Consider the following 72089-nt stretch of genomic DNA (forward strand, 5'->3'; position numbering starts at 1 on the left):
TTCCGCATCAGCGCCTATGCTGCTGCTTACTCTGCAATTCCAGGAGTTCTTTATTCGTCGTCATGCCCCCTTTTTCGCAACGTCATCGGAGTCCAGGCTCCGACTTGTCGGTTGCTTGCCACGACCTGTAGCCGACTGTCACACTGGTACATCCAATGCGACACCGTAGGCTCAGGGTCACCCATCTGCGAAATTCGGTGGATCATGTCAGCTGCTATTCTCGTTTCTGAACTACCTTATGTCCCAAACATTCGAAGAACGAAACCACTGACTCATGGTTACCTCAGGACTATGTGACCGCTTGATGTCGGTGGAACACCGTGAAACGACGAGGAAAATGCAACCCTAGTTAAGAATTGGGTTGCGTAAGCGTGTCCAAACAATATCTTTGAACGTAGGGATCATAACACAAGAAGCTGATTAAATGACGCCACTTCCACGCGTACCGACCATGGACGTTGTTCGCTGTTCTTCCATGGTAATGTGATTGCATGTTAACGCACGTTCCCCACCAATAATGACAAACTAAATAGGATATAGCGTCGTCTTATTCAAACAACAGGAAACCATACTTGACACAGTACCCTTCGTGTGAGCTGTTTTCTGCCAGTGAGACAGCGTATACCACTGACCCAAGTTGTGTTTGGTAGTCTCGGAATTTGCTTTGGGATTTGGCGTTCGGATTTAATGATCGGTAGTCTTACAGATAAACGATGGTTTGGATTTTTCCTTTTTGACGCGCGACGATTTTCCGAATGGTCAGATGTCGTCTATCCTTTGCCTGGCCAAAATGGCTCTCGTTATGATAATGCAGTGGTACTTTTGTTTCGGGTTTAAGGTCTCCGTAATATTTTTGTTCGTTCTGTGTCATTCACGTGTCTGTTTTTTTGTTTGCTTTTGCGGTCCTCTTGTTACAGGTAAATAACCATTATAAACTAGGGATGCAACTGGATTCATCTAGGCCTCACGTTCATATCTGGATTACGCGTAAACGAGGTAGCATTTTGAGAACACTGATCCGTGGTTCGCGGGTTTTCGAGAATGCAGTTCAGCGTTTCAATTGGATATTGTTATAGGCTTATGGTGGTTTTTCGTGGAGATTGGCCGAGATATGTTATCGGTGTTTCGTGGTCTTCTGAGAACAGGATGGTGAAGCCAATCAATTCACTTCAATTCAATTTATGTATCTTGCCCCAGTTACCTGGAAGATATTTCCAACAACTTAGTTGGTGCTGCTGGTATGACGCGTAAAATGGGGAAATTCAATTGGGGTGGCCTATTTGGTGAAATTTCTTACCCAACGACCCATTTCGAAAACTGGGTCGACTAGCTGGAAAGTGGCCTTCATGCAGCTGTTCCTTTCGGATTGGCTTGCTGATCTTGTGACTCCGCACTCTTTATTATATTCACTTTATACAAACTCCACCAGCCAACTGCGCACTGATGGTCTGACTTCTGTAGCACGAAAGATTTCCGCTACCTCGTTGGCCATTTCTCAACAAGATTTCACCATTGATCTAACTACAACGTAGAATTTTCGGAACACACTGAATTAACTAGTGAGCTAGTCTATCTGAAAACAGTAAAGACAAGGCTCTGACGAACAGATGTTTTCAAATTTACTTGGCTGCCACAGCTTGTGAGCGCTATATTTGTATACCATTCTGTTGCATAGTTGTGGTCATTGCGTTAACATAGGCCACTGCCCTGGAGATGACCAGGACGGATTGGGGCTACTGGTCTTGGTGGTAGGTTTTTCACTCAGGTAAAATGGAAAAACATTGTTGACAAGTAGTGGTGACGTCGGAAGGATACTGCTCGGAAACTGGCTGCCAACAGATATAGTGCATACAAATGACAATTTCTACATCCTAAACCCATTATCAGCAAAAATACACAGAAAAGATTTCGGGTTGAATTCTTTTAGATATGCGGATGCGGCTCCTAACCAGGGTCTAGATAAGCCCGTGACCGCGTGCAGTGTATTTGACTTTGAAATGTACCCAAACAGGAATGAGTGTATGAACCAATAATTGACATGCACAAGCGTTTCTCTTCTGCATGCTGTACCATTATCCTAATGATCCATTTTCCTATCAGCTAGCTTGCAGCAGACTAAGAAAAAGGCAGATGGGTTGGAAGTTTGCTTTCGTCAAGTGTATTATAACAGTTAAATTGCAATCATGCGGCCCGATAACGTTTTATGCTTGTGAGATTACGCTTACCAAACACTTGGACCTGGTTGCGTGAGGCAGCATTCCACTTCTGTGAATTGTTGGTTCTTAATTGTTTAGTTTACTGAAGTTTCCCCGCTACACGACCACAGACAAAGTTTCAAAGGATAAGCTGCGTGGTTGTGTAAACTACGTGAGGTAGGCTCACTTACGCAATTCGGTCAGCAGTACGTCTTTGCACGGTTTGTGCTGATTCTTGGAAACCCATGACGTGTTTAATGTTCTAGAGTAGAAGAATCTGCTTCAAACGATGAGGTTAGCTTTCCACTCAAATTAATATTTTTCCAGGATTAGAGTAGCTGGAGGTGAAGAGATTTTAAAGAAACGGGGAGGTGCTCATAGACGAGAGACTGGTGAGCAGTAACTTCGTCAGCTGTCGATTCCTGATCGACAGCTGTGTCCAGTATCCACAGATCTCTCTTCCTGGAGTTCTTGGAAAACCTGCTTGATCGGTTGGTGGCAATCGGTTTTGGAGTTGGTGTCCACATGAGGACGTCGTAAGCTGTCGTATTATCAACGTTGACACCCGTGAGTTTAGTTTATGTAACAAGACCTGGTCATGTGACTATGGTCCTGTTTGGCACTTAGAGTTGCGAAATTTGGTTTTCTATAACTTCTATGGTAGTTCTGATTTCATAGAGTAGTTTGTTTCAAATTCGTTTTTGACATTCATATAACTTGATATGCACGTACAGAACTTGACTTAACTTTGCAAGTATCCTCCTTTTGATGTCCCCGTTGAATTCCACGGTTCGGGGCTTTTAGTAAGTGTCGGCACCAACGGAACACTGCGAATTCTGTCCCGCTTTTCATAAACTTGGTGTTGTTGTCATATTTTCACGTGTTTTTATCTTGAAACATGGTTGGTATTATCGGGATTGCGCACTCGGTAAAGTGAACCGCCCGCATTTTCAAGGTCGGTAATCCAAGTAATCCAATATTGAGAGTGTACATCCCTTGTGGTTAGCATTCTTACGACGTCAAGTTCAGATATTAATTATGAAATAACTCCTTGCTAGCTGGCTACCCGACATACTGGCAAACAGCCACCGTAGAACTCAGAAAAAATTAACCATAACTTGCAGGACTGTAAGATCTTAATGAGTACACTGACTTTACATTGGATCAGACAAATTGAGGCAATATATATTCATTTATTTCTGTTTAAACTAGCGGCAGGCAACAAAACATGATTTCAGTGAAAAGCGGAGAGAATGTATTTTTGCTTTAAAAAGAGATTTTTTGATCTATTAGAGGCTAAGAATCGAAGCATTCATTAAGAAATTACAACTGTGTTCCATTTATGCCTTCGAATGCTGATCTTGTTATTGGATTTGGCCACTGAGCCATGTTCAGTAGCCGAGAGAGTTTTGACTCCTATAAGTGTAACCAACTATGTTGCTTTGTAAATACTTCCACTCAAAATCCTGTCATCAGTGCAATCACACCTTGAGCATACCGATTCCCCGTGCGAATAGTGGCGTCGTAAGACGAACTGCTATTTGTGTTGACTTTTATGTCCATTTGTGCTCCATTCGAGTCCTTTCAGTTGTCCTTTCAGTCTTTTCATATTCCTTTGACCTATGCAAGCGACGAGTGAGTCAGCAAGCATGACCCAGGTTAAAAACATACTGTCAACAAACAGGCGGACTCCCAGCAGACGCCCAAGTCCTGAACTGTTCGAAAAAAACATACTATCTATAGCTCCTTGGTTGTATTTTTGCCTTAATTCCCTACCTGATTCGTCGTATGTAAACGTGAGGCAGAGGAGCACAACAGCAATTGAAACTACCGGTCAAGGTGATTCCAAGAAAAAGGCGGTGGTCGCACAGCAAGAGCTTTGAAGCTATACGTTCCGTGTAATTTTGCGGGATCAATCTACCAAACTGGCGGATACTTCTAAAATGAGGGGACGGTAACTTGAGAACTAAAGACGGTTTTCGCTAAGGGCAAAGTGACACCTGATATTCAGATAGATGTCAATGCGTCCTTCACTGATGACGTGGTTGAAAGAAAACTGCTGACAGAGTAGGCAATGTGGGGAGAAAAGCTGTCAACCTACCGGGCGAAACCTCGTACACCGAAGGACTTACAAACAGGCAAATTTTATCATCAAGCTCTCGTAGCACCAGACTTAGCCGCAGATACGCAAGTACTTCTAAAGACTTCATTTTCGACCATCATTTAAGGTGTATAGAGCAAACGTTCAGTCTAACAAGTAAACAAATCAAACTGCAGGAAAGGTAGAAAAAACAAAAACATCCTCTTTATAAGATTAGTAAGTGTACGTTGGAGTACACTGCTTACGCAGACACTTGTAATGGGGGCCATGGTAGACAGACAAGCGTACACACTGAGTCCTTTTACTACAGAAATGGTGACTTTGAGTACTCCCTTCTCGATGGTACAACAGATGGCAACCATGACTGATCCGGTGGTCAGTACACTGTCAAAAGACTGTATACAACATGATGAACATGGAAGAGAATCGTGCAATCTACGCTCTTCCAAAAACATGTACAATGCGAAGGACCCAGATTGTTCACCGTTGCCCGAGGATCTTGCCTGCCATTGGCTGGCCGGTCATGTCAAGCAGCGTCTAACAGGATGGAATGAACAGCTATCTTTACTCAAAATGCTATCAAATTAGATAATACTGAGATGTACGGCACGATGCTATGTCCCTTCACCTTACTGGTGATACCAACACTGGAAGTGAGAGTTGTACCATGTCTGATCACAGGCTGACTATGTTTGGAACTACATATCCTTGATTCACAACTGGCCTACCAAAACTAGCGGAGCTAGTAATACCCAAGCCTCAGATTCAGCAGTCGGGAATTCCGTATGCCAGACCCTATGGCACAGAGTTAGATATTCACTGACAGCCTTGGTAACAAGAGACAGCTAACTAAATCACCGTAGAAGCACATGCTCTGGCGCACTGCGCACTTAGCTCAATCGATCAAAAGGCACAACTACCCGGGAGAAGCTTTCCGGCAAGCCTTGGTAACAAGAGGCAGCTAACTACATCACCGTAGAAGCACATGCTCTGACGCACTGCGCATTTAGCTCAATCGATCAAGGGGCACAACTACCCGGGAGAAGCTTTCCGGCGCAAAAGTCACGTGGATAGTAATACTGCAGTTCACACCGGTATGTTTAATGGCTACTCAGAACGATATTATCCGGGCAGAAGTAACCTGTCATGACAAAAGCACCAAGTAACCTGGAGGTATCTACAGTTGCATGGCTCCAGAATCGCACTTATAGAGCTCCACTGTGTATCTAGCAGTGGAGAGCAACACCGGATCAGCTGAGCTGGCCACACTCAAAGCTTGAACCACATTTCTTCTGGGAGCGAAATGCCGTTGTTTAGTGTACTCGGATTCTAGCTGATGCCGCCTTTGACTGTGATAACCCTATTTTTAGAATGCATAACAAAATTGACCGCTCGTTTATCGCCCCGACGTTTAGCGCTGAATACTGCATTTCCAACAAAGTTCTAAAGCTTTGTTTCTGAAAGATGGACACCGGTGGTTACTGAGGCCAATCGGTCTCACTCTAAAAAATGTTTGTTTGACCTAGGCACACAAGTTGTCTACAGTCGTCTTTACGACATCATAAGGCATGTTGGTCCACTTAACCTGTCCTTCATGTTAGTGCTTACAACATCTACGACGTCGGCCTCAACGGCCACGATTTTTGAATCCGCACGTATTCGCCTGTCTTATCGGACTGCACAGGTGAACCTCGTTTCATTGACGCTACGCAATTAGTATCTTCGACCGGTCAACCACTCGTCTTTTAAAGCTGGCACGGAGTTGTTAGTTGCAACTGCCTTAACTAAGTACCAACTCAAGCCTTATTTGCCTTGGATTATCCAATTTTCTTGAATTTTCATATTAATACGTCACTAGTCTCATTGCTTGGATTAGTGTTCTAACTGGGTTGAAATTCGAACGATCCAAGCTTTCCTTGCTGAAAGACCCGAGATTATGAGCGACGCAGATATGTTGAATCCCCAAATATCGGACAATGTTAACTAATAACCAGCAAAGCTTAGCCGAAGGGAGCTCATCTTGAATTCCTCAGCTAACATGCACCAACCTCGTATGCACTGGTTACAGACCAAAGAGCGTGAATTCCCAGGTATATGGAGGATGGACCATCGGTGAACGAAAATGGATATGTACGGTCAAATTTAACAAATAGAGTGGGTAGAACCCATACTTCCTGCTTGAGCAAGTAAAGCAAAATTTCGAAAAGATTAAGGAAGATTTCTTGATTTATACTAAAGCAAAGAAAAACAAGCCGTGTGAAAACCTTGTATTAAGGACTTCTAACATAGATGATCTAAGGGAGTTCCAAAGTCACGCATACTACTTTAGTGTTGAGGCAGTCTGATAAATAATTGCTGGTCATAGAGGTTTGTGAAATTGACGGGAAGATTCTGCAAATGTTGAGAATCCTCAATGTCCAGGAGAAAAATGCTCAGTGGTCACAGTAGACGCGTACAACTGTAGCCAGCATCCACATTGTTGTAAGAACAGACGTTGTGGCAGCGAGCGCTCCTGAAACAATAGTCATTCAATACTTGATAATCGAAGGATGAAAATCCACATGACCGATGCATATTACCACCTTGGCTAGAACATTAGCTACTGATATGATGATAGCAGTAAAGTAAAGGACGTGAAGATGATGGATACCGTTTAGTGGAAGATATTATTTAACGGCCTAAACGAAAGACAAAATATTGTTCGGCATTAACTTATTTTTGATGGGAATGAAGTCAGGAATAACGTGCGTTCACATGTTCCAGACATTTGGCTAATTCTAAAGCCAGACCTCGTAAACGAAATTAATACGGACCAGGCTTTTGGGAAAAAATCATCACCTGGAACTCTGGGATCACAGTTTTTGAAGAAGCGTCCAGACACTTCAATACCATGATCAACACGAAAAAGATTTGATGGAACTTTTTGAGACAGTCCAACTGGATTTCAACTGATTGACCTAACATTTATCAAGAAGTCGAAGCTATTCTAGACAAATATAATTGCTCTGTCGAGAGCTGCAGAAAAGTGTTATGTCTGATTCGATGTATCTGACATTGTACAAACCGAGCTACACCGTTACTCGCCCCGGGCGAAGTGATTTTGAACTTGCGACTTGAATTCTCATTACCCCAATAGCAGGTTGGTCAAATGCAACCGTGATTGGGACAGATCTGTATGTTATCAGTACTGAGTGTCACTCAAAATTCCACTAATGTTACCAGTTCGATTTTCGTGAAGCCCCCCATCGATTAGCTTGGCAGACCACAAGTTCGACCAGAAACAACGCTAGTAGCAAGTGACACCCAGAGTTGACAGACCGCTAAACAAATTCAGGATTTACAGTGTATAGGAGAGGCATGTTGAATCATGTGTTACAGGTACTCAAACCGCGACGCCTCACAAGAAGTTTAGGTTACCATTTTCGTCGGCACAAAATTCGCATCGTATTGGCTGATTTGAAATTCACGAAGGACGCATGAATATTGAGTACCGCTGATTCTAATACACTGTTTTTGATGTCATTCGGCCACTTCTGCATGTGTTTTCCAAATAGTCAAGTGATTTAGAAGTTGCATCCCAGCTAATGTGAATACCATGCGTTGAATCCAACACTAATCTGCGTACAGTTGATTGTCAGTGATAGAGACTTTGTTGAAATAAGTGGAAGTAGATTTGGAAATCTTTATGGAGATCCAGTTCTTCAAGGAAGCAAGTTTATGCTACACACTTTTTTTGTCCTTATTGGGGACTATCAGCATTGCACAATTCACAAGAATGCAGTAAGTCTCAAAACCATGACCTCTTGGGTTCCGGAATTCATCCCGTTTAAGTGCGAGTTACTCGCAAAGCCGATTAACAACATGTCATCGAACGTTTATTGATCAGACTTTTAGCCGGGAGATGGTGGGTTTGAGACAGCTGATGAATCCCAATAAGGACGGAACAGCTGCAAATCGCGTCTTGGCTTTTTGGCACGGATGAGTCTTATCTAGAGGAAGAGATGTCCATTGAGGGCTTGTGAATAATCGTCACTGCAGTAAATCTGTGACACCATGGTGTAGTTTCCTGGAACGTCCAACGTAGGCTGATTAGTTCAGAGAGGTTTGTTGAACAACCGGTGGATCTATTGCTTGGCAACGTTTGGCTCCGAGGGGCTACGTTAGGCTAAGTGGACAGTTTTTCAGGGCACCCCCATCTTATCCGGTGTAGCAAAACATCATGCAGCTGCAGCAACGCAATGCGCGGCTGACGTCATCTAAGGGCAGTTTATGGTAAAGTAAAGTAAAATATTCCTCTTCTCAATTAGGACGTAGCATCCTTGTTGCTTTATTAGTTAAAAGAGCAGGAATAAGTACAGGGAAGATGAGGCGAGATGTTCATCTGAGCAAAAAAAAGAACCAATCCCTAGATCAATTTTTAGGAAGTAGTCGAGGACCTCGGATTCATTTTCACTTGGATACTGATCAAGGTGGCTGATAAGAAATCGAGCGATTGCTCAGTTATGGTCCTTCTTGATGAACGAGAAAGTATGTTCAACGCCGAACTAACGACTGAACCATAGGCCGGCAAATCAACCGACGGTCATTTGCATGATAGCCACTTTCAGCAGACCAAGACTGTATGGAAGTCATCGATGATCTGAACGCAGGGACAAATGACCAAGTGTGTGTACGTGTGTGTGAAGTTACACAGGGCTCCCGATCACATTTGTATAACTGGAAATTCTGGGTCACAGCTCTCGAGTTAGGATATTTAACATTATGTTTCAACTTATCATTGAGATAACTATGTAACGGAAGAAACTCAGATGAAGGTAGAATAATTTACTCAGTATCCAAATTATTCATTTGTCAGGATCTACCGTAAATGTGCATAGGAAAGCTTGAGCTTCCTATGCCACTAAAATGTGTTCCATTTTGTTTTGGTATATATTATTTCGTAACACCATCTAAAGTGGGTTAAAAAGGGACCAGTTGCCGTTTCAGCCCAGAGCCTTTTAAGTGCAAGTGCATTTCATCCATATCGACGAATGATTTCCTTATACAGTACACTCCCATTCTTATATGTTCTGGAATTTGGCGGCAAATTATAAACCCATTCTTTGATACTTCAACTTTCTCGCTTTGAATGTGGAGCAAGTGAACGAAACGTGATTCTACATTTTTGGATAATTTCTCAAACTGGATTTTGGTTGTACTTTTAAATGTGCGTAAATTAGTGTACGACTCTCGTCACAGAACAATCGCCACTATCTTGAGAAGCCGTTTGAAGAAAATCAGACGTCCAAGTAATGTGATACTCATGCAAATAATCCTCTTTCAGAACGAGAGTTTTATGATTTTACGGTGTTAATGAACAGGTACGGTGCTCATATAAATTGTTTGTAGGTTAGGTACGACGTCAGAACAGAACAGAGGTAGCTGAACAGTTTTAGTGCAGACCACCTAAGAGTGAGTAGCCATATGTCAGTGGTACCTTCATGGAAACTATTTGTGTACTGGATATGATTTTGCTTTTGAGGCTTGTTTCAATGGACTACGGAAAGTACCTAAAAACTTCGTTGGAGAGATGTAATTGGTTCAGAAGAGCACTTCATTGTTTGGCTTTCCCACAGTGGTGATCGAGTCAGAATGCCTGAATATTTTTTAGTAAAGGTATATGAGTGTTATTGGTGCGTGAAGCATTGCGGCTGGTATCTAAGTGAGTTGAACAATTAAAATGATGCTATGGACTAAAAAACACCTTTACCATGCATGTAGTTCCAAGAAATCAAAGAAATACTTTGTGTTAAAATTCACCGTAAGAAATTTGCACTCCTGTTTAGACTTCCAACTTTTGTGACTACCAGCCCGAGTTTTTAAATCATCGTGTTCTGAGGTTATCTGCAGTTATCTGCAGAATGATTCTACCATCTGTGTGAGTTCGTGTTGGAAATCAGAAGTAGCACAGAAGTGCACGTAGCCTTATGGAATTAAACTCTGATCTATTGGTTTTCATCGTCTATGGTGCAGCAGCCCAGGAGCACGACAAATATAATGTGTGCACCGTATTACTACCAATGATTACATTGGTAAACCGCAAGTAAGCTTATGTTTTTTTATGGTATCACTGAAAATAGGATGGGCTCAGAAGACTTGTTTCATGATACTCAAAGTATATCCCGTTAGAATCAGTGACTTATATGAGAAAAATCGAAGACGGTAGATTTAGGTGCTACAATGCGACGGATTGATTGACTTATGTCCATAAAGAGTGTGCTTATTTTAGCCCCATGTGAATCAACTTATAAGTTTTAGAAATATTAGTTTAATCTCAGGTTAACTATAACATCTTACCATGACGGCTTAGTGTAAACCGGTATTGCACGCAACATGTACAGTTTTTTAAACCAATGCCGCAAAAATACCTGGAAGAAGCAGGATGAATCAATGAATTCCGTGGATTCCCGGGGGTCCGATGGAAAAGCTTGAAAACAGCTGTTACGCTGCATCAATGTTTGGTTCATTCTTTGTCAGACTGCATGAAACCCAATCGATAAACTGATGATAACGATAGTGTTAACTTTTAGGGTCATCTTATTTTTTATTCTAGCTCGGTCTTCATTTTCTCTTATCAGCTGAAGTGTAGTAAGTTGCTCTGGGTGTTTCATTTATCAGTTGAAGACTTATGACTTTCGACTAATGAATTAATAGTGTATGTATGGACATATAACCACTGGGAAGCGTAGTGTAACTAAATGAATAGGAAACTAATCAGGACCGTCTGTCGGATTCGAGTGACAGTGGCGGAAGGTGAAGGTAATATGTGTGTTAAGATACTGATTTAAATAAGGTAAATGTTCGTCTTGGAGCTCACTTACCTGCAGAACCGCGTCCATTTATCTCGCCCACTGTGTTCTCCACAATTACACGTATTGGTTGTTCAGCTGACCCATTGGTTGCCAGGTTAATTTCGGAAACGGATTTGTTCACGAACGCCTCGTCTGTGAATACGAAAAATGACACAACTGGTGAGCACTGTAATTACTTCGTTTTGTCGGCCGACCGTTTGGACAATAGCCCTCAAACAACATACTAACCAATTTTATGAACTTCTATCTTTTGGTGTTTCTTGACTGTACGGCATTTGTGTATCGTGAAGCCAGTGTGTTTTTTAGAGGAGAAGACGAATTACTTTGGGATGAGTATGATTGATGAATGAAAACCAAATGTCAAGTAAAGAGGGTAGTGAAGAGTGCTTTATGAAACGGATGTCTTTAATGGGAATATTGCTATAAACTTCATCAGATAGACCCGGATGTTCGAAATGTTAGGATCGCATCAAAAACCGAAGCCTTTTAGCTGATCGCTAATGGACATTTCTGGATCTCTCAGGTACAATTCTGTTATCAAATTCGGCTTGTCTTATATGATATGTGCAAAATGTGCTTAAATAGGACACAAAAACAGTTCGACCTATGAAGCGTTAAGTTGGCCTTATAGTTTGAAATAGGGGTTATAAACGAATGCTTTTCCTTATCGATGATTTTTTCACTGCAAAGTCCAAAGGTGTTGCAAATCGAAACAAATCCCAAGTAAATAGTCCGGAGATAAGTTAACAAGGATGATTACTTTAGGGACACACAAGTGGACCAACATCCTTCAGCTGTCACAGCATTCAAGAATGCCGCATAAGTAGAACAAAGATTCGGTATTCATTACTTAATTACTGAAAAGAATGTTTTAATTGGAAGGACATTAATTTATAGCTCTGATGCCTTTACTCGTCGCTGAACAGATGGCTACCGATGTTTTCGCCGACTTGAGCAATTAGCTTGCAAACATTTGGTCTCCAGTCGGGGCGACACGGTGAGCAGGCAGTTTGCTGAGCACTTCTGTCCTACTCATCCACATTTATATGATTTTAGAAGAGTATCTAATATCCTGTCAAGTGATTGGCTAAATAGGATGTAATTTTCTTGTAGTTGCATTGGTCCGTTCGCGATTTGTACTGCCACTTGTTCTACGCACCTCGTGTCCGCTGCTTTGTTGGATAGCTCCTTTGAGGTGTTTCAGATATGTTTTTGATTGGACCGTTTCCGTTTGTGTTGTTTTGTGTTTTTCTTTCATGAATTTTGCTGATCTTTGTGGCAATTTCTTTTTTTGGTAGTTTCTTTGGTTCAGTCTGGTTAGTGCTATCACAATCCTGAGTTCGATTGACACTCTGTGTATCACCGTATGATGTTTTTTTTCGGGGAGTTAAAACGGGCTACAATAAGGAGATGCTTCGGAGAGACCAACTAGCAATAAACAAAAGGACCAGACGGGCAAGGCAAAAGAACCCACTTAACTGTGAACCAAACGCTTTTACTGGGCTGGGGACGAAACGCTTGCATGCTAATTGCCGAGCACGGCGAACAAATCAACAGCCATCTGGTCAACCACCAGTAGACGTTTTTGGTGACAAATCTTCTTACACAAATGTTCCGGTTGATGAAGTGTTAGAAGTCAGTTTTTCTTATGCCACACAGGATGGTTCACACCCACAACTCTTAGCAAATGATTTATTCGTAGTGCAGTTTTTCTCAACGGTACCTAATCTAAACAAACGGATTGTGTTGCAGTGGGAAGCTCGTTAAAGCATTTGGCTGTAGGCATGTTTGTGTTACATTTAGAACATAAAAACTCCTAGTTTGTGAAATATTTTTCCATATTTAATAGAATTAGGAATTTTGTCAAACAGTACGGTTTTCCCCAAGGCCTTTTCTTCCCAGTAAGGTTCATCTGTCTTGCTAGCCAAATCCAACTCGATATATCAATATCGATATATCAAACTTCCTTGGTTCTGATGCAGGGAATATCCGACATAGAGAGGGTATTTGGGACGTGAGTACGGGAGCCTGCAAAAGGTGGTTTGTTAAACCGCGGTCATGTAATGTTTTTTCGGCGTTAGGCAGACTAAATCTGATCGTAATTTTCGCTCAAAAAATCCATTGTTTAGCCGACTTTGCATTGTTTTTTTAAACAACTCATTATTGCATCTTTACTTTCTTACATTCGTTTTGTTCTATACCATAAGTCGGTTAGGTGGATCTTCCCACTCGTTATAGTTTGCAACTCTTTCCATCGTTGAATCACGAGCGATGCGCTTTCTTTTAGTCTTTCCATGGCTAATCTGCGATATTCATGTGTGTCAACATGTGATCCGTTTCATGTACTCTGTCAAAGGGTCTTATGCAAGCCACCACGTTGGACAAGTTCTAATACAATCATGCAGCTTAGCACAGTGTCGTAAAAACTGTCCAGTGCCACTAGGACTTCTGTGCATTAGGCATTATGGACAGTTCGATATGGGGCCGATCTCGGAGTCTTATCATGCTCTTCTTCGGGTTCTTTGCATTTACGCAGCAGGGATAATAAAGGTGTTCCAACCAACGATGCTGGGTGGAAAATGCTCACTGTATTTTTAGTTCATCCTGATCAAGGGCAACTGAGAAGTGTTGATTTGGACGAAGGAAAGATATAGTAGCTCTGCTTATGATATAGGGGATGGAATGAGGTAGCCCATCAATAGATTTTGAGTAACTGTCACAGAATGGTTCCGTTGTGGTATATCCTTTTGAAGAGCGGACCCAGAAAATGTGTCCTTTTGGTTTTGCAGAGGGTGATGTCTAGTTATTGCGCGCTCATTTTACATGGCGACACTTCGTTTTCATTGAATTTGATGAGCTAGAACCACCTGTGTTTATCGTGGTACAAATCCATAACAACAGGGTGGGAGTGTTAGAATATATTCCGAAGGGAGTCTTCGGAAAGGCGACAGCCGTAGATCAGTCTTCCACAGAACCTGAATAGACAGGTTCGCAATTTTGAAATAAATTTGAATAAAAACACTCGAAGGTGGATTCTCTGGGCAGAAATTATTCGAAGCAAAATCTAGAGACTGAAAATCAAGTTAATTTGACTATTTATATTTCCGAACGTTTGAAGACTAGACTGAAGGCTCGTGATGTTTTTCTTCGCTGTCATACTGAACGGTAAATCAGACTTCATTTATGATAATATATTGACAGTCTGCAACCAGTTTGGATATATTCGTAACCAAACCCGTAATGACTGGAATCTTTCTTTGTTGGAAGCATCGGAATTTTGTTGAACGATCGCACGAAATTAGGATGTATGGAAAAAGGAAGACGATGGAAAGACGGGTGACTTCACTTTCGGAAAAATTGCAAAATGAAATTTTCGTTAGTCTACAACAGTATGAGCACTTAAGATTTCCGTGCGATGTCTCCTTTGTTTGCAAAAACGGAGTATACCTTCATCAGTATATGTACTCGACATGTGCGATTCGTACCAGAGTTTGCTCTATTTGCCAACTGTGCTACGCTTTGAAAGTTATCCCTTATCTACAGTTTAATCGCAGATAGGTTAAAAGGGTCAGTTTTACGTTGTAGGCTGATTATAGGTTTCTTGTTCAATGGCACATTATGCAGAGAGTTGGAAGAAGTGACAAATGGTTTTCTTCTTGCACAACGTTCCACGGACATTTTTATACGTAGTAATGGGATAACTTTATGAAAGGTATAAAAACATGACTTTTGATACATGTCATAATACTGTTAGCCCCTGCCAAGTTTAGACGCTTCTGGAAAGGCATGCATTTGTCCACGTGCCATTTTGAACAGGAAAATAGGCGATCCTTTCTAGATGTGCTACCGAAAACGGCAGTAAGGGCATATAGGAGGAAGTAGTTTCCACAAACAAACGTGAAATAATAAATATAAATAGTACTGCATTTTCGTGCAACTTATAGAAACCTGGTGCTGGGAATAGTTGACAAAGCTAAATAACTAATTTGGGTGGATCTCTAGGAGACACTGGAGTTTGCTCCAAGAGTTTGTCGAGTAACCTAGAATCAAGGTAAGATTTTTCTTAGGAAACATGAAAACGTTTCAAACATGATGGCTGAATAATGATCGGGAAGCCCTGTTAACCTGAGACTGATTCCAATGGTAGCCTATCCAGAGAAGTGCCAGTAAGAGGTCTCAGAAAAGTCTTTAGAGATTAATCTTTTCAGACTCTCCATGTGTTCTTCCCAATTTATCCATCGGTCAGACAAGAATTGAAATACAGGACGCCTAGTTGAGCCACATTGCTCAGAATAAAGCTGTTTGCCTCCTCTTGTGTTACAGGTTGTACTGTTTGACATTTGTGAAAGATTACCAAAACGGTTATAGTTAAAAACCATATGGAAAGTTTTGTTATGTTGGAGGTAAACTGATAGGTATTGTAGATGCTCGTATTCCTTATATCGTGCTTCAATTTGGGAAAACTGAAGCCTGGACTTTGTACCTGATATAGTTGGGCAGAAAATGAGAGTGATAGTATAACTGCGTGGTCTTTACTCTACAAATGAACTTACTTGGGCTTTTGTTCACATTTTCAACGCTCACAACTGTTCCAACCGACGATGATGTGGTCACCACCCCCGTGACTAGAATTTCAGAAAGCCATTTTAATTGAGCTTAATACAGATAGCTTAAGTTACACAGCTTACGCAGCTTACAATCCGAATCGTCTTGGATGTGTATGACGTTTAGTAATTCAGCCAGATATTCAGGCAAATTTCTCCAGTCTCATTCGCTTTGAAATCTACGCACAGCGGGCAATAAGACCATTAAATTTCGGAGGAAGGTATAACTAACGGCAGATCATTTTGTGCGATGCAGGCAAAATTGGTGGAGTCTGCGTAAGCAGCTTATTGCGCCCTGACTGCAGGAGTTTGTATTAATCCGTTAAATAAGCTTACTGACGTGTACGGATCTACATCCAAAATGAAACACTAAATATCGTAAATCGGTAAAGAATATATCCAAAAGCACATCACAATTACTTGGAATAACCTACTTGGCAGTTCACTCCTAGTGTCATTGCCCGCCGAAGTTGGAACCGTTGGCAAGCCAACCGTTGTACTTGCTGGCTCTTGAGTCACTTCATTGGTTTCTAAAACGTAGAGGAGAGAATATACAGAATAACAATATTACAAACAGTAGTTGGTATAATAATTATGAATGCATCTATATAAGCAACTGAGCTTGATCTTGGATGAAATATCTGATTGAATAGCGTTGAAGCAACTCCTAATCAAAATCAATGTGATATAATTCAGACGCTCGTGATTGCGTGGAATTGAATAAAAGCGATTCTTAACTTTGAAATGCTCTATTCTCAGAAATGCAAAGGGTCTGCTAAGAAAACGTCATGTGCCATTCATGGAACAGTTCAGACCGACAAAGAAATCCGTTTCGTTTATCACAGAACACTTCGAGGAAACCCGTTTTCTCTAAGAGTTTTTGAACTTTGTGCATCTATTTTTGCGTTTAGAAGCAATCAGTTGTTACACTTTTGGTTCTCTGACAACCCGGGATGTAGAAATATTGTTGACAAATATAGCTAGAGAGTGAACAGTATTTAAACTTTGTATGTATCCACCGTAAGCTTTGAAGGTACAAAAGATTCACTGAGGTCCTGACCACTGCTGAACTATGTTTGTTGATGTAGTGTGAACCATTCTGTGCTGGACAGCTTTGGCACTCCGAGAAGCTGTGGAGAAGTGCATATGAGGCACATGACGTACACTGGCCGAGCGCCCAGGACATTCGGGCAAACCTCTGGCAGTCGTAGTTGAGGGGATGTAATACTCAAGACCAAACGGAAACCTGTTTACTAAGTGATCAAGAGAGTTGGTGAACTTGAAGAATTCCAACGGAACCCTTGGGTCGGGAGGAGTTTATGGGGAGATTTATCTTGTTTCCAGTTAACCCCAAAGTAATTTATAACCAATTGTGTTCAGCTGAACGTTTACCTTGTTTTAGGCCTGAATGCGTGACCCATTTTGTGGTCATTCATTTACTAGTTCACCATCTCTGAACCATGGATGCAGTTTGCGATGTGTAATGTCCAGCAATTCACCGGTGAATTTAGTAACATACCTAATCTTTGGTCCGGTAGAAGCTGGAATACGTGTGATGCTCACTTTGTAATTTCCAACGCCATAATTATTGGCAAAAGGTGATCAAGTCGCCATCTTAGTTCTCTATAATCAAATTATTCCTCGATCAAGCGTCTGTTGTAGTCTTCAAACTTGACCAACTGCATGAATTCTATTGAGGGATATTTGTCACCGGTGTAGTTTTCAACATTGCTTTTATGATGAGATTTCATCAGCTGTAAGCTATTAAATTTACCTGCGGATTACACCTGATAGATCACCACTATACATGCTTTCAACGGCAAAAGAGCAGGACCGAAACAATTTCAACGTGATTTAAATGATCAGTCGTTTCTAAATTCTATTTCAGTTTTAGACTTTTCAGGTCTCCCGAGTTCTTCCAACAATACAATTCACACATATAACTCACAACTGCACATTCATGAATATCGTCAAAACTGAAATTCCGGATCAGCACTTGGTAACACGTGATCATAGCTATCAGGGGTGTATAAAAATTCCCGGATTTCACACATAAAAAGAAGCAAAGGAGTTTGTAAAAGCTAGTCCCCTCAGGTAACTCTGTGCATGTTTACCTTAGAGTAACGTTGCTTCTAAATGTACCTGCGCTTTTCGAGTTTAAAACCTAAAACGTCTGTCCATGTCATTCACTAAGTCGTTATATTTTACTAAGACTTATGTTTGCAGAACCAAACGCCTTTCCTTTTCACGTAAATCGAGCAGCAGCTTGAGAAATGCACTACTATGTTTGACATTCTGAATAGAAAAGGAACAGATTGCTTGCAGTATACAGGCAATCGCTTCTACAAATCCATTCGATGCCTGGAGATAAAACACTCAAACACTCAAATACACATGCACATACGCGCGAACAAAGATTGTACGATGACTTTGTTTACAGACAGGCTGAATGAGTGTGGAATATCACTCGATACATAGAATACAATGTTGCGCAGATCAAATTGCTGCTCAGCAACTTCCGAGGCTAACTTACAGTCGTAGATTGCAAAATGGTCAGTTTTCCTGGGGTATTTCATGTCGTACATAGGATAACCCACCTGGCGATTCTTCCTCCCCCTCGCCGCCATCCAGCTTTTCAACAGGTGACGCAGGAACCGTAGTGCTGGTCGCCATACTGGTACCTACCAAAAGTAAATAAGAGTAAGGCAAAGTGACCCGACATATGTACCGAACGAACGAGGTAATCGTACTAGTGAAATGATATTGCTGCGGGTAGTGATGTCTGTGTTAATGGCAGTAATGATGGTACGAGCAACCGTATTAATCAGAACAACAGTGGTGGCATCTATGGTACTGGTAAACTAATAGCGGTAATGACATCATTCACAGTGCCCCAATGCTATCGGTGTAACAGCGGATGATACTGATGAGGCGTGCGAGTAGTATGCGGCTTTCTCTAATTCCGCCTCGCGTCTAAAATAATGTGCGGTTTATCATGGAACTTGTGGAACTACTTTGCAGCGTTCGTTTACAATTATGTGACAGTCAATGGAAATCCACCAAATTGCAATAAGACACGTGGGGATGTTCAGTTTTTACAAATGAGGTGCATATGAGAGGTTTACTTTCCTGTTCGATAGTTTGTAACCGTTTAGTTGATGTTTTCTAATAAACGACTTTGGGCGGAAGAGATTTCCTCCTTTAATTTAATGACATGACCAGATACCCCTTGGCGCAACCTTTTGAAGGTAAGGGCGTGCGGCACTCCCTGCAGGACTTTGGGAATATTGGGGAGGCGGCCGGACTGGAGACCGACCAGGGTAAGTTGGTGGCCGGGTGAAGGCGGCCCTGTATTCAGCTAGAACGGGTCTTCGGAAGGTGGGCTGGGCCGCCGCGAAGGAAGCTGTTGCAGCGGATTTTGACACACCGGCCGACCGCAAGAAGGCTATGAGGCGGATCAAGACGGCCGGGATGGGACCTGGATGCGAGCCGATGGCATTCTTCGTCAGCGTTCAGCAGTCGTTCGATCGGGCTTTGTCAGGACTGGACGGAGTGCCGCGCCACCAGTTGCTAGCTGACTGGTTCTTTGAAAGTGTGTGGCCTGCGCTTGGTGCCCAGTTGCGGTCGGCGAGAACAGTTGGCCTGTTGGGTGTAGAGCACTTGGTGCATCTGGCAGGGTATTTGGCCAAGACGCCACTGGCCAAGTTGCAGTCGCATTCTGCGGTCATCACGATGGAATTTTTGAGGTACGCCCGAGCGAGTAGATGCTACAAATGTGACATGCCTGACCATTGGAAGAATCAGTGCCCTCGTACCCGACCACCTGTACATGATTAGGCATTGGGTCACTCCTCTGTTCCCGGGCGAGTTGCGATGACACAAGCTACGATACAGGTCGTTATCGAAATAGACGGGAGCTGTGCCTGATTGATACAGGAGCAGGGATATCGCTGAGGCGGAGAGGGAACCAAGCTGAATGAAGACCGTACGCGCTAGCCGTGAGAGCAGTGGGTGGATACCGGCTGAAAATTGACAATTGTCAATCCACTCAATGCGCCTGAGCGACTATTCCGTGTAGCATGCGCTTCTAATCGGCCCAGCCATAGAGCAGACAATTTCGGGGGCAAATTTTCTCAATAGCGCAGACTCCATGGTTGACCTAATGCGGGGAAAACTGGTGACTGAGTGTGGCGCAGTCAAGCTTGAAGGTTACACAAGCACTGCCGTTAGCGAGCCACATGTCCGAATACTTTTGTCTTGTAACGCGCCGTCAATACAGTCCGTGATTGAGGACTATTCCGAACTGCTGAATGGTAATGAAGATCCGTTTAGCTTCTGCCCGTGGACTGAACACGAAATCCACCTCACGTCTGAGTGCTTTCGACCATATGGTCCTTGATAGCTGCTGCCCCATCTACGGGAGTAGGTCCATAAACAAGTTCAAGAGATGTTGAAAAATGGCACAATCGAGCAAGCTAACAGTGCCTTTAACCCCCGGTTACGCCTGATGCTTCGAGTAACGGAGGGAATACAGAATGTTTCCGTGTACGGAGACGACATTTTTGTGTGCAGCAATCCAAAACCAGGGCATGCAGTTCACTTTAAGGCCGGTTAATACGTATCCGGGAGGCTAATCTGCGGATAAATGAAACCAAGACACAGCTCTATCGGAGTTCATTGACACCGCTCAGGAATAAAATGGGTCACAGGGAGGTTAGCCCACTGCCAGAAAGACTGGTAAAGATCGGAGGCTAATTGCGGATAAATGAAACCAAGACACAGCTCTATCGGAGTTCATTGACACCGCTCAGGAATAAAATGGGTCACAGGGAGGTTAGCCCACTGCTAGAAAGACTGGTAAAGATCCAGGACTATGATGTTTCCAATTCACAGTGGTCCCTACAGCAGTTTTTGCAGGAGTAGCATGCCGCAACCGGTTGTCTATGGTTTCAACACAATTGCTGCTCCACTGTACGACTTGTATGAGCAAAAGCGGAAATTCTAGTGGACCATGGAAGCACGTGAGGCCATCGAACGTGCCAAAACGCGGATGCTGGATCAGTAACTAGCCCTCAAACTGCCCAGAGCGGGAGAGATGTGTACTGTTGCAACTGACGCTAATGATCGCTGTGTAGTCGCGGTCCCAAAGCGGAGAAATGGAGTTATCGAATATTCCTGTCGTCTCCTAGCTAACAATAACCAGAAGTACTTAACTACTGAGAAAAAATGTTAAGCGGTCGTCTGGGCCCTTAATAAGGTCGGGCTCGCTTTGACAAGGATTTCACGTGGAGACCAATCACAAACCCCTGGAACGGATCAGGCCCACCAGAGATCCTCGAGGAAAGGTCATGCGCTGGGCACTTCTGTTGCGAGAGTATGACTCCACGGTCAAGCACATGCCAGGGAATGAGAACCATATGGCTGATTGACTGCCGAAACCCGAGGCTGAAGATGAGGCCTTTAGGATCATGATTGGTGCAAACGGCCTCGTCGTTAAACTGGGTCCCGGAGGGTCGGTTCAACCCCGGTGGCAGGATTCTGTGTTACAAAAAATTGCAGCCACCTTGTTGGATAAAAAGATTATTGAGAACGGAGAGGGAGACAAGAAACTGGAAACGTTTCGGAGCCACTTCGGTAGGCTGAGTCTGAGTGAAGCTGGGACAATTTCCTGGAACGCCACCGATTCTGATGTTGTGCTGCCAGTCACACATCGAGTCTTGAGACGGAATCTGATCGTCGAATGCCACGAGATGGCATACACGGGGTGCACCGGGACGTACGACATACTTCGAGCCTACTGGCCATGGATGAGAAATGAGGTGGTGGATTATTTAGTGTCCTGTAGGCAGTGCCAGCTAGTGAAAGGAGAACTGACAGGAACAACCCATTCCCGTCTCATAAATTGGTGAGTTATAGTCCGTTGACGTCATGAACCCCTTTCGGTTGACCACCAGCGGAAATCAATATATCGTGATAAGGACAGAACACCTGTCGCGATGGGTCGGTGCGGCATCCGTGCCAAATCAACAGGAGATGTCTATCAGCGGAGTGGTAATGCATTACATCGTGGCAGATCATGGGGTGCCGAAAATGATCCTAACAGATCAGATGCCTTTCATTGGGGGCAAACAGTTTAGATGTTGCTTGCAGAACCCGAGCATTAGACGGCTAAGGAGGATACCTTGCCACCCTCGAGAAATGACCTAACCGAATGCAATAAATGGACGATAAAGTAGTGACTGGCAGCCAAAAAGAAGTGACTGGGAAACAAAACTGCCGATGGTGTTGCTAACACATTATGCTCCCTTAAGCAAACCACAGGCAAGTCTCCCTTCATGCTGATATGCGGTGAGCATCCGCGCCTTTCAGTTGGCCGGCTAACACGCTTGTCTTCGGAGGTGCTAGGAGAAGTGGGAAAGCTTGAGAAAACTTGACCACCATTCATGAAAGGACTAGACAGAAAACGACAAGTAGTGAGGCGCGATCGTTACCCAGTTTTCAAGTGGAAGGATCACCAGAGTCCTGGAAGGAGTTGACTGGGGTCGCAGACGCTGAATAATCGATGACAAGATCCGTTTGTCGTTACCGACCCCTGGGGGGACGTCAATACAATCGAATACGGTCGGGGATCGAAAGGAGTAAATGGGGATCAGCTTCAAAAGTGACATGGTACACTCGAATAGCGGCCGAATAGACCAGCTGCTGGGGCCAACATAACGGAGGTAAATGAAAATCGGTGGCATGTAAGTGACCTTTAAATTAGAACATTGTGCAGTGGTGACCAGAAACCAAAACTGTGCAGGTCGTAATTTCATGTACAGTCCAGTGGACATACCCTTAATTAGGCTGTTACTTTTAGTTGATCTACATTCTTTCAGTGGATGGTGTTGCCTACCTTTTCGGACTACAGAATCGCATCGCCCATGCTTTCCATTTTGTTACTTTCTTATGACACAGAAGTTAGTTTGGAGGATTTCTGCGCTAGGTGGTATTTTTCTCGAACACCACTGTTTGAAGACATTGATTAACCATATCGTCAAACCCAACACTTCAAATCATACTCACCCTCACTGGTCGGTTCTGGCATGAATTCGCAAAATTTATCTAAGCGTTTGTGGAAGGAGAAAGAAAGAGACCTTCAGTAGAATCCAACTGGGGCGAAATCATTACAGAGTGATACTTGCTTGTCTTTTTTGGTCCAGTATATATCATTCATGTATATCGTTCCCAGGTGTGACAATGTGTGGCCAATGCTTCGGACAAGGACAATGATGTACATATGTATATAGATTTATCATTGGAGATGGCAGTTAAACAATTTACACTTACTTTCTTGATCACCAGGTCGTATCAGGACACGATCTATAATAAAGTAACGCATTTCTATGTTTCATACAGAAATCGCAACGCCTGGGTTTTTACCTGACACAAGTGTTTGAAATGCGTTCACATTTACTGCAATCACGTCAATCTTACTAGACCGCTTATACTTGACAAAAACAGACGGAATATATTCGTGGTCAGTTGGACACAGAGATGCAACTTCCAGTAGAAACAGAATCTCCTAATCCAGTTCCACGCGACATTTCGAAAAACTCATAAATTTTGGGCCACATGACAGTTTTGTCCACCAGCAGCTAAATCATGCGCGTGTGAAATGTAATCATAGAGAAAACACAGTGACTGGTTACTGCCTATTTCTGTTATATAGGACCGGAATTCGAGATCACCTGCTGGTTGTTTTTTTTCACCTCACTTAATGATTTCATCTCCTGTCTGCGCTGAAAGTAAGCCTGTTGTATCCGAAAAACGTTTAAGCGTCTGCTGAGGCAGTAGTGCTTGCATAACTGTGTTATTTACGAAGCACAGTATCATAAGGTCAGTTACATGCGCGAAGGCAAACGTTGGAGGAGAGCTCAGGTTTGTACTCTCCTGTGTTGAGCAAACGTGGTGTATGAAATAGCGCTATGTCAGCCGAAAATGTTCTTCATATATTGCGATGGCGAGAGCTCCATGGCAGTGGCCGAGAATATTGTCTCCGTCAGAATCTATCCGACCTAACGGTTGTCGACAGCTGGAACAAATAAACATAGACTGCCGTGCACTTTAGGAGACAACGCGCAGTGTGATCATGTGGGTCCACCGTTGATGAAATGTTGATCAAACACTAATGCCTAAAGAATTGATATACAAACGAATCGTATAGAACCTAGAATAGGAAACAGTGATACTGTGACAATGTGCGCGCGAAGACAAATGTAATGACTGTGAAGTCGGAATTGAAGGACACAGACTGGATGTTACAGAAGTGAATTAAAGGTGTTCTGTTGCAAACAGACACCATTAATTTTTGTTAACTGATGTAGTTCTGTTGCTACACGAATGCGACACGTCGAAGTACTTGTAAGACATATTCCGCGCAGTGGCTTCTCTGACGAATAACCGAGCAGAAATAGGTTTTTAGTGAGATAGTGTGTATGGATTGTGTAGTTATGATCACCGGATAGCTCTTCGTTGATTTTTTTCCCATGGACCACCCTACTATATTGTGAGCCTGGGAAGGCCCAACATGTTTCATGTGAGACAATCAGGCAGTCTGAAATTCTAGCCAAGTAGAACCATGCCACGCCTTTGTATTCCCATTCCATTCTGCCACTGATTGGATTGTGCTACCCTCCAGAAATAGGCGCACTTTCATTAAGATATTCTGAAGTATGCAAGACAGCCCATGGATAATATGTTCTGGTATGCATGTGATGAAGCGTGGTGGGAATCTAGTCCTTCTTACAAAAATTGATGGCACTTTGAGTAGTAACTTTTGGATAATGAAGGTGGAGAAATCTCGACACCAAAAGGCGCGTATAATTCGTTTAGGAAACAATATATCCACTATTAGCCTGTAGGTAACATTCACTCTTCTGAGGAGTGCATTGTGATTTCATGCCCCGTTAGCCAAATAATTGAGTTTGCTTTTTAACTGGCTTTGAGACTAACATTCAACTGCTGTATTTTTTCACTTAGTTTTGCTAAGCGAATTCGTATTACACCTACCTTTTTTTCGTTAGCGCAGATTATTTTGGTTTTTTACGCCTACAAACACATCGTGTGATTCACAGGTTTAACAGATGTATCCCTATTGGGTTTCGTTTGGCGTTTTTTATTAATGACTGGAACTTTATGCGGGATAAGATGTCAGTGTTTTCCATTCTGTGTTTATATGTTAATTTGAGCTCGCCTCAGAGATACAACGGTTTCTAATTTTAAGGTATTTCGGTTGGTATCTTCGGCTTCATGAATACCTCTTGACAGCTTTAGAGTACGAAATAAATCTCGAGTTCTATTCTGGGTGACTAGAGGCATACAGCTGATATCAACTCGCTTAGTGTTATACACACTGCCACCGGAGAAGCATTCAGTGAATCGACATATCTGATATTCACAGAATTACAGAAAAATATTTGATAGCCCACAAGAGTTTTTGTCCTTTTTAAGACTTATGAGGAGGTTGCAGGCTCCAAATCTCCCCTACATCACATTGTGCGAATTTAGTAAAATAAGCTTATCCATAAATTAAATGCCAACGACGAACGCAGCTGAATGTGCCGTTAACTGCATTCTTCAAGTAAGCTTGCCGCAAAAAGAGCGCCTCATAATTCATTTAGCATGATACATGCGATATCACCGTATATACTCTCGGCAAAACATACCATTCATTCTTTTCGTTTATTTAAACGGGTATTATTAGCAGTCTCTTTAAGAGTGGGAATTTTTTCCCGACAAGAGACATGTGGAACAATTGAGTTGCTGAAACATTCTTTGAACAACGCTGATAGAGGAATGATTTTGTCATGTGAAAGCTTTTCAGGTTGTTGAAAAAGTGTGAGTTAACAAATGGTATGAGGGTCCTGCTTGTAAGTTTGGTAATCTATGCAAATTTAAAGAGTTCGAATAAAAGGTAGACAACAAGTGCACATTAGATTTTGAAACATTGTTCAAGATAGGCAAAAGTTAACACGGGTGACTCCGTAGTGAAGAGAGGTGGTGAAAACGCGATACGAGATCGGTGCGATGAGCTACCGTCAACCAACTTTGACCGGATGATGACCATGGGGAATTTCGGTGGGCACGGAACGCTGAGCGGGACTTTGAAAGGTAGTTTTATTCCTAGACTAAGATAAACTTCAGCGGTCTGATGATAAGATGCAATTCAGCTCCGCAACAGCAATTTTCTTCGAAATTACACGGTTATACAGTGTGAAACAACACCAATGAATCTCTCTTCTCTGGCAGAAGGTAATAGTAACATTTCGTCCATCTGCTTACTCACCGTTCCTCCCAGTTTTTTACATTTCTTACAAGCTAGTAGTAATTTAGACAACTGAGGTTTCTTCGTTAAAGGGAAGCTTTACTTCGGCTGGTTTTTTGACGACTATCTCACGGTTGGCCGCCGCTAGCCTCTCTTGGTTAACCATAATGGATATCCATTCTGTTCTAGGTTCTTGGCTCACGTTATTCTGATGTGCTGTCCATTATGGAGTGAAAAAAGTTCTCTTAGGATGCTACGTTTGCATTTCAATAAACTAAAACTAGAAAACATATGTGCTGCCTAGTCCAGATGCGTTTATAATAGGCACCACGTTCAACTGACTCATTAACCTGGTTAAACCTTCGTCAACCAGTAACTCTCATTCCTCAAATTTTATCATAAACGATTTCCAAAGTGTGGTTGATGTCGGAACTATTGTAATCCTAAACTGAGGGTTAAATACAGTTAGCTAACCGCTGGGCCAGTATATGTTGCGGTGAATATGTTGCGCATAAAAGTGGACGGAGCGGCAACTAAGGTTTTTTGTCTTCGTACATTGTAGTGCTTATAAAGCCACGTTTTATATGTTAACTTTTATGTATATTTGAATGTAAACGGTTGTTAACATGGAGAATATCACATCACGCAACCAGAGTCTACTAACACCTGCTACCATACCGTTATTTATTCAATAGTTATACTCGCATGTTTCAAGAAATATAGGGCAACAATTATGAGCCCTGTTGTTTGGAATAAAAGGCGGCCTATGTTTACAAACTACGACAGGTTGATTTTGTAGGGCATAGCCGTTTAGATAGTCAGGAATCCCCGAATGTCAATCAAAATCAGGCTTAGTTTAATTTTCCTATCAGCTGCTCATTTTAGAAACAGTGGCAGTATACGAATTCTCGGGCACTTCAAACCCCTGTTCCGGAACTGTCAGTGTGTTTTCTATCATAATTGATATCTTTCTTCAGACAACACTGTCAGCTGCTATCAAAATACAGGTCACGTTTCCTACTGAAGCCTGTTCAGAGGGCTGTTGTGTGGTTAAAAGTTGATACGTGGTGAAACACCACCTGCTAATCCATACTTATCAAAAGTTCCCAAATCCAGATAAAAAAATGAAAAAAAAGTTGCAAAATATTTTGTGAAAAACGCGCAACACCTACCCATAACATCGTCAACATAGTCCTCCAAAGCGACACTATCTCCACGTTGATCAAGTACGTTTTCGATCCAGGTTTCAACGTTCTCGACCTCAGCAAACTTAGCGAAGTCAAAATAAAACGCGCAACACCTACCCATAACATCGTCAACATAGTCCTCCAAAGCGACACTATCTCCACGTTGATCAAGTACGTTTTCGATCCAGGTTTCAACGTTCTCGACCTCAGCAAACTTAGCGAAGTCAAAATAAATTGACATCCACGTCACTTTTAATATGCCGGCCATCGTCCAAAGGCAGTTAATGGCTAATGGTTTGATATCTCCCGACGTTGCCAACCAACGCTCAAATAGCTAGACAGATTAGACGTACAAGGATGCAAGAAAGTTAATTCCTAATCACTTTGGTTGAGAGAATATGCAAGTAATTTGCCAAGGATTGAGGGATATGTCTGTTTGACCAGCCTCCAGAACATCTGAAAATTTGTTCAGACCACAAGGGCCTTCATATGAAAGACAGATTGATTATAAATTTACGGGGAATTTACTACCAATAGGAAATTCTTAATAACAAAACAGTGTAATAAACCACAGTGGTTCTAATCGGATGATTTCCACCAGAAACCTAGATTAATGTTTATATCAACGTTTCTGATACGTTACAGTTGGAGCGGATTATGTGATTGCATACTCCATACTGCAACAACTGTATAACCACATTTCATTAACTGTCATTCCTCGATCTACTTGAAACCAAGTTGGCGAATTTGACAAATACAATTATTTGCGTATCAATTTGGTTTACACGGGAGATTTGATTGAATATCCCCTTTACGATCTTCAAAAGTGCCACCTCATATTTCAGTCGGTACGATATTCGAGATATCGCAGTATATTTTCACAAGGAAAACTACTAACAAGCCAGTCGGTACATATTCGAGATATCGCAGTATATTTTCACAAGGAAAACTACTAACAAGCTTGATTATATACAAATGACTGCATTTGTTGAAATATATCTAATGCTGGTTTGAGTAGAACATAAGTTTGACTAGAATTCAGGGACTGCGCCCGCCTGGGGGGTCCCATGAAGGGCAAAACTGGTCATGGGCTATCGAAGACTTTTCAGGAACCTTGTGAACAGTTTTCTTAATGACAGGTTATTGCAAAAGTATAACTTGTTACACGGAACTGTTTGGAGATTCCACTGAATAAGGCTCCGGCTTAAGTCAGGAACACTCAGCACTAATGTGGCGTTCTGGAGATGGGCAAGTGATTCTAAAAAGTGGTTGTGTACAGTTCCTGAAGTTTCCGTCTAGAGTTTCTATGGCAATAGAAAGGTGCTCTGTACTGAAAATCCGAGGAAAGCTGTGACTATTTTATTCCTACTGAGAAGTATCATGTTATAAACTCCCAGGGAAATCCATTTCAATGTGGCTGACCGACATGATTAGCTAAAATTTGGACAGGAAAGGGTCCACTCAAGCATTCAAGCATTGCAACTAACTTAAGCACCTTTTGAGTGGTTCGTAAAAGATTAATTGTGAAAATAAAAGCTTACGAGAGTTACCTGATTCTCTGTCCTAAGTGTGTGTGAGCTACATTTCCCTAGTTTTTTATGCGAATTCTAAACCCAATTTTATTTAGCTTTACGTTTATTATCAGCAAACAAACGTCTGACCCTCATCAGCCAACGCAATTGTTAACTGACCTGGATATTCTAACCTAAATCAACTAAAAACTACAAGTCGTAATCCAACTTCCCTAACCGCTACATCACTTCTGTCATATTTTAGTTACTTTTACTGATATTTCATTTGTTTTCTTCGGTGCCATGACTGAGGGGAAAGCATTACAGCCCTCAAAACCACTCCTCACCCTCAAATAGGTAAGTTAGTAATTTACCTATTGCTGGTATGTGTGTTGACAAATTCCTGACAGTTTACCTTTTCAAAGTTTCTGCGGCCTATTGTGAGTTAGCGAAGCCAAGTGGATTTGAAAGATACTACGCCTATCGCCAATTCAGTTACCACGTGGTGATTCCGAAAATTGGTTCTCATCACATTGCGTTTAACTCAGAGGTGGAAAACGATAACTACGCTATGCTTTTCAGGACTAATTACTAACAACGACAAAATGATAGCGGTTATTTAAAGTTTCCCATTTCATATTTTTGAATAGATTTCGGTTTTCTTGTTTCAGAAATAATAAAAACGGTACTCAGTTTAAAACTATTTGGCAACACTGGTGTAAAGCAAACCAGTAACGCTTTCGGATGCGTTCGATGGGGAGAAGGTGCATGTTCACAATCCTCGGGTGTTGCATAAATAGACCATTAATCCATCATCAGCATTGTGGAACCAAAAAAGTAACAGGAGATACTTGTGAACTACTAACCCTAGTTGTGCATAAAGGGAGGTGGCGTTAGTGAAAACTTCATGCCAAAAGCCAGGGAGAACGGCCAAACACAAGGAAGCTGCAAACTCAAGAAATACCTGCCCTGTTTTCGGTGAGTGTAAACCAGCTGAATTGAGTCTTACCAATCTCAGCAATCTTAACTATTCTCTTGCCACACAAGCTTAGCTCACAGCCACAGACATTGTTTTACCAGGCAATCGGCCTAACTGACATCATGTTTGATATAGGTGTGGACAATGGGGACTCGTGCTACGTACTATGATAATCACGGTGACCATAGCCAGAATGGTAGGATCCCACGTAAAGTTGTAAGTAAGGTAATTTAAAACAGTTCGCTGAGTGGCATGACAAGGCCTTGGGGAATTACTCAAGGTAGGGGATCCGAAATTTGTTGGAAACTCGGTCGAACAAGAAATCCACTTTCATATGCGTAATTATTTTTTGTCAACCCATGTGAAGCTAGAGTAGCATGTGGGTTAGTATTGTAGATCAAGACGTTAAGTGGCATAAGTTATAAAACTCTGTCCAGCGACTCTCTTATTAAAACTAATTTACACCACGATATCTAAGATACGGCCGTCAGGGACAATACCTATAAATAATCAACCATCATCCTTTATTACTGAGAAATGCTGAGTTTTCTCTACAAGCTATGGGCAGCCATTCTAAGGAGGAAGCAGTGTCCATACATAACAACGTGTTTCGAAGAGTTCACGGCCCTCACACACTTTTAGCCAACCATACTCACATCTTTTCGCAAGTGATAGATCACTTTTGCAGTCGGCACTGGGGTATCACCGGTTTGTTTTGAAGTTTCCCAATAGGTTCTGAGTACATATCCTTGGAAAGTGGAAACAAAGATATTTATATCGTTAGAAATCTTCATTTAACCATTTAACTACTTGAAAATGGTTACATCTCTGCACTTGTAGGAATTCGGCAACTGAGGTCGGAAACAGTGATTTCAGTTCCTATGATTTTGTACTATTTGGCGAACCAAAATGTGCTCCATGGATGGGACCCAAATAACTAACAAAATCTTAAGAGCCACTTTTGTTCCTATTTGTAGGTTCGCCCGCCGAGTTTGGGGAACAAGCCGACTATACTGTCACTACCCAGATTTCACAAAATTAGCATTTATGTCTCACCAGAGCATAGGTCATAGTTCATTATGAGTGAAGCAAGCCTAGTTAGCATCCTTTTCCCCAGTGTAAAGGAAAGAAAGCCAGTAACCATAATTAAGGTTTCTGTAGAAGCTTGATCAAGAAAATATCGCAGTGGAAACAGGGGGCTTAATATTTTCCTTAAACGAGGACTTCATGATTCATTACACCAAAGCAGCAGTGAATTTTTTTTAGAAATTATTAGGCAGTAATATTAAATAAGTCTCAAAAGGGATGCGTAAAGTTTAAGGCCAGATCCTAGGGAGGAATTCAGTGCTTATGGGAGCAATGTCTCCAATCCAGTCACATGATGGAATGATATCTTTTTGGTTATCTCAGGCCTTTTACTCTAGTTAGGGTTAATCAAGTTTGGGGATTACATCAGTCACACATCATCGTGGTTGATGGTCCCATCAATAAGCTTGGTTGGCTGACAACACCAAAGGACAGCATCTGGTTTCCGTTCCCAAGCAAACTCAGCTATATACTGGACTCCGAAATCCAAGGGTAACAACCTCGAAAGGGTGACAAAAATCGATGCCCTACTTTGACAGTATTTGTCCGAAAAAACCTCGGTGGTGAATGAACGCGCCCATTAGCAACTTGTCTTATTGTTTAGATTTCTATAGCACAAAAACTACAGACGATGCATCAGAAACTAAATATCACAGCTAAGTTATGCATTTATTGCGCTTCATTTTTGCCATCCTCCTGTTTGATTGATGAAGACTTTTGCATTTTTTATCTCTTCTCAGAAAAATTCATTCTCCTTTGTTTGATGAACGATGAAACGTGGAATACCATGTGTACGCATATGTTCAACAAACACCAGCGAAATATTCGAATTGGAATTCAGAAATTAGCACACTAACGGTTATTAACAACGAGGATTTGCTGTCCTTTAGTGAGGAAAGAAATCCGGAGTTTAGAGCTTTTTAGTTTTGGCAGAATTGATAGAAACTCCATTCATGATGACATGATTTATTAGATGTTTTCATGTGTCCAAATAAGGTATTGTAGTAGTGCACCATAAGTCCAATCGCGTCAGTTTACGAGTAAACGTAACGCCGGTGATTATCTTGGGTAAAAGTATGATCCAAAATATTATTTAACTTTACTAATAGAACAAACCTTGCCCTTCACAACACTACAGTGATTCACCGACGGCTTCACTGCTCAGTTTTTATTATTTAGTTTCTAGTCAATTTACGGTTTCCAGTCCACTGAGAATGCACTGGCGCAACACACTGATATTTACAAAGTATTGGTGAGTTTCGTAGCGTCATAAGGTAATAATCGTTCGCCTAGAATAGCTTGTATATTGGTAAAGGTACTTATGAATTCATTCGGGAAAATATTATTTTACTAATAGAACAAACCTTGCCCTTCACAACACTACAGTGATTCACCGACGGCTTCACTGCTCAGTTTTTATTATTTAGTTTCTAGTCAATTTACGGTTTCCAGTCCACTGAGAATGCACTGGCGCAACACACTGATATTTACAAAGTATTGGTGAGTTTCGTAGCGTCATAAGGTAATAATCGTTCGCCTAGAATAGCTTGTATATTGGTAAAGGTACTTATGAATTCATTCGGGAGAAATGGAATTGCAGTGACAAAGGGGAATATTCGAAGCCGTCAAAGAAGCCTTTCATGGGATGAAATTTTGCACCGCAGTGGATTGTGTTGTTTTTCACTTACTTATTGCTCTGATATTTCCAGGTAGCGCTAAGCACAGAGAAACGTGAGAATGCTACAAATATTATCGGGTCGAGCCAAGTTGAAGGCTTTCTGTAATAATCCCAGTGGAATGAGACATGAACATCGACAACCCATACACGGACGATCCCATTTAAGAAATGAGTAACGGATTCCTACCGAGTCGAAATGAGGAACACCGTTTTCCAACAAGAGGATTCGACTTGAGCTCCGACAACTAATACGGTTTTGTCGAAACTGGCCTGTCAGACTCCACCGCAAATGCAAATCTTCCAAGCTTCGTTGTCATATTCCAACCGTGTCATCACTGCATGAGTTCCTCCTTGTAAATTGACTTTTTTGAGTCTCTCTCTCGTTGTCTGCTTTGATGGATTCTACCTGTATCTAGGTTACATTGCTTGCATATGACCGCTTGATACTGAGCAGTGCCATAAGGACTGGGGAAAACTATTGTTGTTTTCCGGTCGTCTGGGTACTCCATGTTCGCTACTGAATCCTCTGGTGAGATATTTTCCTCTGCTTTGTAAGCCAGACACTGGTAAGATTTCCACTTACTGCCGGATATAGTTCCTCAAATTCCCGTACTGAATAGTTGTAGTAAAGTTCTATGAGCATGACTAACGTTAGTTGTTATTATGTTTCATGTAATTATGTGCATCCATAGGATAAATGGTTTAGTAGGCGCGTTGGGATAAAGATGTTTGCAGATAACTACTTTAACATTCAAAAGATGGGTATTTGCCCACCCTGATTTGTTTATTTTTCCGGAATATAAATTGAGGCTTTTAATTTCACCTCAATGCCTTTAGACCTGCAGTGTGAAATAATTTTTGCTGAGAAGACCGAGTTGCTTCAAATGTGACACTCATCTGACGAATGTCTACGGTTGCAGTATTGTTCGCCTAATTAGTGGATGGCTCCCGAGCAAATTGCAATATTCATGATTTTTTAGAGTTGCTGGATTTTTCTCCAAAGTCTTGGGGAGTAGTTGTGACACACTAGCTCCGAAGGTTGTGCAGTGACACGCTGACAAACATACAGTACTTGTGAACTCTTACTAGAGAGAAACTAAAAATTAGCGCTTTCTTTCTCGTATTGAGAGGAACTGATGACGCACATCCAAATGGCAGCAATACACATGTACTGTCAGAGGTTTTACGATTTTTGGAAGTTAGAAAACAAAAACAGTTGAAAAACGCCTGATTATCTTACAATTTAATGAAAAACGCTGTTCTCTAAAGAAGCAATGGAGGTAGTAATATGCACGACAAATAAGACAAAGCGGCCAAATATGATTACTAGTTGCGAATAGGATTGTCGGCACATTTATTCAATAGTGATTGAGCAAAGCAATAAATTTGAAACAACGCTAGGCAGTGTCTAAAATGTACAGTTGACTTACACGAAACAGTCAGGTATTTGATGTCTTCACTGTCACTAAGAGTACCGTCAACCTGTATGACGACGCCTTGAATACAGCTATCTCTCAATTCGGCTGGTGGTAGTCGATAGTATAGAGTTACCGAGGTCCCCTGATCGGCCGGCTGATTTTGCGGTTCTTGAGAACAGGCAACCAGAGCGGCACTACATTCGAACTTTACTGAGCGCAAAGTTGGCATTAACTAAGGGGGGAGATCAAGAATTGCACAGAGGTAAGTGGGCTTTCTGCTGATGTGACCGCACGAGGTACTGGTTATCAAATTTGCCCACCCTGTCAATAATTCAAACCTTCAAATTACAATGAAAACATTATTGCGTTGAAAGTAACCAAAAGTACACCTATCCTGAATGAGCAAAATTCACTTGGAGTGGTGAAATTTAGGTTCACCTAAAATTATTTCTACCTATTCTATTGTAATAACTCAGCATGACTACATGCATGAAAGCATAGTATCGTTTCCAGTAAACATAACTTCTTCTGAATGATTTCACGCTAGACAATAATTCACTTTGATAATAGGATGCATTAATTATGAGCCCAAAAAATCGAAGCAGTTGATTTCAGAAGTTGGAGTAAAATCTCCAGATAAACTACCATAAAGGAATGGCATTTGCCAACGTTACTTACTAAGTCACAAACGTCATACAGCTTTGTATTGAGACCACTCAGCTTTTTATAGAGGCGGTCCCACGGAGAACCGCTAACAGCAGAAATCACTGGTGTTATTTTAATGGCTGAAATAAAGGTCAAAATAAAGCTGACGGATAACAAAGCTGAAAAGTTTGAAAAGGCGAATATTCGAAAACTGTTGAAGCTGCACAACCAAAACCGAAATTAGTTTGAAATTAAAACCTGCTCAAAATAACATACAGTGTACACGGTCTTACAGGTAGTTTCGCCCAAGGATCTTTATGGAGTGTTTAGAGCCACCTTCATAGCTCATCATTAGAGCTGGTATTCCAAACGTCTACTTCAGGCATGCTAGGCTGTTCTGCTATTATCTGTTACCAAAATACCCACTGTTTGTTTTCTTTCTAGAGAGAATTTTGATGATACTTTAATCACTTCATTCACGACTGCAGTTACAAATGTCTAGCTTAGCCTGAACAGAAGTGTAGCCACAGTGTAAAATCATCGTACTAGTGCCCATTGGGTCTTGACAACATTTCGTTGCCTAGTGTCTCAAGGTAAATCTTGCGTCTTTCGTTTCCTTACCCCTCAAGGTAGTCAGACGTTGCTCCTGAGTTTCCTCAAAACAAACAAACCCCATCAGTGGTTGCTGGCTTTGTTTAAGTGAGCATGTAAATATAAATTTTCTTCACTGTGGTCCAGCCAGTCTGTTTCAGCGTGGTGTGTCACCAGCGTTCAGATAGCACAGTTACCAAACGGATCTAACATATTAGCCTATGACCATCCATTGATATGGGTGAGACTGCTCACCCTGGAATTTTAAAGTCAATCTCTTTGTAATGAGAGCGTAGATCTGGATAAACGACTAAAAGATGATGGCCATTTGTAGTAATCTATGTGTCACAAGAATGTCAGAAAGATTCAGGAATAGCTCTTACCTAAAGGCTGGTTTCAACTCGATTAGCGTGGCCATATTTGCAGGCGATCTGACTGAGGCTACAAGTGTGCCGTTTTTAACGATAAGTGTAAGCAACCACTACTGGGAGTTTTGAGGAGCCTTAAACACTGTTCTACTCACACTGAACGCAAAATAAAAGTAGACGTTGAATTAAACATTGATTAGATTCAGGTGGCATGAATCTGTGAACGATATAAGGCTATTTTACGGACTTCTGAATGGAGAAAATAGCCCCAAATACATATAACACAAAAAAACAGTATCGTTGGATAGGAATCAACCTCGTCATCTCTATCTCTCCGTTCATCTGGCGTCGACCTAAAATTAATACCCTTTGTGTATCTGGACAGCCTCAACATCTGGCCCATTGTCGAAAGCAAATAAGGGGTTCACTAATGTAGCTGGCAGGCATCTGCTGCTTTTGTATCGAGCAAAATCAGTACACGCAGGTAAGGTGGGAAGTGCTCCCAGTGGCTTGTAGGGGAAGCGCTCGGCAAACAAGATCCTACAGGTTCGTTTCTTGTCCAGTGTCTTTCCATGCCTTTCCATTCACATTTTGTTTAAATGGGTCCACTCAAGGTCTTCCTGATATCCATCTTTTCAGTATCGATATTCACAGGACCAATCATTAAGTCTATTATTATATTGTGACTGCATATTGTGTAGACAGATCGAATGACTTTTACATAGGTCGTTGTTGGAACAGTGCTAAAACAGCTTTGAAAAGTCAGTTGGCCGTTGATCCTATTACAGTACGATATCGAACGGGAAGTTTCAGAGCTCAACTAATGCTACTAGGGGCGTTTAGTGAGGAGCGTTCACGCGACAACCACTATGACCTCAAGATTCTGGCCAAATCCTTCTCGAAAAGTACTGCTCTATAGTATTTAAAAGACCGTTCTGTTTGCTCCAAATCCTCCGTTATAAACACCACTGGTCATCTCTTCCAATTTTTGCTACCGAAGATTCACCATATTCAAAAGTAGAACATCAAATTTGAGCTGATTTAATTGTATATCCACAGAACAGTGTAAACCTGTATTATGTTTCTTCCATCATTCCGAAGCAGTGCCATTTGGGCAATAAACGCAAGCATTTTCAAAGTGTACTATTCACCTCAATACGTAAAATCCATAATACTCGAGTCGGCTGCCATGAAAGTACCCGCTTTTTTGTTTTCAGGCATAGGGCATATTTTTATCACGCAGCGGGACGATGAAAAAAGTGGTCTCATTCAAGAGTAGAATCACAGAACCTTCATAATGCTAATGCTGAGATCATAAACCAAAATTTTTCAAGCCGAAGTGGGACTGCACTTTTATGATTATTTCTCATAAAACCTTGAACGATATCTAATAGAAACCGCCTGTTACAATTCTTTTTCTTTCTGCCTAAGTGCTTCAAGTTATTCACAGTTATTTCTCGGAATTTTTCATCTGCAGCTGTAAGGCTAGACGAAATTAGTCCTGAAGAAAGGTACACTGTGTTCTGCCTAAAATGTAGCGTGGCCTGTTTTTCTATGTTCACCTAACGAGAACTCATCAGATGGACTGCATCAAATAGGTCGCATTTAACGATCAAGTATCTCCCTCACCATAAGTAACATTTTCAATCTTAGGCTAACAGACAAAAATTTTTCACTCCGGTTTAAGGCGTATGAAAAAAAGGAGTAAAATCTGAGTTATCACGGGTGTTTGAATCCAATAAAAATGCACGTGCTGCCGTTTGGATTGTATTATAATGTCAGATATGCCAGTTCATTTGACTGGCCTTCTAATTTTATCCCCGCGATCTACAAACCTAGGCGTTACATTGTGAATCCAGACAAACAGTAAGTGGATTTGATTGGACAAAAGTTTACCAGCAAGAGTTCACTTAAAGCAGATGGTGATGACAGCCTTCCTCGGAAGCTTTTAAAAAGCGCGTCTTACCTGAAAGGTTTTGGATGAAATTTTCTGGAATAATCGGAAAGTAGGATTTTTAAATACCTATGAACCAACCCAAGCCATGTCAACCAAAAAATTTCAAAAATTGCTTCTTTATCATGAGTACTTGGTATATGTTACTTCTTGAAAAAAGCACGCCACTTTTTTTCTTACTGCATATATTTTGGCTTTGTATATTTTAGCTTGCTTACCGAGATCGTCTACCCCTCCACCGATGGAAATTTCTGGTTCACTATCCGTATCTTCTGTTGTTGTTTCTTCAGTGTCTTCTTCATCATCCCCTTCCTCTTCTGGAATAGGAATGGTGGTCAGGACGTAAAACGTTCATGTTGATTCTAAGGTTTGATATGCCGCGGAGTTTTCCATTATAAATCATCGGCACTGCCTCAAATATGCTACCATTAGGCAAGTATAGATTGGCTGTGCTACTTTCATTCCAACAGGGAGACAGAATCTGCGTCTCCTTAGTCGAGAAGCGTTGAGTTGTGAATAAACCCTAGTTTCAGTGACGGTTAACATGTATACATTCTATTGGTGTCCGATGATAGAAACCGCCCAAAGTGGCATATATGTCAGTTGTTTATGGATAATACTCGTGAAGGCCGAAAGGTCGAAATGTAAACCGGATGGATTAAAACATATGGGGTATTTAAGACTCGACAGGGTAAGAGCGAAGTTCCTCAAGGCTAGATAAAGGGCATTTGATTTTTGCGTCTCTCTGATGTTAATCAACTGGTTGGGGATACTAGAAGGGCAAGCATGATGTTTGTGAAGCAGAGTTCATTCCAGAGCCAAGTATACTTAGAATATGTTTTAGAGTTTTCTTACATGCAGTCGAACCTGTCTATCGCCCTTTTTCATCTGAAGTTGCCCAATGACAACTTGCGTTTTACTATTGAGAAACCTAAAGTATATTTCCATGCAGATGAACATTATTTACTTCTTGATGGAATGAGTAGATTTAGGAATGTTCAATAAGAATTTAGTCCTGTAAGTGAAACCAATCTGTGCTGAAAAGCCGAGAAGCCCTAGTTCCTCGCATGAGAAGATCGAGTGTTATAAACAGCTTGGAGTTATCAGTTGTCAGCCTCGTCCAGCCGCATTTATCGTTCCATCAGACGAACTAGTCAGTTCAATACATAACCCAGAAAATGTGGTTAACTTATCGGATTTGTGTCAATGTAAGAAATGTTTTCATGAGTTAAACCGATCAAATAGTCCAAAATCTCAAAATAATATGATACAGAAATATATAGGAAGTCTGATAATGACAGTAAAGCTGAGATAATGTGTGGAGTACTCACTAAGGTCAACTAACTGAATCGAATATCCAACCAAGCAGATAATTCAACCTACTTGGGCTTTAGTCATATTACTCCCCAGATATAGCCACTTAATTATAAGAACAGTTCAATCCGGCTTTTGGTTGTAAACAAAGTGCCATTACTGCAATTTGGCAGAGTAGTCCAAGGAAGACACTTAGTTCGCGGCGAAGAAAACAAATGCCATCCAATGAGGTTGAATCGGCCTTGCATCTTGGTATAATCTGGTACATCCTGAAGGAATTAAGCAGAAGGGTAACACATTTTGCCCCTTCAAAACTAACCCGTCAAAGATGGTTGCCTACCACCGGTTCTCAGAAACGGGCGAAAATTCTACTCACAGACCTTCGTAGAAAGTAATGTTATTCGTTTATGGAGATATGGCCAAAATTTTGACATACATACCGTCAATGTCGTAAGTGTTGTCGTTATCAGTCACGACATTGTTATTGTTGTTGTCCTCATCAGTCATACCCTCTGCTGCAAACAAATAAAAATAAAAATCAGAAATACGATATGGCGATTCACTTTCTGGGAGGTCATAGCGCTTATATCAGAAAAGTTGCGGTAAATATAAGGGAAATCACGGTTGGTGAATGAACGTCTGGTTTTGAAACGTAAATAAAATATCTCAGTATCAATGGGAAGTTCCCTCCATTGCTTGATCTTTTAAAAAATTGTAGCTAAATATGATGGGTAGGCTGAGTCAATCACTGAAATTTTTGGGTGAATCAAATCCGCGAATCATAAGGCTGACACCTTTTAATATCTTCATATGAAAATGATTGTTGATCCTGAGGTATTCATTTGCGTGAACAACAAATGATATAAAGGAGATCGGTGACGCCTAATTCAGTGTAAACGTATAGCTATGATCGAAATACACGCTTGTCAATCTTGTGAAAAATTAAACGTTCTTTCAGCACTTGGTCAGTAGCTGTTCACACATAAAATAAGGAAAGGGTTTCCCTTACGAGCTGCATCCCTCAAACAATGAAATAAATTATTTGTTACGGAGAGTTTCAGGGGTACTCAGCTGACGAGGCAAAAATAAACGGACTATCACAAAGCACTAATTAGTAAAAAATATTAATCCCTTAAACTGATAAAAAAGCCTTGATCTTAACTGCAGTTCAGCCCTCTATTTTTTAGCATGTGTAGTACGATATAAGGTAATCACAGACAGAGATCTAAATATATAATATCTCTATTGGTGCCATGTGCAGAACGCCCATTGCTTTCCTATTCATGACCGATTTGGGGCTAATGATTTCATAGGTAATCCATTATTTCGCAGATGAACGGGGTAGGAATGATCATCACTACCAAACCATATCAGTTAAACAGGCTATCTGGCAGCAAAGCGCACTAATTCATTGGTTTTGTGTCATTACTGAGTAAGTAAAGTTTGATGAGTTTTACAGCGTTCCAAATTTAATTGGCCTGAAGGTTGATAATATTTTTTAACCGTCACTGACGACGTCTAGCGAACTAAATAGCAGATTTTAGCTATTCCTGCCTTACGTTGGGTAAACAGATTTCTCGAGGAATCGTCCTTCACAGTATTAAAAGTGGAATAATGTAATCCGACCTTTAGTGCTCGTGCGAAGAGAAAACCTGGCAGTAAACAGTTCATATGTTTTCAACGATATTTTGTTAATCGATAAGGTAGCATTAAATTTTACCACGAATGTATTTAAAACGTACATTTTTCGGCCTCGGTGGGGATAAATTCACACACGCGGTCTGAATACCAAGAGGCGAAACAAAAGAAATTGATCAGAGTGGAAGATATATTTTTAGGCACGCCGTTCAATTCATTTCTGGCTCGTCTAGGATTGACCAGTTTTACTCACCTTCTTGTTCGCCCGGCTCCACTTGAGTCAAATCTGTAGCAGTTAGACGATCAAAATAATATCACGCTGTTAGCCAATATGTTTGCTTTCACAAAATTCCAAGACTAGACTTAAGAAGTCTAAGGTCGGATATTTACTAGCTCTTTAACGGCAGATCCAACAATAAATCCCTTATGTGTGGTACTGCGTTATTTTTAGATAGTCGGTCACCTCAGAGTCAGCAGGCAATGTCAGCTGGTTTTGTTTGAAAATAAGGACTTTGTTCGGAGATCTCAGAGATGCGGAAATTGTTTTATCAACAAAGTTAATCAGGCAGCTTAGACAGTTGTTTTCCAGATGCGGATGGCTGGATAAGTAAATATGTTTTCACATTACCCAATACCCACTCGAGGGGTTCATTTGGCTACGGATACAAATGAACCAGAGAATGTTGGCCAGTCATTTCACATCCGGATTCGAGTAGCTGCAATTTCCTGTCTAAAGATATACTACATCAGACTTAGTTGATGCTAATGCAGTCTGCTTCTGGTCCTACGATATTAGTCACCACGTTACACTCGCCGAGACCTTTAATTCATTTTCTCACATTTGGAGTATTAATAGCACCCATTTTGAAAGTACTGAAGATTTGCTTTACTGTAACACATTGTAATGTCCGCTCAACATTGAAAACGCCGGCGCCCAAAAGTAACAATTTGCTACGTGCATTTTTCTTCTACTATAATACGATAGTACTCATAAGAACCCTCTGCTTCACCCAAATTTGTGCCCAATTATTAGGTGCTGAATATTAAAGGAAGTCGGCACGAAAAGGCTCCATAGTTTGCACAGCGAAAATCAGCAAGGCAAAATGTTTATCTTTTATACAGGTGCACCCGTAAAACGGATTCGGTGTTTCGATCGTCTAAAAGAAAAGCAGAGAAGTTATCTTTCTACCAGGAGTCTTCCGGATTCTGGGGCTTCGCAAACCAGGTCTCTCATGGAATGCAGAGCAACGGATTATTGTGCATCTTCACCTTTTTACGTATGTGATAAGTCAGCCAAATTGGTTCACACGAACCCTTTCCTTTTTTGAATGAATATCCGACCAATAATTGAGTGTAAAATGTCATATTACAGCAATGATATTGCTGCTTGAAAATGGGTTATCTGTGCTGATTTTATGGGCGCTGCTCACTTTTGAATATCCCCACAATCGAATCGCCTATTCAGAGCACTTATAGGTTACTCCGATCTGCGGTTTACTCTGTAATGAACGGTAGGCCTAAAAACGCGAACCGTCCGACAGCCGTGACATGGTTAAATCACAGATCGCTCGTTTTGCTTGCGTGTTTGACTGGCTGTGAACAGGTAAGCTAGCGGTATTCACGGGTAAATAGGGTGGATTAGTATGAACTCTTGACTTTCTTGAAACATAAATTTGAAGCAGTGGTTGACTTCCTCTTTGTCAGTGAAGATCCGAACAATATTATCAAGTTTGCCATGTACATGACAACTTACTAAGTGACTACTTTTTGTATATTGCGATTCAGACAACCGAGATGTCACATACTTTTTATTGCACTACTGGTACGAAGGAACAGTTTTCTTCATTTCAACTTTCTTTCACTCTCGTGAGACCGTTTCTTAATTCCAATCGGAGGTTTGTCAAAGAAAGTTTTACTGTTCGAAAAACAAGTGTCTTTTCCTGACCTGTGGTCACCCAGCCTAGTATCGACCAAATTTTATGTAGACGGAAAAAATCTTTTAGATTATTTTACGTTTTTTGATAATTCCATGGGTTTCATTCGAAATAAAGGAAAGGAATAATAAAGACAGCCATAAGTTACCGCTGAATAAATGAATAATGTTCTCGCTTTCCTCTTCACCGCTAGCACCATCAGCTGCATTTTCCACTTGACGTTTCATCTCCGCGATTTGCGCCGCATTCTTTTCGTTTGCATTAAAGTATGCAGACATCAACACAGTTGTATGAAATCTATCACCCTCTGTATGTATGCAGTTAGTCGCGAACGGTGCCACTGTGGTCAATGGATTGAACCATCGTGAGAACAACTGGCAAATAAATCAGATGAAAAACAACATTTTTACGTTAGTCTAAAATGCAACTCCTTAACGAAAACAAAAAACCCAGCAATTCATGGAACTTTTTTATCGACCCGTTCAGATACGGTCTCAAGGATGAAGTGCTCTTACCTATGACGGTTCGATTCCTTAGTTCTATTGTCCAAAGTATGAACTATATATTTGAATGCCTATATTTGTGTGTGACCTACAAATTGGGGTTGAATTCATTGGACAGATGATAATATTCCCAAATGAGCCGTTTGCCTAGACAAATTTTTGTTTAGGATTTATCACAAAAAACGAGGGAAAATCGGCCAAGTCTCTTAAGTAAAGCGGAAAATCCCACACCTTTGCACACATGGGTTAGCATTTGAGTGGTGTGATTACTTACACCCACGTAAATCTATTTTCTCTCGGTCCGTATTGACAAAAAGTGGCAAAAGTTCTAGGGTACATTCAGCACTAAAAAAATGCAGCTAAAAAGGTTGAACAAACTCCATGAAAGTGTAAGTCTGATATTCTCTATTTCGGTCATCTACTGAGAAAACGTAACTCACTGTAGCTCGGTCAAAGTTCACAAAGTATACCATCGCATTTGTGTTATTACTCATTTCCGTGGCGTAGTCTTTAACTAGTACGCTTCACAGGTGTTCTTTAGGAAGCAGTATTCCTAATGATACTGACTGAATATAGATCACATAAAAGACATACTGCACTAAACGGTTTATTGCTAAAATAATAATCTGTTGGGCCTCATGAAACTGACTTCACTGAACACAAGCTGAAATAATTAACCTACACTGTCCCTTTAGTCTTAAAAGAACTGCCTAGAAAACGTTAAAGCTGTACAGCACAGCCAGTTTAGCGTTTTACGGAAACTCATTAGAATCGATCAATAAATATTGAGGACTTAATGGCCATCTTGAGCGATATGTCATATTTCACCAAATCCGGTTAGGGGATGCCTTCCATTCGTTGGTAATACTATTTTGGGATTCAGTTAAATTGTTTAGATATATATGTCATAAAGTAAGCTCCGCTAATTTTCACGAGAATATTCATAGGCAGGCATTCGACGGCCATATTAATGGACGTCAACGGTGGTAAACAAAAATTTCGACTTTCTACCCAACAACATGTCCACAGCCTTACAAATGTATGACTTCGCTAATACAAATACCAAACCAGCTCGCAAAGTTTCCGCTGGAGCCACCCAAAAGTTGTCAGTGTGACAAAAGGTTATCTTTCGGCGTTTATGCTTTTGTTTCCAAGCTCTTAGAGTGACGGTTGTCATTGTTTGCTGGCAAAACTGGTTCTAGAATGCTTGTTGGATATTGCTTAGAATGGACGGGATTAGGCTTCGTCAGTGGTAGGGAAACCTGGATGGGACGCTTATTGCGGGTACAACGACTAAGACGGTCTAACTGAAGAATTCCACCGAAAGAAGCACTACCTTTATCAACAAACGATTTGTTTATGTTCAGTCACACAATGCATGTGAACAAGTGGGGCCCGAAATAAAATTCATTAGCTAAGCCGTTCTGAATGGAGTTTGATACGGTGGCATGAATAGATGGGTTGGTTGGGGATATCATCACGTCATAATTGTCATAACATGAGAGTTTTTGCGTTCTGGAGAGCGCTCTGCACTTCTGTAGGACATCGTAGAAGCAACTGTTAACAAGCCGGATGCCAGATATCAGTGATCATTCGTTGCAGACGCGTGCTTATTTTTGTCGTTAATGTAAAATGAACGCGGGCATATCGAAACCACAAGCCCCGTTCACACGACCATCAAAATACAAGTTTATTCCAAAAATTGCCGGAACAAATTACGTTATGCCTTACTGGATAGGTTTGGTGAAGTAGTGAAAATGGTAGTCAATAAAAATCGAGTAAGAAAAGGCACTCACATCTTTTCTTAATTCGAATAGAACTTTCGACGTGACGTCCAAGGCTGTCGCAGTTATTTCTGAAGTTCCCCATTCAGCCTCTAAAACAAACTCTTGAAAGAGATGATATGGTTTTAATAAATATGGGGCGGAAAACAGTGTACGCTGATGATAGCACGCTGACACAACCACAGGTTTGATATTTTACTTGACGCATGTACTAACGACGTATTTAATGTTGGCGCGACACGCTTGATCTGGAAGAATAAGATGCACGTGCCGTTCTAGTAAAATAAGTGTACCTGCTAAGAATTTGTTGATGATTGAGCAGTTCCAGAGGAATACGTGAATGATAAGTCCCTATTTCGTGAAGCACGCAGCTGAAAACACAGTGACATAGACAAAACCTGGCACAGATGTTAGGAATGTAAGTTCCCATAGTACACATGCGCACAGTCATTACGTCTACAAAACGTGTATTGAGAAATCGAAGTTGGAAGCTGTTATTCGAAGTAGATATAGGTCACTCCGTGTTGAACAGAACATTAAGAATTGCTGTGGACCACGAAAGTCGGCTGGTTTGGCATTCGGTCTAAGGAATAGCGAACTGAATGTCAAGCCATGAATTTCGTGTTAAAATATTCAGTGGAAACAGCCCCTGAATAAACGGAACCACATGGACTGCGGAACGGTTTTGAATCTCAGCTGGACGATATCATGAACCTACGATTCAATCCATACACCGCATATATGCATATATCTGTATATGTTTATGTCGATTGTACATTACCTATACACATTATTGGTTTCCATACTTCGCTGCCAAAGCAGTGCTTGACCTCCAATGGCTCGTTTCTACCCTTCATGTGGTTGTGCGGAAAGTGTTCTTCAGGAATTCGGTCAACTAGCATTGACGTCCACATGGAATAGGAATTGACCAACCATTCTAAGTACAACCCTGCAACCAGTTACCACTGGTTTTAGGCGACACACCTGAAAGTAGCCTTTGGTATGTGTAAAAAAAACCAAACAATTCGTTTGCTTGTAAGCGAATTGGCTAACTAGAGCCACCCGAAACTAGTCCCAAATAATGATTGTGGTTTCAGCCACATCCAAATCCAAGCACATTCAACAGGACCAGCGGAAGTTGCTCACATCCGGTTTGACTGATATCGAGATTCTTCAATACAGCTTCGCCCACTCCAGACAACCCTGTAATCTATATAAATGCGAATCCATGTACGAACGACTGCTCCGCCGCACTCCACTTAATTCATTCACAGCCAAATAAACCTGGACGTCACGCAACAACACCGTTGGGAATTTTTCCAAATGTTTGGCGGACCTGTGTTGATAAGGGATGAGTTTCCATAGTGGAGGAAATAACTCACCGTCTATATCACTAACGTTGCCTATATAACTTGCAGAATTTGCATAGTTTGGTCAAAGACGAATATGACCAACATCTCAACATGATATCAGCTGATTAACATGTTGACAAAACGACATCTCATCTAGGATCAACTTAGACACCAAAGAAACAACACCCAAAACTCACAGTTGACGGCCAATAACCGGCCTCAATACCATCGCAATCAGACGATGCGGTTGGTGAAATGGGTGGCGCTGTACTTGATTTGTACTCAAATAATCGTAAACGTTCATAAAACATCATCCGAAACATCAGATTATAGCATATCAGCCATATACCCGGTGGTTGACTCCAAACCTAACAAAAAATTGTTTTTGGTAACCAGTGTTCGCTATTGATTGAAAAGAATAATCTCTTTCGAATAAAGCAGTACTTCGGAACATAGATAGTAGGGAGTCACCGATCAAGCAAGAGTAATTTATAGAAACAACCAATTTGGTGGTTGGAAGTTGTCGATATGCAGTGGCAACGGCCCAGTCTGAGTGGGTCTCCGGTAAAGAGGTATAGCAATCATTATTGTGATACTAACGCACTGAAAAATAATTCGTTTATCCTATGTGCCATAAGCAACAAATCAATAAATATTCTGATACACTTTCCTCCTTTGCCCGTCCAAAGGACTCAGTAATTATTCATCCCCAGCATCGACATCCTACAACCGTATTTATACAAAAAATTGATTCTATCCAGAAAATAAACTTACTTATTGCTTTTACGGTTTTCGGAAAACCTAAGTGAGGATAAACAAACCGTAATCTGAATGTTTCGTCCTATCTGTTTGAATGCGTTACTTTTCTACACAAGCATACCAACCAAATATCTACTGGCTTAGTTGACCTACCCACTAAGCATCCTCGCAAGGTGGAAACACAGTAATATTGACGCAGAAACTAATTGGACCAAAGTGGGAGGATTGTAGATGCAACGTGATGCAATATTTGAGATAGATGATCATCTATGTGCACATCTAATGTGAGGATACAAGAAAACAAAGGTGAATTTCGGTCGGAATTCTTCAACCAAAACACATTTTGCGCATGGTGCATCACCTAGTAGACGTAGGGCACAAATTACCCATTAAATCACTGCTAAATGATGTGTTATTAGTTTTTAGCTATCATTCTTTTCAGATTCCGCGCTGTACGGTGTCACTCCAAAACTGGCATCATTTCTGTGCATGAAAAGTTAGTAAAAATTGAAGATAGGAATCACTTCCTTCCTTAGAACTACAACTATTTATAAGAAGCTCATAACTGCTGCATGCACGCCTCTAGATGGAGTCAGATGTTGAAATTCGATGTTGGTGAGTGGCCTGTCTTTGGTTTGCTCATTTTGTCCAACTAATTTGAGGCACACTCCACATAAATAAGGTTGCGCGAAATGAACACAAATTCCTTTCTAATACTGCTGATACCGTTATTACTACTACTTTGAAAGTCAAAGACAAGTAAACCACCGGTCAAACTCAAGGAAGTCAACCGAAATACTTAAAAACTGGGAGAGCGTAATGAGCTAAATACAATCAAACACCTCAAGCGATGACGCAACATAGATCGCAGACGGGCGATTGAAATTAGAAGCCTGTTGCACAGTTGGTTAATCGAATTATGCGGTAACCATACTTTCTGAAAATAGTATAAACTCAAGCAAGCTGGAAAGCAGTATGCATCCATCTTCGTACTGATAACCTCTCCTTGAATGATAACAGAAATTTTGCGGACAAGTTGACTAGTTCGTCGGGCATCGCAGCGCACACCTGATAATCAGATGCCTAGCACTGTATTCAGAATAATCGGGCAAAGTTCCATCTTGCGACCGAATCCCACCTGACCCAAGGGGGGAAGAGGTTGCGTTTGGTCAACACAAACTCACTCCGTGCAATTTGGAACGCTCTTTCTGGCACCAAGACCTGATGGTTCTGTCAGAGGCTAGTCACAGTGTATAGGAGTGCGTTTTATTGGTAATTTTATTATCGATTTACGGTATCCAAAACTTTTCGTTTGTGTTGATTAGAAGATATCTTGAAGGCTTGAAACCAATGCTTTGAATCTGATGCTGTAACATCCGAAGGGTTTCTTAACTCATGAATCAAAACAAAAAAAATGTAAATTCTCGCTAAATAAGCACGTTCAACTTACTGGTAACTGTCAACTGGGCACCACCTACAACACTGTTCACGGTGTCAGAAACCGTTTGGACAATATTCGCAAGGCAGGTTTCACGTGATTCAGCATTCACCACTCGATAGTAAAGCGTAGTTGTTGTCCTATCTGTAGCCGGTTGATTTCTGGGTTCTTGCGCACAAGCCACAAGCGGTCCATTGCAACCGTACTCCAGTAAGTGCAAATTATTCATTAGCTAAAAATACACAGAATTAATATTTTTCATCTTATATATTGATCCCGTAAGCGCTATCCAGCATTTTATCTGGCCAGCTTCTAATTTTTTACACGTGCAGTCGTGGTGACTACTATCTCTAGAGTTTCTTAGCACCGAAAGCGTCTACATTTAGCAAGAATAAAAAATATGTATTGTTACACATCACAGCAGGTTAGCCACATTTCGAATATCTCAAACAATCAATTTAGGACAGGATCACGGCCGTCCAAACGCGAGTGGTGTGGCTATGAACAAAATACCTGTCCGCAAAACCCCTAAATTGCAATTTAGAATCCTTTGGTTGGGTAAAATAAAACAAATATTTGTAACTCTGACATCCAATCCCGTCAGAACTACGTACAGGATTAGCTGCTACTGTGGATTCTAGCTTTAACTGCCTTGATATCAAATAGCACAAAAGTTTCGTCCAAATTTGTTGTGATGGTCCAATTGGTGGTGACTTGACGGCCGTCCAGAGTGGTGTGGCTATGAACAAAATACCTGTCCGCAAAACCCCTAAATTGCAATTTAGAATCCTTTGGTTGGGTAAAATAAAACAAATATTTGTAACTCTGACATCCAATCCCGTCAGAACTACGTACAGGATTAGCTGCTACTGTGGATTCTAGCTTTAACTGCCTTGATATCAAATAGCACAAAAGTTTCGTCCAAATTTGTTGTGATGGTCCAATTGGTGGTGACTTGATCATCTCATGCATGATGACCAGGAAATTTCCTCAGAGATTATCGACATTAATCTTAAGGCTGTGGACCTCCAGGGGTATAAACACAAACGGTTTCGATGCACATACATGTGAGTAAACGGGAACCACTGGATGTGGTTAGTGTATGCTATAAATACGCTGTTTGAAATCAATAAACTGTTCTATTGTGGTTATAAAACAATTCGATCATATTATCTTAGTGTTTGGAACAGTGCGGATATATAAAGAGTGGATAAAAAATATATATAATATAGTGTTGAATATATAATGAGTTACGACTGTCGATACTGACAGTAGATAAGTTTTCTGTGATGGAACAGATTAGTCTCAGTGCACCGTCAACTCTGGTTCAAACGAGTACTCCCACCGTGGTTCGTTTTCCATATCTTATTCTGCTGGTGTCTGAGACCGACTGATATTAAATAAGCTAGAGCGGAAACAAACACTTCAGTTCTCTTAAGAGGGTGTCAACACAAAAGCGTGAATAAGGAATGCTAAAAAGTGCTTGCCTGTGGTGCATGCAGTTGGGATTCGCAAGTGCATTCCCTCGGTGGTGATTTACACCATGATCGACCTTGGTTACACGCTCGAGCCTATGTACTGAAGTTTGCGGCGATCTATTAAACGCACGGAGACTAAACTAGCACGCTGATATTCAAAATGTTAGGGGTATTCAAAATATCTTTCAACACATCCTTGTTGCTAGAACTTCCCCAACATTGACCATCAGTTATTTAAACCTAACTGACCTAGGGTGTTTCGTTGGAGCCAATGACATCTCATCGGATTGATGCAACTTATAGCTATGCAGTCTTGATCGACCAAACTATCACCTATCAACCTTGGTTTTGTAAGTAAACTTCTTCTTTAATCAAACTTTTTTGTTTCATTCATCCACCATGATCAAAATCCACTTTTCAAATTTTCACCATCTTATCACATGTTGCAAAAGTCTGCCGCGACAGTCACAAACTGCCCATAAACTGGTGGAAATTCGCGGGTGTGTGTGAATAAATCACATGCTTAATGTATGTACTACTTTGGTTTACTCCTACCAACGTCTTAAGATGCACAGCACAGCTTTTATCCAAGAATACTGAAAGTTGCAAGAACTAGATTTCAACCGCGTTTCTAAAATAGCAAACGGGCTTTGCTTCTGGAGGGAGATTGAATTGTACAGACATAAAAATGAAGTTTGGTATTAAAATTAGTATCTTTTATGTATTTTTTATGATCTCTCTCTTTTTTATGACTTCACCAATTTTTCGGGACTTATGAAGCATATGCACCGAATTCAGTATGTTTCTGGCATTAATTCAGGAGTGTAATGAAAATAAATGGGTGAAACTTTGCCCTTACCAAATCACAGACATCATGTACCGGCGCTGCATGACCAAGCCGATTTTCATAGTACAAATCCCATACAGATCGCCCGGTGGTCCCATTTGGTTTTGCAGGAGTTATTTTGATAGCTGTCCAAAGGAAAAACCAAATCGTTGCGTGGGTCTTTTTATGAGGGCAGAAGGTGAAGTAGTTAGCAATTTACTGCTTATTTCGCGGCAAAGAAAATTGCGTGAATATTACGTTCAAAAAGATAAGTTAGTGCTTCGAATGGTACCAATGCTATTAAGAATGGAACACTTTGAGATGTATGATATATGTGGTTGTCACTGGGTCAAGAATCAAAAGCTCATATTGACAAAGCACATTACTCATGTGGCTGCTAGAAGTTCTTGTTCACCCATTACTGCTCATTCGGCATCCACTGTTACTTACCATCCGAATACGGATCGTCCCTCATACAGCGTGTACTATGAATGTACCGTGAAATCGCATCGCCACTATTGGCACAATTTGCTGAGCAGCGAAATTATACAAGCGTGTTTATACACGTGCCTGCTCATTCGTGAATAAAATAAAACGACAGATGCACTTTATTTAAATGGCGTGCTAAGATCTGGAAAGTTTCGTTTGAGATTTCGTATCATACGTGTGATCAATGCTGAAACGCGGGAATGTACCGCAAAGCCGTCTTCTCCCAATTAAGAATCATCACCAGTGCGCATCCCACAAAATTATTGGAACTTTTGAGCCGTCAACCGTTCCGCTTTGCGCTTGAGAACATAAACGTTAGGCGAAGGACGGTTGAACAATAATATGATTATTTCGCACCTATTCCAAGCAGAACGCCACTAACCCTTTAACGCCATGCGGTTAAGTATACCCTGAATTCTCGAGAAGACGCTTATCAGATGGAGAATTCAGTCGTCATATAAATTATTTTTCACTATGAGCTACTTATGGATGATTGGTAGTATGTAGAAATTTTACGTTGAGATTTTGTACTGTGAGCAAAGCCAATTTGTGTTGGAAAGCCGAGAAGCCCTATACGGCTATCTTATCTCTATTGAAAATCACTAACCCGGTGTATCTAACTAAACTCTAGGAGATTTTGAAGTCGCGGTCTCTTGGCTGTTAGTTTGAACAACTGATCTTTCGGCCGTCAGCGGGGGATCAGTGCGTGTTATTTTTCTCGGCTTTCAGCAGAGACCGGTTTCTCGTACAAATAATTTTACACCACCAGCAAGCTACAATTAGCCCAATCACACAATTAGTGGTACTTCACGTAAGACGTCACCGCTTACTGAGCTAGTTCACAGACGACCACATGATGTGAATTCTGTGCATGAAATGTGCTTTGTGCTACTTCCTTCCTAAATGAAATTTAATGAGCTAATCGTGACCAAACCGTTGAGTGATCAAACTAATTGTCGTGAGGTCACATGTTCTAATCTACCTGGGATTTCGTGGGATGATTCACCTACAATACGAGCTCTTAGATGAAGATGCCCTTGTGGTGATTTACCTTAGAAAATAACGGATTAATTACTGGTGAAGAAAGATCGGTTCATCCCTAATTTGAACCAAGAGTTTGCTGCTCGCAGCCAAAAATGATCTCAAAAACTAACGCGTATCACGAAAAGAATAAACAGTGGAAACTGCAAAGCACATTGAGTGTAAGAAATCGTCTCCCCAGATGTCAGTTCTCATGCCTGTCCGTTGCGCATTTATCGAGCGATTTTTTTGCTTTCCTTCAACGCATTTGGTGCGGTTGTTCTTCGATCAGGAATTATCAGAATATATCCGAGAAACATGTATGCAGACCAGAAAATTATCTCAGGCTATCTTCTAATAGAAGAAGACGGTGGATTCCCGTTTGTCTGCCCTGCTTCCTACAATGGCAGTCATGTAAACTGTATGCCCACCCGGAAGCTGTGCTTAATGCGACGTTCGGTTAGTATGTCCACAAATGTACCTGAAGCCATGATATACTATTCCCACTATTTCTGGAAAATTAAGCACCTGAAAATTCTTCTTCCATTATTCAAGCTGGGCACCCCAAATGTCACTTCTCCCCCTCCAGCTGATATTGTGGTGCGTCTGACACTATTTGGAGATAACCACCGTATTATCGCACCGTATCGTAAAGTTTTAGTGCTAGTATCTATTCGTTATTTGTAATGTTTTCAGTGTATACAGTTGGTATTATTATATTGTTACTGGTTATATTGTTTTCCATACGAGTGTCTGCTTCATCATCAAAAATAGCTCTTTTGCTGATGTTACCAAATATTTGTGTTAAAAGGGCATTCCTATTTGTTGGTCATTCGACGTGCACTACACAATTTAGTTTCAAAATTTTATTGGTGGTTCATCTGACAATGCGAAAAAGTTGTTTGGCTAATTCGTTGTGTGTTGTTTGTTTGACTTGTTATAACATATGAATGTTGCCCTTACCTGACAGTTCATGAATTGCAGTTTCTAAAAAAGTTAATAATCGGAATTTAAACCAATGGACCTACAACCTATACATAGGTATTTCAAATCCAAAAAAGAAAGAAAGAATTAGAGAGCCAGCTATGATTTTAAGCTTCGAAATTTCTTACCATAATCCGCGTTGTCATCTCCCTCCAGATTTGTAACTTCATTATGTTCCTCAGCTGAGAAAAACCAATAAATATGCTTAAATGTTTTGGAACTTTTGTGGAAAATAATCAGAAGCAACGGCTCAATGATAAAAAAGCCACCTTGCATTCAACGGTTTATCTTACAAAAGTTGGCGTATGAAATCACGTCATCCCGATTATAACGTTTAGAAATATGTTGTTGCAGTTATAAAAGAGTCACGAAAAGAATAATGTCGATTAAACATTTGGTGAACCGAATCCTTCCGAATTTTCCTCGTGTAAACTGCAACAGTATTGCACATAGTGGGGCTACGTTTGCCCACTAGTTTTTGCACATAATATCTCGTCCTCGCTCGAAATCGCAACGGACCTAACCAGTTGCACAGACTGATGGTGTGTCAGCTTCTTTGATAACCTACACACGTGCGTAAAGGTTCAAAAATTGTTCTTACTAGAAAAACTGTGGGATAGTGTGGACCCTATTTTTGTCGCATGAGTTTTATACACAGTCATCGTCACCATCCACCGCAGAAGTGACGGGATTTTTTGTGCTTAAAACCCTGGCCTAATTGGTATAAGAGAAAACTGTTGAGGTAAAATAAGTGGAAGCAGTGGCGAATCCGTGAAACCGGCAGCGCACAAAAGATTACTGAGAACTGGATCGCCACGAGTAGGATGCATAAAGTAGAAGTAAGTAGAAACATGTAGAAAACAGTGAGAAGCAGTTCCTTTGAATGTCCATGATTTTACTCTGTTCTACAATTAAGGTGTAGCAGGACAGGTTAGGTTTCGCTTTGCTGTACATTTCACCCAAAGCAACTACGAAGCTGAATGTAAAATCACATTGCTTACTGAGAAAAAGTGATCATTAGTTTCACCAAGCCCCATGTGTACCAAAGTGACCAACTAAACATAGGTTTTATGACCGGGGTCACCACAAAGATTCTGTGATAGATTTTGAAGGAAGCTCTTCAGTGGTAAAGGGTTGTTTACAAAGTCTGTTGAAATACAATACAATACATGCAGATTCACTCAAGATGACATTCAATTGTGACTTCCTCTCTTTGTTAGGTTTTCAGCTTATATGAATTAAAGATAGAAGTCAGGAAAGGGTGGTTATAATGATGACTCCATGGAGCTGAAGGTACATTTTTGCCATTTAATCTCACCCCAGACCCAGTATGACGGTCACTTTGTGCCTGATGTGCGAGTCTTGACTGTGCTAGCGCATACTGCGCCTTGAAGAGCATTCACCATTTTTTGTCCTTTCTTTGGTTGTTAGTCTTTAGACGCCTGGTCCTACACCAAAATCTTTACATACTTTGGGATTCACCTCATCAGACTGGCACTGTCCTTGGCATGATTTCGAATGAGACGTTTCTCTCTTTTCTCCAATATTCTCCTGTTACTCTTTCGCATTCATCGCTTGCATTCACTTTTTATGTTTGTGACCATGCTCTTCAAAAATAAATGAAAATAAATGATAATTAAATAGTATAGAAAGGAGGCATCCTGTTTTTCTAACTTTTTGAGCCTGCTCTGGCTTTTTATCCCCTTTTACGCCGTGTAACATAATGTGAAGTATTTCACGAGCTCGGACATGCCTAAACCCCGCAATTCCTAAAAGCACGAAATCGAGATACAAATGGCTTCACTCATCTAAATAGCTTAAGTGACTGACAAATATAACTCGTTTAGGTATAAATGGTTACGGATTGCAGTAAAAATCGCGAGTTTTCCACAGTTTCTGCACTAGACGTAGAGTTTTTCTTGAACGACTCGCAATGGTTCATTTTGTGTTCGTAGTAGGATTCAGTTCGATTGGGACGGTCATATCAGCACTTGTATATCCCTTAGGCAAAAAGCAATCGAGATGTAAGCACAATATTCTGAGTTGAATACTTAAGAGCTAATGTTCTAAAGTGTCCTCAAGAGTGAGTTACGCATGGCTGTTACGTACAAGTCAGCTGCGCGACGGTGTAGTCAATACATCTATCTCATGCACAACTTGCTCTTTAAATCGGAGCCAAATCGCCTAGGGTCCGTCCTGTTTGGCTACTTCAAGCCAGCGGCCTGCCCCTGTGGGCATCTACGCATAGACGCTGTCCCACCAGCCAGTTTCACTCTTTTCCATTATTGGTCCAAGGAAAACATTATTTTTTTATTCTCTCTGAAGCTTCGGTGCAGCGGACATTGATGTGCCCCAAGCGATGAACGGACATTTCGACAGAAATCATAACTATTAAATGAAAGTCGCTCGGCTTGGTTAACATCCACCTCATTCGCCCTTAAATCTTTGATGACGGCTTCGAAGCTCGTGCGTTTCTTTGATTAACTCAATCCGACCATCGAGCACCCTGTTTGTAATATTTGCTCTCTTTATAAATAGCTTAAAAATAGACTTTACTTACTAAGGTCCATACTATCAAAAAGTCTATCTCTCTGCTCATGTCCAAAAATGGACTAAATTCATGTAACTGCTTTAATTCTTTTTAACGACACGTCTGAAAGAATAATATACCACTTCTATGTGCTTGTCTATATGATCTTGACAACTCCAAGTTATTTCGAGAAAAAGTGGACAGACACATTTTGGGCTTTTAGGTTGTAGATGAAGAGCCAGTAAAGCTACTTCAAAGACAGGGGGCCAACATTAGTGTTCCAGCCACTATGCAGCATTGCCATCCACCGCATTGTTGCCTACTCTCGTTTCAGCCGTGGATTCACTCATTTCACTAAAACTTGTTCAATGATTTTCTCCTTTGTACTTCAAGATGTGAGCCTTGTTGGCGATCCTCAAAATGAAGTAATAGTGGTAGTTTGCGACTTTCAGTACGTTCCATTCATTTGTCGATATGTCATTCTGAAGCTAAAATTCTTATAAGCCGACACACATGTAAACGGCTTTCCATTCGTCGCCAATCACCACCACTGAGTAGTTAACTAATAGCTGGAAAGATTCTGACCCTGAACCCTTCGGTCAGCTGCTGAGCACCATAGTACTAGTGGCATGAGTGGCTGAAGAGCGATGTTGGTGACTCGCAATAAGACGTGATACGGAGCCAATGATTCTTTAGTCTCAGAGTCCGCACCACCTGGCAACGCTTTTGGGATGATGTCTAGTTGTCTTTGTGGTTACTTATGATGGAGCTGGTGTTGTTTTATTTGCTTGTTGTAGTTTGGAATTAGTTTGCAAAATTTCAATTCCCAGCCGAGTTGAAATCATCAGTGCGCAGGTGGGTGGGCTATTCTTCCAAACGTACTTGAGTTTATGTGGTTGTCTGAGGTTAGCTGATATCTGTCGCCGTAACTGGTTGACGGGAACAAGCCTTGTTTGTAGTCCCATTGATGCGTTTGGGGTTATATTGCTATGTGGTAAGTACAAATTGGATTTGATTTATGCGCTCAGTAGTTTTCTTCCGATAATCTCTTGGTCCAGACCTGAATGATCGGTCTCTGGCTGCTTCTGTCTGGTGGTCTGACATATCTCCATTTGGCTGGTCCTTACGTGCTTTCTGTTATTTGTTTCACTTTAGTCTATTTACTTGATCCGCTGTAGATCTATATATCGCTGTAGTCTAATTTGTTCTTAAGTGGCTTAGGATATTTTCGCTGTATTTATTTTTTCTGTTGCTAGTGGAGTTTCCTCTCTTTGGAAAACACCTGTGTTAAAGTATTTAGCATTTTTTGTCCAGTCTTGTTCTTTTAATATTCGTGGTTGAATGAATACTTCGGATAGGGTGGCTGTTTGTTGAAATTGAATTCGCCTGATCCTTCTGTGCAAGCCTCCTCCGGTTTATCGTATAATTTAGGGCCTTGTGGTTGAGGGGTTTTCCCAATGATCAATTGGTATTATATCGGCAGAAGAAAAAACCTTCGCAAGATAATTGGAGCCTGGAAAATTCGTCAAACTCCACCTGATCAACCAAGAATAACCATATATGACCAAGGAATATTCATATATATTTTTCTGGTTACACTTTGAGAAGCATCCGTTTTCTTCATTAAAACAGTACGTGGGATTATATATGTGGCATTCGGTTATCGTCAGCAAGTTCCGGCTATATAACCACCACCGCTCAAAATTTGACGATCGTCTTGTCCGCACTAAATACAGCATTGTCTCATTCAAACCCTGTATTTTGAAGCATATTTAAAGACGCCATTAAGGCGATAATCAAAAGGTGAGTCAGACAATATGAGTGACAATGTTCGTCAAACCGGTAGTGAGGTATGGTGGTCAGTTCAGAGCAGGTGCATTGACATAACAGTGCGGCACAGCCAGAAACTTTCCAATTTCTGGCATCACATCCGGGTGAGCACATCTTACTCCCAAAATACGATAAACTAATAGCAACGGTTGATCCAGAATTTTTAAAGTTCACAGCAAGCCGACCAACAAGAGGGGTTTACGTCAAAAGCGAGGAGGGTCCCTTAGAATACTATATCTTCTGAACGTCTTGATGTGCTTGTGATTTGCCCGCGCTTTTTTTGTTCTGTTTTTCATAGTCTCTCGTGGATTGCATGGGAACAGAATGCTTACTTCACTTATTAGGGAAAAACAACGTTGAAACCTGGCAAACCAAGTGGAAAGGAACACTCCCTAATTGTAGAAACTCCCATCTCTTTAAAATACATGTTGGTTTCATTTGCACCTTTCATGAACGTTTTCTAATCACACCTCCCTCACATCGTTTTATTCTCATGCAAGGTTCTCATTACTCGAAGGCAAAAGGCTCTTTTACGAGCATTGTTATTCAATAACGAAATTTCGGCACCCATAATTGTCACGTTTACTCAACCTTCTTATCTGAGGACGAAAATATACTTGTTAATAACTAAGCACAATGTATCTCTCTAAATGTGGTGAGCTCAATTGACTGTATCGGTGCAAAAGAGTGATAAAAAAACAGTCATTACTTACCCGTGGGTGTGTTTGTCGGTGTAGTAGCTGATGTAGAAGTAGATGAGCACAAAATCTCACTTCACATACGCAATTCAAGCAAATGTACAAGCAACAGTACACCTAAATGACTACATTTTATTTGTAACTGAATTCCGTTTAGATTTTTCCCCGAGGAGTGTAGTTTGAGTGATAGAATTGTACAGTTTTCGCTAGTACTTTATTCAAAGATTTTTTCAACGGTATAACATTTCAAATTCAAAGTAGCAGAAGAATGCGACATGCCATTATTTTGTTTTTATCCGTTCAGACAAAATGGGAAACCATCCATTTTGCACCATAGCCACGGACAACTATTAATCGAGCACTGAAACGCCATCAGCCAAAGGGTTAGTTTTAGCACCAAGATAGGACGATAGTCTTTCTCGAGATCTTTTACCTTAATACCAGCGAAATTGCAGCGAACTAACACCCATTACCTTATTGAATACCGTTTTTGGACCAAGTTGAAGCCAGTGTGTATGAAGTTTCCTGCTCGATAGGGTTAGTTTTCAAATACAAATTCTGGTGCTTCAATAAATCGGTGGATCTCTTTAGTCCAATAGCGGGTTTGAAGACGCTTAGTCTAACTAGAATTCATAGGTGTCTATTTTGCATCCGGTGAACTCGACTGAGTGCCCATCTCGAAAGCAGTGACCGAACGAAGACGTAAAGTATGAAAATGCCCGGACAGTCAAATACATTCATTTCTAACATTTTCACATTCGAAAGTTTTAACACATCCCAAGCTGGTAGTTAGTTTGTCATCCCAGGGTTATCTACCAGTGAAAGGGAGGCCTTCGTTGCGGAGTTATTAATCAGAAGACGTCAAATGAACAGTTACGGACTATTGGACAAGGAAGCAAAACTCATATGCATCTTGTTTACAAAAAAAAACGGAGTATCCATTTTCAGCTTGAACGGGCATTCCTCACTGGCTGTTGCTCAATTCCAAGCAAATGCGACTTCACACCTCTCCCCTTTCAAGAGACGCGAACGAGAAGCTTACTACTCGCAAACCCCACCAGTAGTATCCACCGTTACACTATTATATAAAATGTGCACGGCAAAAATACGTATAAGCTGATATCAAATGATGAAGGCTATCAGGTCGCATGACAAAAGGTTAAACACCGAGTTTAGCCGATAAAATTTATTATAATGGTTCATCCAGTGTAGAAACAAATAAAATAGGATCTGCAGGTGTTTTATAGGCACTTTATACAAACATTTCAAGTTGCCATACTTTTAAGAGGTAAGCCACCTTTTGTCAAAAGGTTTGCTCGAACCAACTGCATTGATGTGGCCGATAATCTGAGGGTTGATGTCACTTTGTTGGCTATTCTCTGTTCCTGCTCTTCTGGAGGCCGATGACCACACAAATGACCCTTTGACATGGACAGCTCTATAACAAACATTTACGAAGAAAAACCATTTCTCTACGAGCACCTAATTACGTCCTAAGTCATCCCAAATGTAACGTATAAATTGAGGCCACTCAAACCAGAAAGCAGCGGAGCTATTTTATATATGGATGCACCCGCGTCACTTGAGAACAAGCTCTGGCTTACTAGGAGCATAACTATTTCCAGCATACTCCCCCCATTTAGCGGTGTATATTTTAGCACTTGCAAGTCGGATGACTGTTTTGAGTGAAGTGATTCAAACCCACACACACATAAATGAAGAGTAATACGGGAAGACCATGAGGAAGAATCTTATTCCGAAAATGTCCAACAATGAACATACTTCGAACAAGTCGCTTGCAACATTACCTTGGGTTGTATCTTCTTCAAAGCGGACGTCACAAAACTTTTCTAGTAGGAATAAATCGGAAAATAGCGTTTTATTTCAAGAATATTCCCTGTGTGTTATATTAAGATGGGGACCAGTAGACTGTCATTGACGGCGCAGGGAAAGTTGGGTTGTAAAATGTACCCTTTAATTATGCTGTTTTCATTGTTAATTGACCCAAATATTTTGGTTCTTGTAATAAAATAAAGAGGAAATCTGTATACCAGCTTGGTTTTGGCGGGAGATTCATCTTGAACCCAGCTTAAGAATATCATAATCGAGAGCTTCCGCTGGGATCCACGTAAGTCTTCCGTCAAAGACAGGTTGGCTTGCGGGTGAGTGTATAAGTTATACTTTATGTAGTTAAGGTTCACGTGAAACATAAGGTTGACGGAAGCACGAGGACTGCGTCTACCTGATAATCCCAAAGAAGGGTAAAAATAGTTGTGGATTGTCGAACAGTCTTCGGCAGTCTTATGAATGGTTTATTACTTTTATACGGATCATATCGACTTCTCAGCTGTACTACCATCGACTCACTTTCGGTTACTTCATTTATTTCTTCCGGTATGGAATCTTTTAATAATGAAACAATAGCGAAAGTAAACAAGTTGGCATAAATGATGGGATGACTATCGCATCAGGTGCAAGTCCTAGATCTGGATCACATTAGACAAAGCGATTCTTTTAGTTTACAGCGAGAAAAAATGCCAAAATTTCGGTCGCTCTGTACAACCAGCCTGAACTGCACGACCTTCTTCATTTAGAAAGGAGGTAAATTTCTAGGCAGCGACCGGTCCGACGACTGATCCGCTATCTTGGTATTTTTACCCGATCTTAGAATTACTACCCAGGCATTGACTTCGGCTTTTACCATAGAAAGAGAACTCAGAAAGAGGAAAACTGCCTTTGCCTTGGAATTAATTGCATCCCAATAGGCAATTAGCATTTTGCCTCCAGGAATGAGTGATGGAAAAACTCAGGTTGAGCAAGTGTCTACGGACTCTAACGATTCCAACGTAACAATACTCGATGCATGAATTCTGCTTCGTTCATGCCAGTAACACTTATTTTATGTGGGTGCTAATCACTAGCAATAAACACTTACCCAGAGCTTCTGAGACTTCTGAGACTGAATTGTCTTATCCACCAACACGTGCTTAAGCGGGTTGTGTGACTCAGAACAACCAGTAATCTAACAATATTTGGAGGTAACTCTGGTCACCCGATGCGGGAAATCATTAGAAACACTCGAAAAACCTAGTCAACATCATGGACATCTTATTTACTTCGCGTAAGAGCATTACTTCCCAAAACGGATCTCGTTTTAAAATGCATTGACTGGAATGTGCCCCTTCCAGTAGTGTTTATTCAATTTTCGGATAAAATACCTGGAGGCTTCATGAAATGCTTGTTTTAACTCAATCACATTCCTCAGAAGGTCTTAAGTTTAAAGTCCAAAATGTACAAAAGTTCAAAGAACTCACAAAGAAGTTGCTGTATGTATATGTCTGTTTCACTGTTGGGGTTTACCGGATCCTTCAGTTCGCTCACTTGGTCTGCGTTTGTGCTGAAGGTTTCTTCTTTTAAATTGCTTATGTCGAAGTAGACTGAAAATACGATTTGACCAAGGCCATCGTCTATCCACAAACATTTGTCCGCGGCAGGTTTCATCACTTTCAAAGGATCCAGCCATCGTGCATGAAACTATTAAAAGAGTTTAAAAAGTATACAGATCGAACAAAGCAATTTTGAACAGCCACAGCTATAACACCTCTCGTTGCTGGACAAACAATTTGGTTTACGGTGTGTGGACATACTTACTCCGACCCAGAACAATCAACTTGTTATGGTTATCTAGATTTAGATGTTGATTCTGCGGGATGCTTCGACTGGAACTCGGTTTCTTAAGGTTCAGTCGCACCAGAAGTTCAACTGGGAGCAATCGAGGGAACAGCAAAGAAACGGTGAAACATGGGGAGTCGTATTAGGGGGTAGTCTGGGGGTGAATAGTGCTGTTGTCTGTAGAACGACTGGAAAAATAGTAAGAAATTTCTTTATTTCTATAGAAGCGGGAATGTTAGCTGCCCTCGAGGATGGAGGGTCTTGAAGAATTCGGTTCTTTAGGCCGTACACTACAAACACCAGTAGTTACCGCTGGTCGTTACTACCGACAAACTATCCAGTATGGTCGAAATCATTTTTGCAACAAAGAGCCCGGTGGTTTTCAAGGGTACCTGCTGTGCGCAGTTGCATTAGGAGTCAGAATTTAGTGCTGTACTCCATGTGCGATTGAACTAGGCCAGGTCACATTACATTGTGGGTCAGAGTTTTATTCAGTCGTGAAATCGGTCACTTCTTCAGATTTTGCACCCAGAAAGCCCCAACTCTGCGCATATCGCGGAGAAGAAAACCATGCCTTCCACACCTTGGAAACTGGAACTTGAGGATAACGATATAGGATGGAGGATTGAAAGCCAACCTGTTGTGATGACATTGGCTACCTAACGAAGAACAACTAGTTCAGGTCACAAGTAAGGTGACTTGAACTTGTCAGTGTGGATAGTGCTGTGTGTGTGCGCAGCACAAGGTGTACGTTAGAGGGGAGATTATTTGGATTATGGCAAGTACAGCACACGAACAAAATGTTTTTTCCGGCAAATGCTAGGGTCGCGGAGTAGTATGGCGATAGCTCCAGCCACTGCGATTGTGCATTGCTGTACTGATTTCTGTTGATTAACCGGCATTCTGAAAACAACGCGGAAGCTTTGACTGGGTATCACATTGTGTGCCGTGTCTGCTAGATGTTGTACTAGTGAGCTGGTTATCGTCCTCCTAGTTCCAGAAGCTAACCGGAGTGGATTGTGTTCCTTCATTCTTGGCCGAGTTACCAAGTCAACAGCAACCAACCTCAACCAGTTCACAACTGATAGATTATTAATTTGTTCAGACAAAAAGTACATTGATGTGTAGGTCTAATGTCCGTATATTGCAGTTTGCAGGTAACTCTGCCTTCTTTTCGCATTTTGAACTGCGAACCTGAGTAAGGCATGTAGCGAGCTTGAAGAGTGCCTCTAGCGTCTGTTTAGACATCAAAACTGTGCTACAACGAGGCCTGGAACCCGTATTCTTGACATTTTAATATATTCACATGTCATTTGAGGCTACCAGGTTGACAGAATCTTGAAAACCAAAAGTTTTCCAGGAGAAAACACTGTTGGTGTTAAATGTAGTCCGAAGCGAAGCGAGTTGTGCTGATTAGGTCATTTACAACGGATGATGGAAACTGAGATCTAGGTACAGCTAGTTTATGGTTAACTGAGAAACAGAGCTTCAGATCGGGGATGCCCGAAATTCCGATGATGAGAAACCCTTTGGTTAATTTCGGTAAAATGTACGCTCTGTTTTGATGCATGGAAGGACCTAGCACTGTGCTGGAGCGGAGTAGAGAGTGACAGCCCAAGCCGGGCTGAAGAACTTTGAGACGTGACGAATAGTGATGATGAAAAACAGCCATTCAAGTAACCTAAACTCCACCGTGATGGTGTGATTATGAGTAACTTTAAGCGATTTCAGCACATGAGTTTTGGCTTTACGCCGAAACTTAAAGGAACTGACGTGTGGAATTTTTGCCCCGTTGATACACGGGTAACTGGCGCCGTTCTCATTATAACCACGTTGAGTTTAGGTCGGTTTACTGCCTGCAAGATGATTCTCTAAGTTTGCCTGCTGGTCTTATTCACTAGAGTTTACGTCGGCCTGAAGGGTATGGGCGCAACATCATATTCGGCTTAATACAAACTGACGTAACTTCTTAGGACGCACGGGTATCCTGTCATTTTAGCACTGCCCATCTGCATGTCCAACTCGGATGTCAGCAACACATGGGGATATAGCTTGCACTCCTGTTGCCACCACTGCCGTCGGTTCAGTCTGATAACTGGAAGAACAAAAGTTGATACTCGGTGGTTGATCTTTGTAACTGGCCTTTCAAAGTGGAAGAAGCAAATGGATAAACTTTTATCCAGAGTGCCTCAGTTTAGACGTCCTGTCTGAACTACTGCGGTTATTTCAGAGTCGAGAAGTAGCGCTGGGAGTCATCGAAAACGTGGACATCAATGCAACAGAGCAAACGAGGTACATTTGAACTGTCTTATCTAGATAGGAAAACATGTTTGCACTTCTTTGATACCAACTGTTCAAGTATCAAAGGAACGTTTAGTAACTTGTCGTCAGATACCCTTGCCTACTGGCTACTGTTTTTTCTTATTTGTCCTTGATGCTACATCTATTTCCATTGTGACGTAGTCATTCGCACGATACCCTCTTCCTCCGAAAGACGAATTAACAACCACACTACTTCTTTGAAAACGCATAATCTTATATTATTTTCCTCGCCCAATTTAGGACCACCAACCATAAAATATTATGAAGACTACTCCCCGCACTCTCTGCATAAGACTGACTGAATGTGATTTTCGTAAATGATCAGGTGGCTGTTGATCTTTTTACCGAGCTTGGCAACTGGTTTCCAGACGTTCCATCAATATTCGAGGAAGTATCTTCACTGCGCTGTTGAGTCTTTTGTTCTTCTTGACGACTGGTGTTTGTGTTTCACTTCCTCATGCACTTGATGTGCAATTTAGCCTGAACAACGTGACTGAAGTTTGCAGCTGTTCCTTTTCCGTGATCCACTGAAGCACAAACAGCTGGACTACAGCCAAGCCGTTCTGACAACTGCTATGAGTGCTTCTATGCGATAATAAAGCTAACAGAGTTGTTAAGACTTCACATGGGATACCTATCTGAGACCTTACAGCCTCCCTATCAAAGCTGCGCTTTCACACCATCACACTGATAAGGTACAGTACGCTGGATATAGTATGCGGTGGTATCTCAGGTATTTTGATATATCAGTTTCGGCTATACGTAGACAAATGTTTGTCCGTTTATAAGTTGTAGGTTACTTGAGACTGCGTTTTAAACAATATTTTTAAACTGAATGATGTGCAATTTATTTCGGATACAAACTCACATCTTTTCGTAATTCAAAAAGGCCGTTGAGTGTATGCACAGAGGCCTCTCGGACGCTGCCAAACCGGCTTTTTATTTCGAATCCTGAATAAGTGAAATGAAAGTGTACTGAACTATTTATTTCTCCCTACAAAATATACAAAAATATGCATATACTATTGAGTTTGAAGCGCAGCAAATAAAGATGCAGTTTTTGGTTACGTGCATGAATAGTGGCATGATGAGCTACTATTCATACTGATGTTCCAAATGCAAAGTAGACACTGCTGTGCGTACATATAAGAAAGTAAAAATAACTTTGCTATTTAGACATTCCCCGAGAATATCATAAACATTTTGCAATGAAAAAAAGTTCTGAATAGTGCATTCTGATTTTATGCTTGTCATAAGCATTTCAAGCTGCATATATCCAAACTCATTCGAATCGTTTCAGCAGAATTCCGTTTGACAGAAACAAAAAAACACCAGTGAAATTTATTCAGAAACAGACAACCGTCCTGGAAGAATTGAAAGTCCTAAGGAAGTTTTCAGCGTTGGATGTCCTTACTTAGCTGAAACCTTTCAGAGTATATAAAACATCCATCTGTTTATGTAAAGCCGAAAAACGATAACGAAAGTTTAACTTCCTATCCCAACTGTGGCCCATTTGGATTCAAGTCCCGAAAGACTCGAAGATTTTGCACCAATAGTTCGGAAAGACAGCAGCATCTTGTAGAGTCAGTGGATACACTCCGTTCTGTGCCAAGTCAACTTCCTAAAGAAGGGCGTCGTTATGGATATTGCACATTTTTACTAAACTGAGTGCTTCGAAATGCTGTAACAAACTGCACCACGAGGAGCCACTATAGGGGACCATTGGTGTTTGTGAAGTAAAGAATTGACCGATTTATTTGCATTGGGTTCAAAACTGAAATGAAATTTCAATTTCACTTGTAAAACTATTCGATCATTCTTTCAAGAAAAGGAAATGGAAGTTTTCACACTGTTGAGACGATACTGCAGTTACTACTCTGAAACTCACTTAGAGCTCGCATAGCGTTCGGTAGCACTGATGAACGATAAAGATTTACATAGATAATAGCATTCCTGGACTAAGGGTTGTTGAGAAATGGTTTACATAGCTTTCGTTTTAGTAAAGCACAGTTTTCCGTTTAAGTTTGAAACCTAGTTTAATCCACCGGCCGTATTTGCTCGAAATTCACTCAAGTGTGTAGCGCTGGACAACAAGACGGATAGAAAAAGTCGCACTATTGGTGCTTCGTTTAGTTCCATAAGGAGTTGTCGGATACATGTGAATTTGTCCACCTCCGTCTCGAGCAGTTGTCCATTACAAAGCACTGGAGGGGTGCTAGCTGACTGAAATCTTAATATAACCTGCTTCGTGCTCTACCACAATTGAGGTTGCATTGTTGGCGTGTGAACTAGAAGGCTGTTGTTCAAAGTTACCGTACCAGGCTCCTCATGTGGCCTAGTGGAAATCAGTCAAGATTGGCTCAGCAATGTTCTCTTTTTGTTGTCGGTGACTAGTTCCAGTCACTTCAGCAAGCCCAATGGATAACCGACTCGTTTAGAACGTTGAATTGCTCATTTATCTTTATGACAGTACGTCGAAGAAAATGCAATCTTGCGATTTGACATGACGCGTTTGCTTTGTAAACAATCCACTAAGCTAATGAGTCAAGCAAGTTGACTGTTTTCATTAGAATACGGTGTTTTGTTTACACAACCACAATATATTTGTTTTCCAAGTTTCGCACAGTCACGGAGCGCCAAAATTGACGGTCAGTCATGCGCCTGAGATAAAAATATGAGGAGTAAACCTTTTATTATTCCGCTAACGCATTTTTAAGGCTACAAGTTATATGACGATAGTGCCACACTTGCAACGTAATCTCCAACCTCCATTATTTGGTTACTTCTGAAAGAGGTTCGTCTACGGCAACGTATTGATAAGTTCTTCACTAGGAGGCCCCCTGTAATGCACACCAGTAAGACTTTTCTCTGTTTCAAAGCTTCACAAACATCAAGGCAAACAACGGTGAATGGTTTGTTGATGTTTGATTCCAGCGGCCACCCACACTTTGACTGAGGTAAGGGGTCGGAACCTAACAACCATCGGAAAGTAGGCTGAAATGAGAACCGATGAGGTGCAAATAGCTATGAGCAGAGACATATTAGTAATCACACCGTGTAACAAGGGTCACGAGAAGTATACTATGAACGTAAGTATTGAGGTAAACGCTATGTCGTCAAGAATTTTCGTTCGTCTAACATTTCTGGCTATTGGAATTATTGCAACGATTTTGAATGCAGTTTATTTGACCTGGTCGTGAAAATATAAACTAACTAAGAACCTATAAACTTCAGTTATTTGTGGGAAATTTTTGATGTTTTCCACTATCCGCCTCTCTACAAAACTAAGCATTTCTGAAGGCAGACTAAATGCTCTGTTCAGTGAGTTACTAAACCTGGCAGAGAACTCGAAAATTTCAAAGCCGTAGACTAAAAGTCTACCGAAAGTATGCAGAAGATATCAAAGAGCTCCGGCACGCAATTTCTCTGGTTTTCTCGTGAACCCGTCACACGCAAACTGGATCATTTACGTCCCGTTTGATAGTTTAGGACTTTTGCTTCCTTGAAAAAAAACCCACCGTTTTGTTCAGTTCTATTTTGTGCGACAAAACGTGTTAACTGACAACCAGCGTTCAGTTTTTGTGTGTGACAAGAATGATAGGGAGTCACATGTGGTTGGGGTCCTATCATCCGGAAAGCGCGAAGGGTAGAATATACAGCTGTGGACGGTTGTGGGATCGGTACCGTCTTGGCGTGAACGGAACCGCCGTCCCTGATTTACAGCTAGGATTTAAACACTGGACACTGAACTGAGCACAACCACCAACCCACCGCTACGCACTCCTACGCTCCACAATAACGCACTGATGATGTCACCTCGATTGGTGATGAAACGTTTGCAATCAAATTGCCCAGCTCAGCGAACAAGCCAACGATCACCATCTACGCTACCTTGAGCTACCACACTTTCCTCTATAGAAAACTGAACATCTGGTACGCTCAGCTAACGTGCTAGTACCACCCCAACCACTCACATGCAGTGAATATGAATCGAGAGCTCCGATTAACAGAGTGTTCGCTCTTAGGCGTCTCGGTCAGTTTGTTTTTGCAATGTATAAATAAGTAAAATCTTATTTGTGGAGCGTTTTAGGACATCAGTCACACAAGATTGGTAATAGTCCCTTTCGGCAAGGTCCTAATAATGCTGCTGAATGTCGGTCTTACGAAGCTTCCGATGATGGGTGCATCGGTTTGTTTGAAGATTCTGTGATGAAGGCAACGGATGGTACGAAAACTGCTATATTTAATAGCGCTGTTGGTTCAGATAACGTCACATATCTCATGTTCGACAATACGCCCAATAACAATGAAAATCGTGTTGTTCGATGCACCCTCATTATTATTCCTCCCATTCATATCATTTTTTATTGATATTGCATATACGGCTGGAACGCCTAACACCACGTTTCCAAAATAGCTTTTATTATCTGCTTGCGTCCACATATGGTGAAAGCTTATTACAAACAACACGACGCATGCAAATTTCCTTGCATGAATGAATGACTACGGACATTTCCACTATTTATCCCCACTATTCAAACTATTTTCACGTTGAAGTGCATTGTTTTATGCACATCTCTCTGATGCTCCTTCAAGCACTGACGGATGTTTGGCCAATGATTTCATCAGCTAAATTCCAGGAAAAGTACGCGTGTCCCTTGATTAGTTGCATTTTAGGATTTATTAACACAATTTCTCCTAAGACATATTGCCGGATATTATTCGTACATGTACGCCCTTTACGTCTTATTTAAGTTGTCTTAAGTATTAATTTATGTTTGGACAAAACTGCAACAATTTTTGCAAAAAATTACCATAAGTTGGTTTATATGACTTGTTGTATATACTTGGTGTCTTAATTTTATGGACAAATATCAAGATGCAAATAAATGGGCTTTGGCTCCCACTTATCAGTTTGGTCTCATCGGATCGTTTGCGCCCAACAAATACAAGATGACCGCTTTATTCTCGTCTGAATCGTTATTCGACAGGTCGTTATATTTATATGCAGAAGCGATTCGAATCAACTGGTTTACGTCAATAATGCCACCAGGAAATGAAGGGCCAACGGCCGCATCTGAATAATATGGTTAGATAATGACTTTCCACAAAAAACAAGAAATAGTTTTGTTTGTCCAAGGTAATTAAAAGTGTCAATCGTAATAACTGCAGTGCGATCCACCCTGTACCAAGCACAATGCTGTCATAATCTTCCAAATGCTGGCCACTCACTCGTGCAAGCCCAATTTATTAAGTCGCCCAAAATGAGATTGCCGCATTCGAGGAGTCGGCCAACGTTCGTGTGTAATTGAAAAATATTGGATATATATTCGAAACGATGCTTGTGAGTCGCATTGCTCTTAGCCTACTAGTACTTTGTTCGGATATCCATGTAGGTTTTCGCACTCTGATAAGAATAAGGGAAGCGTAAATTTATCGTGTGTTCAACATACGTCAAGTTCCATTGCAGGATGAGATGGGCTGGTGTTTCTAAACTGCCTTTACTAAACAAAAGCCAGGTATAGTCTTTCCGATATTTATTTCGTATGGATCATTAGGCTGCACGCATCTAACCGAAGCAATAATGAATTAATTACCTTCTACTGCCAGGCCACGGATTTCTAGCTCGTTTAGAATTCTCCTTAGTTCGACTGCTATCTCTTCGACACATCGAAACGGAGCACGTCCATTTCGCGTGAAATAAAGCGTGACCACTGTTGCAGCACTTGCCGGCTGGTTTTGAGGTTCTTGGCCACAAGCTGCAAGGAACGCTTCACAGTTGAATTTCCTCAGGTACAAGTCTGGTAACAGCTGAGAAGAGGACAGAGACCAAAATTCACAAGGATCATGGAGGCCGAGTGAAAACCTAGACCAACTTTGGTTCTATTGGAAATGATTAGCCATTACACGAGAAATCTTCGGCCTAAAGCACTCCAAACGGAGTTGGAAAATAATTGCCCACTGTGGTACGTTAGGTTTACATTTCAAAGACACTGGAGTTGCACTCCTGGAATGCTAATAACTTATCCTCAAAAACGTCAATAAATTTATCAACAAAAAAGATTAGACTGAATTCCAGAAATACCTGACGGTTATTTTGGGGTGCTGCATTTTCCTACATTTAATAAGTATTCAGCGTTCACAGTAGCGTATCGAGGCTAAAGAAGCAAGCATAGAAGAATAAAACTGTACGTGGTTGAAGGCATGATGGGACTTTCATCCAAACTGGTTGCGTTTTATGGTCTTACCACCAGACAATGTTCTTGTGGCATTGGTCCAGACAAATTAAGCATCAGAGTTCTCTTCATGACTCAGTCTGTTTGAGGATATTTCATACCATGTAATGGTGGTGACTATGGTGTTCCGTGCAGCATTTTTTGTATCTGATGTTTGATGGAAAGCATATCGTAATTTTCTTGAAAACCATATTTGGGGTATTGTTTTTAATTCACGACCTAAGATTTCCTAGCATATTTTAAGCTGTACATAAAAACAAAAGATAGTGTTTGAGTAAAATTCCACCCAATCATTCGCGCAGAGCTCAAATGAAGAAAAACGGACACTACTCCTGATTCGAAGAAACATCCTTTGAAGTCATTTATACAATGAGCTCGTTATGCCAACATCTTTCAACAACATTAGGTCTATTTAAACATTCTATTACAGACGCAAAGCAAGAAATTCTGAGTTATGTTTGCAGCTTAAACTTATTTCATCACTTGTGGATTTGCTTACCACGTCGCAGATGTTTTTAACGACTGTTTTGCGACTGGTCGTTTTTTCATATAGCTGTTGCCAGACGGATTGGCCGCTCCCGATATTCGGCAAGATGCTAGATAGCTTGATGGCTGCAAGCACAAAGAGCAAAGTAGAAATCACACAATATCACGTGCCTGTGAGTTGATGCACCGTATTTAAGTGCAGAAAGTGATCAAACTTACGGAGCAAAATGAGCATTAGGTTTTGAAACGCGGATGCATGACAGTAGTACGATAAGTGGCACTGTACTAGTGAAAACAGTATGTGCGACCAGATTGCAAATGTGTGTAACAGACAATAACTAGAGGCTTAAAAAGCAGAAGCAATGTACTCAGAAATTTACACACTCAGTAGTCGTGAGTGAGAGCTGATTATGAAGTCCGCTAGCACTAATTTTGAAAATTTGTCAAGGCGTACAAATGCCACTTTAAGTGCTGTGCCTCCCAAAAACTAAGAAATCCTGAGGTTCCCTTCGTAGATAAGTTGTGATAGGAAAAATTAGTAAAGTTATTCATAGTATAATTTGAGTACTGTGAAAACCCTTCATATCTTATGAAAAAATACAAATATCAAACACTAAACCAAACTTCAAATATAAGTCTGTTTGAATTCGTTATTTTACCGACCCAAGAAAACATCTTTTCCTTAAACATGATCAACTTTCTGGGTAGATAGTAAGTCGATATTTCGTCTCGCAGTATCAAAGCAAGCGGGAATCAGTCAGCATTACTTTGTGTGAAAGTAGTGCGGTATATCTAATCGTTCAAATAGATTTTTCATCTTGCAAGTGAACTTGACGAATGCTGATTATGTGGGATGCGCTGTTTAATGCGCGCGCAGTGCGCATCTCTCGAGTGGCTCGAATAAATCAAATATGCAGTGGCCACGCCAGCAAAATGACTGTTCAGCTTGAATTTCAGAATCACTAACTTGCCTACAACTTATAGGTTACGTGCTCAAAAGAACAAAGTCTTCGAGTTGCACCGGTTTTTGAAATGATAAGCCACTCGGATGTGAGATGCTTGTGTAAAATTCAGGTTTCTAGTGAGAAATAATAAAACCGCTGATCAAACGTTCGTGATTCGGTAGCATAAGTATTAGTCATTAACCAGCTTATCGCAGTTTTATTCATTCCACAGCTTGGCTGAACGCGTTCACCTAATCATTCCGAACAGAAAAGGACAGCTGCCCAGTGATCTCCTGATCTTCTTCCTAGAATGACTTCACTTAAGAAATAGTATGTCAGTTGAAGACTTAGGTTTTTTCACGAAGGAGGAAAAATATT

At 41.1% G+C, this 72089-nt stretch overlaps 3 protein-coding genes across 3 annotated transcripts; 1 reads left to right on the forward strand and 2 right to left on the reverse strand.

The window, feature by feature from the left end:
• Positions 1-4608: 4608 nt before the first annotated feature.
• T265_10343 (hypothetical protein) lies at positions 4609-4884 on the forward strand (the record flags this gene model as incomplete). Its single annotated transcript, XM_009176685.1, has 1 exon — positions 4609-4884. The coding sequence occupies one exon, from the start codon at positions 4609-4611 to the stop codon at positions 4882-4884; it is 276 nt and encodes a 91-aa protein (XP_009174949.1).
• A 22346-nt stretch (positions 4885-27230) lies between these two features.
• On the reverse strand, positions 27231-48425 carry T265_15122 (hypothetical protein; the record flags this gene model as incomplete). Its single annotated transcript, XM_009176686.1, has 9 exons — positions 27231-27578; positions 30391-30482; positions 33974-34148; positions 34595-34701; positions 37693-37791; positions 39229-39303; positions 42509-42734; positions 44660-44739; positions 48209-48425. Coding segments are annotated over 9 exons (1419 nt in total), but the record flags the coding sequence as incomplete, so codon positions are not given.
• A 12887-nt stretch (positions 48426-61312) lies between these two features.
• Positions 61313-69856, reverse strand: T265_15123 (hypothetical protein; the record flags this gene model as incomplete). The annotated part of the gene is made up of 4 exons (XM_009176687.1): positions 61313-61585; positions 64914-65039; positions 69415-69452; positions 69643-69856. Coding segments are annotated over 4 exons (651 nt in total), but the record flags the coding sequence as incomplete, so codon positions are not given.
• Between the last annotated feature and the right edge of the window lie 2233 nt (positions 69857-72089).

The sequence above is a fragment of the Opisthorchis viverrini genome (assembly GCF_000715545.1).
Source record: "Opisthorchis viverrini unplaced genomic scaffold opera_v5_360, whole genome shotgun sequence".
Taxonomy (NCBI): domain Eukaryota; kingdom Metazoa; phylum Platyhelminthes; class Trematoda; order Opisthorchiida; family Opisthorchiidae; genus Opisthorchis; species Opisthorchis viverrini.